Source organism: Thalia democratica, chromosome 7 (assembly GCF_965202585.1).
Source record: "Thalia democratica chromosome 7, ktThaDemo2.hap1.1, whole genome shotgun sequence".
Taxonomy (NCBI): Eukaryota; Metazoa; Chordata; class Thaliacea; order Salpida; family Salpidae; genus Thalia; species Thalia democratica.
In genome coordinates this window covers 7,692,590-7,764,678 of record NC_139171.1, presented here as the reverse complement: position 1 = coordinate 7,764,678, position 72,089 = coordinate 7,692,590, and the positions used below count along the sequence as shown (strand labels likewise).

Genomic DNA, 72,089 nt, shown 5'->3' with positions numbered 1-72,089 from the left:
AGTCACTCATTTAGACTTTTTTTTCTCACTAAGTAGCAGTTCCTTAATTTTGATAAAATTAGTTGTAAAAAAAAGATTCTTCAGTATACTTATGTGTATTGAACTGATTATATTTTTCCTTTGTTTGATTTTATCAATTTAATTTTAAGTCAGTTGTTATAGCACATGAAAAATAGTTTAAATAAAATCTTTTAGAAATGTAATAAGTTGAGGTGATTTTAAATAAAAAAAGCCTTATTTTTCCTGATTTATATATTTAAACAAACTAAGAAAGTAAACTCATTTATTAACTATTAAAGCATAATATTTTGTATTCATTTATTTGATTTATTTCACAAAAGTCAGATGGTTTTTGATTACACTAGAAAGACGTTTAAGTTTTAAAAATTAGATTTATAAAATATTTTATTCATAACTTTTTGTTACGCTTAAAACTAAAAATAATAATCAAATATTTTTTGAAATAGTATTTTTTTGAAATAAACTAAACAGATTTAAATTTTAAAGATGCAAAGAAATACTTTAATAAACAATAAAGATTCACATGAAAGTCAGCTTAGTAGCTGTGAAAAAGAGGAAAGAAAGCTTGATGTTGTAGAACAAAAACTACTTAATAGTAGTGGTTCTTCTTGTACAAGTAACTGTAGAATTAATTATGTCAGTTCGTGCATAGAAAATATCATGGCTCGCAGTTGTACTGTTAATACCGGTTAGGATTTTTTTGATTTGTGGTTGTAAGCTTGTTACGAATGAAAAGGTCTAATTTAAATGTACGTATAACGTTTGAATTTATATTCAAGTAAACTTGTTAATCTCATCAGGAATCTATGAAAATTGACTCTTATTGTTAATTTTTTTTTTATATGTTAAGATTAGAAATTAACGAAAACTTGAACTTACTCTGTATAAGTAAATTCTATTTTTACGTTTTAAGGAAAAAAAATATTTTTATAAGATAATGAATTTATCAAAAAACTGTTAAACTATTATTAAAAACAAAAAAAAAGATATAAAAGTGACAGCAAAAAAAGAATTTTAAAGTTTTCTTATTTCATTATAGGCATTCAAATCAATTTAGTTTGACTTTTAACAAATAATTAAAAATGTTGTTTACTACATAATATACGTCTCAAACAAAACTAACTGTTTGCTCTATAACTGATAGCAAATTTTTTAAGTGTTTAAATTAAATATTTTACAGAAAACTTAGTTGTGGACGAGGACAATATTGTATTATCAATAAAAACTAACAAGATAATATTAGATGAAGTTAAAGAAATCGAGACATGTAGAATTTTGGAAACCAAAAATGATACAGACAATGTAGTTTTCTACTATTTATCGAATATTTTCAAGCTCTCAAAATTATGTGAAGATTCGTTATCCACTATTGAGAGCTGTTTTCCAATGACTGTTGAATCTAACAACTTTTTAGAGCTAGAGTTTTTGTTTATTAAAAAAATACTTTCAAGTAGTCAATTAAATATTGACTCAGAACTGCAAGTATTTAACGCAGCAGTTAGCTGGTTGTGTCATGACATAACTGAACGTAGCAAGTATGCAAAAGATCTTTTGTCTAAAGTTCGACTTCCGCTTCTATCAGTTCCAGAATTAAAACAAGTTTTAGACAAAGTTTCAGCTTATAGTCTAAATGATGATTGTGTTTCTTACATTAGAGCGGTTTTATCAAAAAAAACAATTAAGAAGTCCATTAAAATACCATCAAACAAGCAGGTATTGCAAGAAAACTAATTTTGATATAATAGTTTGTGGAGAAACAATTATGAATCGCAGGCCTTCTAATAGTGTTAAACTTTTTAATGTAAATAATCTTTGTAAATTTAAAAATTTGCCACACATGAAAGATAGCCGAAAACATTTTGGATCATTTTTAATTAAAGGTGACGTTTATGTATTCGGTGGCGTCAACAATACGAAAGTTGTCAAGTCAGTTGAAAAATTTTCTCTTGCTTCTAACACTTGGAATCGTATAGCTAACATGTTCGATGATCGTAGGTCGTTTTATGGATACTCTTTTATGGATAGTGTTTATTTAATATCCGGTTGCTTCAATGTATCTTATACGGCTACTTGTGCTCGATTTTGCACAAAAACTCACGAATGGAAAGAAGTTTCAAGAATGAACGAAGAAAAATGTGACCCGGCTGCTACGGTGTTTGAAGGGAGAATTGTCGTATCTGGTGGATATAATAATAGACTTCTAAACACTGTTGAAGCATACGACCATGCATCGAATACGTGGAAAATAATGCCAAATTTGATTAAAAGAAGATGGAAGCACAAATCAGCTGCAGTAGAAAACAAACTATTTATCATCGGTAGCTATGATACAGAAAGTTGTGAAGTTTTTGATTCAACCACTAACAAGTTTACTCTGATAGTAGAACCTCAACAATTTTGGATAAGTAGTTTTTGCTTTCCTAACGAAGTGATCGCAATCGGTAGCAGGTTATTTGTTTTTTGCCAAAGAGGGGAAGTTATAGTTTACGACTTAAAAGTCGACAAATGGTCAGTAAAAACCTGTAAATCTACAGTAAACAGTATGTGGTCTTCCTACGTAAAATTACCCGTGTATTTATAAGTGATAGAAATCAATATAATACAAAAGAGACATGTCACTTTTTTGCTACCTTCTTGGATTTTTATCAGTCTTAACTTAATGCTAAAGTTATTCTATTTTGTTTTGTGTTTGTGTTACATTTAAATATATCTTATTCTAAACTAAATTGATCATACCAATTCGATCGTCAGACCACAAGTCTTTGGTAGACTGAGACCAGATCGTCCTGATTAGGACTCATCAGTCAGTCATAACCGAAAAACTTGTAGTCTTCAACCTACAAACGGTTTATTTATACATACAAGAATGAAGCAGCCGTTTGCTGGCATTGATCAGTGACGTCAGGATTTTCTATTGCTGTGCACTGAACTCGTCTCACGACATAAGAAAGTCCAGGCCAGACTTGTTAAAATGCTAACAATTACTATGGTAATTCAGCAATGAAGCGTATAAACTTTAGTTTGTTTTAAGTTAGTAATTTCACGCTCGAGTAAACAAAGCAGAGCTTTTTAACATGTCTGGTCCAGGCTTCTGCTCTGTTGACTTCTGCCGATGTTTTTGTTGATTATTCTAACTAATAATATAATAAAAATAATAATATGCCTTGGAAATATCAACAATACAGTTTTTAACAAACCTTTTTCCAATTTAATTTTAAAGTTAATTGTTGGTTTTGGTACATATTGTTTTGTTAAAACACAAGTGCTTGTTTATTCGGACGCTTATCTTTTAATTTCTAAAAGTTCAGTACTTCTATTTTCTATACTTTTATTGATTCTTTCATGTACTTATGTTTAATTGAACATTATTTTAACTAAGTATATTTGTTTCATGTTTCTTAATAAACTTTTTTTTACATAAGGCGATGGCTTAAAACTCTTATCTATATTATTTTTATATGTCTTTATATTAGTATAAGCTATATTTGTGTTTTAAAAAAAATTGTATCAAGTGTATCGTTATTTATATTAGGTCAAAAGCAATGTAAAAAGATAGTTTGTATATGGTATTAATAGAATGTAGATAAAGTCTATAGTAACACTTCGCTATAAATATTGAAATTTAGTAAAAATCAAAGTAGAAATACTTTTTTTACTTTATAAATCATACTTTAAGATATTCTTATTTCCGATTAAGAAGTAAAAAAAACAAAACTAAAGCGAATATTTTCAAGGTATACTTAAGACAAAAAAATTTACAGAACAAAGGATAATAGTTATTATAAGAATTGATTATATGCCAAAACGTACAAATCATTATTTTAGGAAAATTCAGTTGTTATATTTAATGTTGTTATTATATTTGTAAAAGAAAGAAAGGGAACTTGTTTAGTTGACAATCAGAATGTGTAGCCAAAAATAACAAAGATACTTCATTTTTAAAGGCTTAAACTAAACAATAAACCATTATTTTTAAGAAAAAATTAATACAATATTTATATACGATTAGTACGAACTAAATTTAGAATATAGTTTTCAGATTTAGGATTATAGATGTGAAATGTTAGTTGTAAGCTATCAAAATTTAAATTAGATAAATTATATATACATTATGTATATCAATATAAATCTATATATCAGTATTTAAATAATTAAATTCAATGAAACAATGTATTGTCAGCTTTTAAAACACATACTTTAGTTTTGTAAGTTTTGTGTTAAACAATATCAAAATAATACTAAAATAATGATTTAATTATTAGTTCATTTTTGTACAAAATATACTATTGCTACGCTTTTTTTTTTTGTAGCATAACAATTTTACGGTTATATGATATATACAAAATTACTTTAGTATCAACATTACTTCACACAAAATATCAAGATACACCAAATTTGAAATCAGGGTTTCTCTTTGTTGGTAATAACGCCTTTTACAGGGTTTTCACATGGTCAGGAAATCAGGAAAAGTCAGGAAAAACTGAAAAAAACAAAAGTCTGGAAAAAATGGGGGTTTTTGAAAAAAGGTCAGGAAAAGTCAGTTAATTTAACAAAATTTAAGAAAAAGTTAGATATTGGCAGTTCTAATTTTCAAAATTCCTTATTTTCCAAGGCCTTAAAATGGTGAAAATGAATTAAAATTCTTATGTCAGAATAAAATTATAAAACTTTCTAAAAGTTTACAAATTTACTTAATTTCCGATGCCTTCATATGGTATAAATTAATAAAATATCCTTTATGAAACTGCAAAACTTTTCTATAAACGTTTTTACAATTACCCTAGTTGAACAAGCATATTTTATATGCTGTTTTGTATTGATAATCTGTGAAGGGTTGCCAAAAAACTTTAAAGTCTGGAAAAACCTGGAATTTTTATCAATTCTAACGTGTATTAAGTAGTAAAATTTCGATTTGACTCAAACAATCTATCAAATTTATATTCTTTGTCTTTTTTTTTATAAAAAAAACACTTTTAAAGAGTCTTTAATCTATTAAACACAGTTTTAGACGTTAAACTTAATTTTTAGCTAAAAATAAACCCTAAAACCTTTAATTTTAAAAATCTGGAGGAAATTTTGAAAACCTGGAGAAAATTTTACAAAAACATTTGGCAACCCTGTCTGTAGTAAGGACACTTCCATAGTGAAGCTGTGATATATACAAAAAAAGTTTAGCAGCATTTAAGAACTGAAGTGGTTATTTTAAGTAAAAAATTAAGTTCTATATAATTAAGTACTAAGATTATAATTTTATGTAGCAAGTTTATGTGTATACTATGCCTCTTTATAATTTTTTAAAATTGTTTAAGCTTTAATAATAATTTATAAGAGAAGTATATTCCATTGTAATTAAATTTATTTGTAATTTTTGTAGAATAACTTAAGTTTTAAAAATAAATAAGGGTAGATTTATTTGTTTTAAATTTCTTAGTATATGATAATAGTAATTATTTTCTGTAAGATATATAGTTTACTTTTTTATGTATTTATTAAAGTTACTTAAGTATATTATTTAATTGATTTTTAAGTTAAGGATTTTACATTACTTGGTTTAGGTAGTATTTTATTAAATTAAGTTAACAATTTATATAATTATTAGATGTTTTATTTATATATTTCATGTTGTTAGATATTATTACCTTTAGGTTATTTTACAATTTTGTGCTAAGTCTGACTATATTTTGATGATAGTGCTGTTTATTGAAAATACATCAATCATACATAGATGGTTTAAGTCAGTGCTTCTGAACCGTTTTCTAGTGGCGGAATCCTTTTCCAAAGTTCAACTTTTCCGCGGAACCCCTGAATTAATTTTACATGAAATGTTTAATATAATATTTCCTGCAAATAACAAAAGAATTTCAGTGAAAAACGAATTTCTTAGCAAAACTATATCATTGTTATAAATCATACCAATTGTAATAGTATTAAGTCGAGTCAAACTTAAAGTGCGTCAGAGCCAAAAGGTATTTTATGTTTCTATAATAAATTAACGAAAACAAATATGATTAATCACAACGTCATAAAAATCTTTCCTTGCATAATAAAAACAAAATAAGAGCTACAAACAATAACGAAATAAATATGAACCTAATCGAATTCACAGATTACTGTAATAAATGGGTAAGATGCCTAACGAAAAATAAATAAAAAACATTTAGTGCGAAACTTGAACTTGTCTCTTAGCAACAAGCATGTCAATGCGAGGCTGAAATTTAGATAGACTGAAACGGAGACAGGCAGATAAGGTTGAAGTCAGCATACAGTTCCTTTGCTTCGTTTTAATGTTTGTTACATGCGAAAAGCCGGACTCGCAAAGATAAGAGGTGGTGAATGGTAAAATAAATTTTACTGCATGCTTTGCTAAGACGGGGTACTCTGAAATTGCACAAATCCAAAAATCTAAAAGCTCCTTCCCTTTGAAACTCAATTTAAAATTGCTATCTTCAGATAGTTGCAGCAATTCGTTTTCTGTATCTATAGGAAGATTCACTTCTTCTGAAGCAATATCAAACATAAAAGGATTCAAAATCCATAAATTTCCGATGCGAACATCTTCATGAAAATAATGTAAAAACTTTATAGACAAATGATCAAGGTATATATTTCGTCAGAGAAGTTGAATTTTCATGACTTCACTAAAAAAATAAATTCAAAAAATTTGCAAAAATTTGCGCAACCATGACACCATTAATAATGAATACCCATTAAAAGTCCTACCGCTAGATACACACTAAGCAGATCAATGAATGTTATAAATGTATAATTATTCCATTTTATATGCTCCATTTTTTTTGAAGTTTTATGATTTATGTTTTTTTTTTCTTTCAAATTTCCTTTTTTGATTTTGAAAGGCTTCGCGGAACCCCTCAGAGACGTCGCGGAACCTTATTTTAGAAGCACTGGTTTAAGTGATATAATGGGAGTTAAACGATTGAATTCACAAAAAAAAACTGTTCTTATAACCTGACAAAAAATAAATTCAATCTTCAGCAAAAACTGTTGGGTTAAGCTGTATTAAAGATTAAAAGCTTTAGAGAGTTTCAAGTGTTTGGTATGTATTTTAGAAAATGTTTAAACTAAAAGTTTTATTTAGAAAAGGCAAGAAAATTTAGGTAAAATATTAAGGTAAGTCAGGAAATTTTTCTCAGTTTGATCTGTGACAACCCTGCTTTTATATTAAGTCGGGATAATAACTGTTCAAAGGACAAACATAAAAGTTATAAGCAGTCGTAAAACTTTTTAAAAACTATTCAGATTTTAACCAAAGTTGGACGATGTCAGAAGACAATGAATAATAAAAAGACAAAAAGTAAATGTGTAATTAAATAGTAAAATGTTCAGTTTTAAACTACTGTCTAAATCTCATTTACAAAAGTTATTTTGAAAAGCTTGATTGAATTGTTAAAAGTCTAGTCATGTTCGTTAAATTAAAAGTATAATATTTGCGTAATGTTTTAAATCAAAATGGCAACTGTTGTGAAATTTTTGTCTAGTAGCCACATTTCTATGATAAAATCATAACTGCTCGTGTAGAGTATTTTGAGTTAAAACAAACAAAAACTTATTTATTTTTCCGAATTCTTTGTATTTTCATTCTGGAAACTTAGGTTCTTTATATTAATTCAATGTTTAAGTTGAGGTGGAAGACAAGCCCTATCAATTTGAAAATCAAAAAAAAATTATTAGTATTACAAATTTAAAGAATATCAAACTTACAGCTTTTTATTCACTTTTGTGTTTATTGATGCACATAAATTAAAATTAGAAACTATAAGATATTCAGTTTTTCTTAAACATTTGATACGATAGTATATACAGTAATCTCTCACTTATTTACGCACATTGTGTTCACAGAAAAGATGCGTAAATATATGAGAGGTACCAAATATACTTACTATAATGGCTGTTTTTTGATATTGCTTCTAGTTAAAAGCAGACTCGGGACTTTCCCACTTTTAACAATTCGTTTACTTTACTTAAAACGATGAAAACAAAAGATAAAACTATACATTCATTCATATAAAAAAAAAGATTTATATTTATATAAAATAATAATACTTGTAGAAATACTTAAATAATTTTAATAAAAAGTAGATTTTATTATTATCTTAATATATTTGTGACTTATTTAATACTTATCGTTTATACTCTATTCTAATTAGCAAACTTAATTTGTAATTAAATACTTTTTTACAATTTGAAATGGTGTGGTGTCTATATTAAAATTTGTTTCTATAGCTTTTTACAAAAATATGTATTTGGTGCTGTAATGAATTTATTTATTGGAACAAAATTATATAAAATATAAAAAAACTGTTTAATAAAAATTGTTTATGTTAGTACCACTTTTTTGTCTAGAGATATACATAGGTGAGTTAGAATTTAAAAACATATTTTAAGTTAAACATATACAATAAACCTAGTTTTTGCAATATTAGATTTTTTTTTTTTTTGAATTTTTAGAATTCTAAAATGCGTAACTACAAGAGTGCGTAAAGATGCGAGAGGTTACTGTACATTCTAATTCATTGAAAACTTCCGTGCTCTTAATGCATAGTTTCAATAAAATCAACAGCTGATTTTTAAAATATATAGATGATAAATACAGAAATTTTATACTAGATGATGAAATTGAGTATCAATATTTATAAAAAGTTTTTTTTTAGTTTTGTTTGTCTCTAACTAGATTAAAATACAGTAAGTATGTCAAATTTTAAAAAATAATAAAAAATAAAGTAAAAAATGTCAAAATCCTTATACATTTGTAAAACTTTATAAAATAAATTTAATGTTCAGTATATAAAGAACAGATAAAGAGAGTTGAAATAAATGAAAAACTATTTCATAATGTTTTTTTAATTAAATTGTAAAGAAAACATGTTTAATTTTTAAACAATATCACTGTTTTGTAACTTTCTAAAGCATTATTTTGTTAAAGCTTTAAAATACAAAAACAAGTAGGCGCTGGACAGCCAGCCGACTTAGTATCCTGTGTACCAAGCTATGTAACTAAGCGCATTAAATCACCATGTTATAGTGACTGGGGTTGTAACTTTGTTTGTATTAAATTTACAATTTTACAAAAGAACACTACCTATTAAGTTAAAATGGTTTTATCTAATTAAACTGAAACAAAAACAATGAAAATCATGAATGAGTAGTTTTGTATGAGGAGACTTATGGGATTCGCCTTTGAGTAATTTTCCTTTAAACCGTGATTCTATAAAAATTAAAAATTTTGATTAAAGGAAGCTTATGCTAAGCTAACAGCTATTGTGAAAGATATCTGATTTTAAGACAAATTTTCCGCGTTTAAGCTACATTTTGAATCAATGTTAGTAACTATGAAAACAGTTTTGCATCAATTATATTAGATTGTCAAACGGTACTTGAATTTTTTGTTGGTGAAATTTAAAAATGCGAAATCTAAGTTTCTGAACAGAAGTTATGGGAACTTTATATTGATACTTTTTTTTAATACTAAACTAACATGTGTATTAAGCTAAGTATTGATATTGACACAGAATAAAATGTAAAAAAGTTAGCTAGACTTTCAGATGGACAATTCGAGCAAGAGCAACTCAAGCAGGGGCAACTCGAGCAGGGACAACTCGAGCAAGAGCAAATCGAGCAGGGACAACTCGAGCAAGAGCAACTCAAGCAGGGACAACTCGGGCAAGAGCAACTCAAGCAGGGACAACTCGAGCAAGAGCAACTCGAGTAGAAGCAACTCGAGTAGGAGCAAATCGAGCAGGGACAACTCGAGCAAGAGCAACTCAAGCAGGGACAACTCGAGCAAGACCAACTCGAGTAGAAGCAACTCGAGTAAGAGCAACTCGAGCAGGGACAACTCGAGCAACAGCAACTCAAGCAGTGACAACTCAAGCAACAGCAACTCAAGCAGGAGCAACTCAAGCAGGGACAACTTAAGCAGGAAAGTCGTGTAGGGGTAACTCAAAATTGTATAATGATAATAGATTTTTTTAAAGTGTTTTTCACTTAATAATTTTTTTTTTGTTAATCTATTAAGCATTATCTAATTAAAAAAAACTCAATACCTCATCAAAAAAATGTTTACTATAATTAAATTACTTTGAAAGTTATAAGTTCAAAATATTTTGTCTACAAGTACCTGTTATTATTAAATTATTGTGTTTATTTTTGATCATTAGTTACCAAGGTAATAATAAAAGTCAAATATATTATTCTTGAATCCATCTTGAATCCATTCAAAGAAAATATACAAGAATAGTCTTCAACCGTTGTAACATCTCATACACATCTTATTTTGATAGACTCTCAAAACTTGGTATTAAGTCTTTAGAGTATAGAAGGATTGAGTTTGACTTAATTACTTTTTTCAAACTGATTAATAGTGAAACTACAATTAATTTACAGTCTATTTTTGAACCTCATAAATGTACTTATTTACTGAGAGGTAACAGCAGAAAATTTACATGCAGTCATAATTTCAATAATAATGTTTGGCATAATTCTTTTTATTATCGTTCAGTTGAATTATGGAACAAGCTTCCAAACGAATTAGTTTCTTGTAAAAAAGTTGAGCATTTTCGGTTAAGGTTAAAAAAGTTTGATTTAAATAAATATTTTGTTAGCAAAATTCATAAGTGATTTTTTTTTGTTGTTATTTCTTCATTAACCACTGGTTGTATTTGTCTAATTTGGTTTAACCTATAGCTTTATTTTATTAGCGGCGCCTTTCCTCTGTGTATAACAAAACCTGTTCCTTAATACATAGTTTATTGGGCTGTTAAAGTGCTAGAGGCCTTGGGTTCTTAAGTTTTGTTTATAGTCAGTGTTCTCAACATTTATCAGCTACTACGAAAGTTCAACAAACGCTGAGTTATCTGAGTATTAAAGATTTGAAAGTAAATATGAAGCAGGCTCTCCTAAAAAAAATGAAAAACGTTGTTCATATAAAAGCGGTTCTAGTTATACGAATAAAAGTGAAACAAGTTGTATGGATAAAAGTTAAGCCGGTTACTCAAATGAAAGCTAAACCAGTTGTTCAAATGCTGTGAAGCCAGTCGTTCGAATGAAAGTGAAACCAGTTTTGGAGTGAAACCATCTGTTCGGGTGAAGTTGAAGTAGGATATTGTTGTTCTCTTTTCGGAAGCACCGGAATTATAAATTTTGTGTTATAATTTTTGGTGTTTTTATGTTAATTTTTTAAACTTTAATTAGTTAAACTCAGTTTTTTTTTTCATTTTTAATGTACAATTTTGGTTTATTTTGTCTTTTTGTTGTATGTCTTTCTGTCTAAGTGGCCTAGGTTTTGATGCCTGGGTCCTTCGTATGACAATAAACTTACAATAATATTAATATTTCTTACAAATAAAAATCAATTTTTTATTTTCATATTTTTTCTTTTTACATTGTTTTACGATATCAAATCATTATGTGTCTTTAAAAATCAATTCGTACCAATAATTTCGATTTATGCAAATATTTTGCCTTGATGCGTCAGTTGACATATTATGAAAAGTTTTCTTAACAGTAGGCGTGATTTACACAAAAACTTTCATGATAATTTCTAACACATATTTGTTTAGCATTAAGCTCATTAAATTTAACTAGTCTTTAAAAAATAAACAGAATTAAGATACATTTTATAATCAAAAAGCTGTAATATTACGTTCAGCAAATTTAATTCTAAAAAATATAAATTAGTTTGAACTAGTGATGTACCGGACTCACTATCCGGGTCCGGGTCCGGCCGGATATTGCCATTTTTGTCTGATATCCGGATCCGGCCGGACTCTAATTTGAAAAAAAAGTCCGGATCCGGTTCCGGCCGAATTCTAATTTGAAAAAAAAGTCCGGGTCCGGTTCCGGCCGGATTCTAATTTGAAAAAAAAGTCCGGATCCGGGTCCGGCCGGATCCTAACAGAGATCCGGCCGGACCCGGATCTAGTTAGTAAAAAAGAGCATATTGAAAAATATTTTTTTAAAAACAAACCCTGTGTTAATTAATAAGAGTCATTTTCGTCACTTAAAATTAAACACCTACCCCGATTGGCTCATTTTGTACACGTGACTAATTTACACTTGTTTACATTTAAACTATGAAATAAACATTTTAGAAATGCAACTCTTTACATATGTTGTAAAATTGAAAACTTTGGAATGAATACATGCATTATTCGTTGTTTAAAGTTGAGCTCAGAGAATATTTAGAGTTAATACGGTTGAATGTACGAGCCAATGAGAATCATATGACGAAATGTTTCAAACTAAATACTGATGCAACAAAACATCAGAACATGACAGGCAGTTTATATGTAAGCAGTTAGTTAGTTTTGTGAGCAGCTTGAAGCAACAAAATATCTTGAACTTTTTGTGAATGCTTATTGTAAGTAGTGTTTTGTTTTAAAAGTGAATATTTCAACTGGTGTTTAATTGTTTAAATATTTAAGCCAGGTTTATAGTTTAACAGTTTATGAAAAATTTTACAGTTTCTTGTTTACTAAAAGTTTTATTTAATTTTTAGTATATTGTTTGAAGTCTTTTGAAATAGATTTAAATAGTTTCCAGTTTTTAAAGTGTTTTTAAAGTAATTAATAATTTTGTATATGCTAGTATTTCTTGTTGTGTTTTATATAAAAGATTCATCACTCAAAACTGTCGTGTCTGATTATAGAAAGTAGTCTCAGTTTGAATTTAGTATTTGTTAGATATTAATTATATAAGGTAGGATAAAATTATGATGGGTACTACTAAAAACTTAAGTGTACCACAATCAGTCCACAACTTTATTACCAAATTGTCAACCTTTGCTAGCTCTTATCTGATTATTAGATTAAAGTAATTTTAAAAACTTCATTCTGACTCAGGCTTGTTTATACTCAACCTAGCTAGTTTTATTAACTTTAACAGTGGCAACCCTGCTAGTTTGAAAATTTTTGGGAACTTTAGAAAATCTTGGACTGCCTCAAGCTAGTTTAGTTTTTTGTAAAAACTCAGGCTAGTTTTCTTTTAGATTTTGAATGAGTTTGAGCTGATCCAGTTTTCAATATTTTGTAATTTTCTAGTGTATTTTGTTCATGAACTTGATTTCAGATTTTTAATTGTAAATAACACCTAAATTTGTAAACCTTGTGGCTAGCTGTTCTACTTATTATTAGATTAAAATTATTTTTTTTAGTTTCAAAAAACCTCATTGTGACTTAGGCTAGTTTATACTAATGATGTACCGTACTCACTATCCGGGTCCGGGTCCGGCCGGATATTGCCATTTTTGTCTGATATCCGGATCCGGCCGGACTCTAATTTGAAAAAAAAAGTCCGGATCCGGTTCCGGCCGGATTCTAATTTGAAAAAAAAGTCCGGGTCCGGTTCCGGCCGGATTCTAATTTGAAAAAAAAGTCCGGGTCCGGTTCCGGCCGGATTCTGATTTGAAAAAAAAGTCCGGATCCGGGTCCGGCCGGACCCGAAATTGTGGGTCCGGTACATCACTAGTTTGAACAAATAAGCATAGTTCCTACAATTTTTAAAACACTAATGTAGTAATTGCTAAGAAAATACGTATATCTTGTTATTTATGCAAAAACTTAGAAAATTCTTTTATTAACAATTTAAATATTAGCTATGGTTTGAATTAAAGCAAAAAATTATAAATTTAAGCTTGAATGGTTAAGGTAATTAGTTAGGTATTTATTTTAAACTTTTAGTTTTATTATTCATCAAATTTACTACAATACTGCGGTGACCAGCCAATCAATAATTACTTATAAAAATAGATAAATATGTTATTAAGTATTTATCTTAACTATAGATATTGCTCAACTCACTGTTAAGTGCTAAACTAAATGTGCAATTTAAATTTTCAATTTATTACCCGGTTTCAATGGGAAAAATTTACGACATTGCTAAATTTAATAAAGTAAGGAGGTAGATAGAGTAACAATGTGCTACTAAGTTATAATGAAAATGTAAACATGTTTGGACAATAGACTACTATTAACCAGGGGCGTGTCTAGACTTTTTTCAAAGAGGGTTCACAATATTTGTTGTTCTTAATTTCCCGCTTAAGTACGCATTTCTTAGGTATGCACTGCCAGTTAAGTACGCAGTAATTAGCCGAAAAACTCTGTATTTAAAATGCTTTTATCTGCTTAGAAATAAAAAAAACATATAAGTAGTTATGGAAAAATATTATATTTTTAATTTATTAAACTGTATTAAGTTTAGATAAATTAAAACTAAAAGAACCGGAAAAAAATATATTTAGAATAAAATCACTTTTTCAAGTAATTTATTCTATAAAAATTTGAATTTAACTAAAAAAATGAGTAATTACCTAGGATGATGTCGCACCAATATCAAGCTGAAACTATATTTAATTTAATGTTGTTTTTTACCATAATTATAGGATTAGAAATACATAAAAAAAAATATTTATCATAAACCAATAAAATTTAAATATTTAAGTGCTTTTACTTTTAATAAAAAGTAAATGATACATTAACTTATATACATTACTATACTGTAAAATAAAATCAATTAAGTATTTTAGTTTATAACAAATGATTTTAATTATAAATAGTATTTATATAGCTTGTTTAAAACGAAGTTTAATTTTAGATCAATCATACAAGGTTTAAAATAATGATTTTAAGCCTATAATTATGGTTCAAAAAGTTATTAAACATAACAAAATTTCAGCTTGATATTAGTGCGACATCATCCTAGGTAATTATCAAAAAATGTTTAGACTTTTACAACTAAATTGAAATATATTTAAATTATAAATAAATGTTTGCCTGATGGTTCAGGAATTTTTATAATGATTTTGAAATCTTTCTGAGTTAAAAATTTCAAAAAATCAAGAACTGACTTTGTAGCCAACAGATATACAAAAATAAAACAACTCAAATAAAAAATATTGAAATACTATTAATTGATAAAAGAGTAAATTGCCTTGTGGTGTAGTTGTCTAAAGATGATTTTGAAAACTCTCTGAATTGAATTTTTAAAAGTTTAAACCCAGTTGGTTGACAAATAAACAAATAATATAAATGCTTAAGTATAAACACAACATTATCATATAACAGCATAACACAAAAGCTTCACACAACATTATTATATACAATAAACTAACCAAAATAAAACTTTAGTGATTATATTGGACATTTTTTAAGTAAAATTGTACTTACTAGTTCAAAAACAATACTGTATGAAAAGTTATTTACACTAAGTTACATTTTATAGTTGGAACTAAAGCATCTTATAAAAAGTTTCATAGAAAGAAAATGCTACTTTAAAACTTTTTACCTATTATGACGTTACAATTGAAATTTTATTTATAATCTAATTCAGCTGGGCGAAATAGAGCATCTTTTGTTAAGGAAACTTTTTAATCTTTCAGTGTTATAAATTCAACATTCATTATTCAAAGTTTATCAAATAACCAAAACATAGTCAATAAACAACGTTTTTAGTGTTATTCTAAGATTTTTTTTTTCTTTTTTCTTTTCTTTTTTTTTAGGGGGGTTCACAGGAAACCAGTCATAACACGCCCCTGCTATTAACACTAAAATAATTGCAGTTCGTGCTTTATTTTAACTTTATATACAGTATTAGCTATAATTTGCATAAGAGCTACACCCTTAAGGTTAAAAACATTGAATTAACTCATTATATAGCCGTTACTTTATTTATTTTTATTTATGTTATTTTGAATCAACATGTTCTAATTAAAAGAAGTTTTTCAAATGTGTAAGCTGTTTGAATTTGAAAATAATATTAGAACATAAATAATTAAACGAATAAGTGTAATATTGTACCCTGCTAATATAAAGCACATTACTGACAACTTATGAGCTTTGAAACAATTTCTAAAGTCACAGCCAGATGCTGTCACATTTGAAATACATTAAAGTTGACAGCATTTCCTGGCCATAACATATAAAGTTGATGAAAGACTGATGATTTACACAAAAGCCGATAAGCTTATGCCCATATTTAGTAAGTACGTGTGTAATGTATTTTCAAATGCGAAATCTAAACTTGTGAGGATAAGTCATGAGAACTTTATATTGGTACTTATTTTTCTCCGAAAACAGGTGGAGCCGTTCAGAAACTATTTTTGAATAACTTGTCAAATCTAAATTGAATTTCTAGAAAATAGGTTAATACAATAACAAACCTAAAAAGGTTGAGATACTATTTATTTGGGTGCACGACAATTTAAAATTTGATAGTTCAATTTCTTGGAAAAAATTCAAAAGACCACAACTCAAAAAATAATGTATATTTAAATTAAATAAAAACTTGTATATAGGTCTTAATAGTACCTACAAGCCTTTTTTTCTTTTTGAAATATTTTGAAAATATTTATGGATATGGCTAAAATCTGTTTTAAAACACAATTACTTATATAATTTTATATATCATTAAAAATATTAAAAAGCTGTCAAAAAATAATAAATGGCTATTAGTTAATAATAAGACTTAAATACGTTTTGTTTATTATTTTATTTCTGAAGTACTACTTTTTCAAATATGGTCTCTTTTATATTTTATTAAGAATTTGAATCGTCGGAATTTGAATTATCCGAATTTGAATTGTCACGTAACCTTTTTATCTACTTTGATTATTTAAGATGGGGGTTAGGTTTAGGAAACAGCGTTCAAAAGTAACTTGTAAGGTACAAAATTAAACACTATAATTTGTAATGTATTTATAATGAGCTTGTGATTCTAACTATAAAGATTTTATATTAATCTTATTAATATTTCTTTAATTCAGTATCAAAGTAAGGTAGGTTTTTTGTTACTATTCAGGTTAAATTTTTACAGATGTAAGTTTGACACAATATCCGGTATCTTAAAATACTTGAACAAATATGTCTTGTAATATAGCTTGTTACTAAACAGTTGCATAAAACTATTTAAATTAATGTTTTATACTGTAAACTAATTCATTTTTTAATTACCATTGATACGCATGTTGAAAGTGATTTTTTCTTGTTGGTCTTTAAAGTACACAATACACTGATAATGCTTGTATAGCAACAAGTTTTAGAAATAATAATTTACATAAGTTGAAAATTTACTTCAAAACAGTTATTTTATACAAATCGTTGTTAGATAATCTTTATTATTCTTTAAGATAAAATAAAAAGTTTTTAGGTAATTATATGGTAAATTCTCGTGGTCTTACGAAGCAGCGACCATCTGAATAATTTTTCCCTTCTGGCTTTTGATTAAAAAACCAATAAGTAACAATTAAAACTCAGAAATAAACAAAACAAGTCAGTGATAAATTATTCAGTTTCAGTCAAATATCAAGCCACCGACAAACTTTAAATAGTAAAATTTAATTTAACAACGCTAAAAATTTTTTCTATAATTTCATTTATGTTTTTAATTAAACTAATTTTTATCAGAGTGTTTATTTAAAGCATATGCAGAAGATAAAGCTAGAGCTGAAGTCAATAAAAGCTCCTAATATTTTTGTTGTAACGATACTTTACTTAAGGTACTTATAGAAACAACCAAATGTGTATCAAACAAGAAACACATCAAAACTGTGAAATACTGCAATACTGTAAATTGGTTTAAGATACTTATTCAAATAATTCAGTGTTTGTTTTTTGGCAAAAAAACTTGTAGAAATAAATATCATTACTTTCTTAACCAGTTATAAAACAAAGAAAACATTTAAGCAAATATATTTTACACAAACGGTATAGTTTATTAAAAGTAGTTATTTTTTAATTTGAACAACGAGAAAAAGTAAGCCGATGCTATTTTATATTGAACTTCTTTATCTTTATATTCAAAATCTTTTCACGGGTAACATAGCACAAGAAAACCATGACACATTTTTTATTGCTTCACATGATTTTTCTGACCACTCATCACTATCAAAGTCGTAAATTGAGACATTACTTTTGTTGAGAAAAACTAAAAGCTGGTTTCCCTTTGTAATCACTTCGTTAGGACTGTAAAAACTGTTTACTTGATCTGGTAGAGGCTTTAACATAATAAATTTATTAGTTGTTGAATCAAAAACTTCACATTTGTTATTAAGTATTCCACCAATTACAAACAACTTATTTTTTACTGCAACTGATTTGTGATAATATCTTCTTATGTTCATACTAGGCATTTTTGTCCATGAATCAGTTACATGGTCATATGCTCCAACAGTGTTTAAAATCCCATTACTATTAAATCCACCAGATACGACAATTCTGCCTTCAAATACCGAGCAAGCTGTACTTCTTTTTTCTTCGTCGATTTTTGATAGTTATTTCCATTTAAGACTTGTTGTATCAAATTCAAAGCAAGTATTAGCATAAGATGATCCTAAACTACCTCCTATGATATAAACATTATCCATAAAAGAACAAGCAGAAAAGAATGCACGATCATCCATCATGTCTGTTACGTATTCCCAAATGTTGGTAACAGGTGAATACTTTTCAACTGACAGAATTTCTTTTCCATTTTCATCTAGACCACCGAACACAAACTTTTCCTTTAATACAAACTGCTCCAAAGACTTTTCGCGGTATTTTCATTTGTGGCAAGTATTTTTCTTCACAAAAATTGTTTGTATTAAAAGATTTAACAATTTTTAAAACCTTGTTTTTCGTAACATTTATACCCCCACAAACTAAAATTTCAAAATTAGTTTGGTAGCAATGCCTGCTTTTTTGAACGGAATAATTTAACTTTAAATGACGTTTTTTTGATATAACTAATTCAATAATGCTAACATATTCACTACCATAGCTAAAAGATAAAACTTTGTCTAAAATTTTATTTAATGCTGGAATCGATAGAAGCGAAAGTCGAACTTTAGACAAAATATCAGTTGCATACTTGCTACGTTCAGTTATGTCATGACACAACCAGCTAACTGCTGCATTAAATACTTGCAGTTCTGAGTCAATATTTAAACCATTGCTTGAAAGAATCTTTCTAATAGATAAAAAGTCTAGCTCTAAATAATAAAAATTTTTAGACTCAACAACCATCGGAAAACAGCTCTTAATAGTGAATAACGAATCTTCACACATTTTCAAAAGCTTGAAAATATTCGATAAGTAGTACAAAACTACATTGTCTGTATCATTTTCGGTTTTTATAAAACTACATATCTCGATTTCTTTAACTTCATCTAACAAAATTTTGCTAGTTTTCATTGAAAATACAATATTGTCCTCATCCACAGGGAAGTTATCTGTAAAATACTTAATTTAAACACTTTAAAATTTTGCCCCCAGTTAAAAGTTAAACAGTTAGGTTTTGATTAAAATGAAATGTAGTAAACAAATTTCTAATTATTTGTTATTAATCAAATTAAATTGATTTATATGCCTATAATGAAATGAAAAAAAATTTAAACATATTCTTTTCGTTGCCACTTTTATATCATATTTTTTATGTTTTAAATAAAAGTTTAACTGTTTTGAAACAACTTTTTGTTAAATTTATTCTTTTATAAAAACATTTTTTTTCCTAAAACTGATGTCTTAAACGTAAAATCAGACTTTACTTACACAGAGCAGTTTTAAGATTTCGTTTAATTTATGTACTTAATATATATTCAATAAAAGTTAAAAGTCTATCTGTTTAGATTTCTTATTAGAACATGTTAAACAGAATTTTTCGTTGATGTAAATTTACAACTACAAATAAAACAATCTTAACCGGTATTGACAATTCAACTGCGAGCCATTAAAATTATGTCTTAATAGTAAAATCAGACTCTACTTATACAGATCAATTCCAAGTTTTAGCCTGATTTGTATTCTCAAATGATAACATAACAATAAAAGTTGATTTTTATATATTCCTGATTAGGTTAACAACTTTAATTGAAAAAAAAATTATATTCTTATGTAAAAAGTAAACAACTAGAAATAAAAAAAATTCTAACCTGTATTAAGAGTACAGCTGCGAGCCATGAAATTTTCTTTGCATGAACTGACATAACTAATTCTACAATTTCTTGTAAGAGAACAACCATTATTATTAAGTAGATTTTGTTCTACAATATCAAGCTTTATTTCCTCTTTATCACAGCTACTAAGCTGTCTTTCATGTGAATCTTTATTGTTTATTAAAGTATTTCTTTCCATTTTTAAACTTTATATCTGTTTTTAATAATAGTTGTTCAGAAAATACTTAAATGAGGTGTTTTTTTTTTGTTTTTAGCTTAACAAAAAATTTGATAATTTATTTAATTCATACGTGTTTCTAGGTTTCTCGAAAACTATTAGACTTGTGTAAAAAAAATAAAACAAGTAAAGAAAAAATACATATCGTAATGTTTTTTTTAATTGTTTACTTGTGTTATATAGCTTGAATTTTGAACTTAAGACAAAGTAGAGCTTAATTAATATAAAATCACCTAAACTTACAGTTTTATTTATTTTTAACTAACATATACAACTTTTCTTCAAATATTTGAATAAATATTTTATTTTAACACTACAAATAAAAAGTTGTAAAAATTTAATACGCATTAGTATGATGTGAAAACTTATTGTTTTATAAGTAGCAAGAAACTATAAATTTAATCAGATTAAAGAACAGCTACTTTGTTAGTGAAAAGAATCTTGTCTTAGTGAACAAACAATAGACTGAGTTGTATCAAGCTAGCCTGGGTTTGCCTGACTTAATTTAAATTAATTACAAGTTTGATTCATGGTATAAATGAAAATACTTTTAATTAAACTCTGACACTTAAAAATACAAAATAATAACAAAATCAACATGCTTAAAAATGTATATATAGCCTAAAAAAACCTTAACTAACCCGATGAAAAAAAAGGTACTATTAAAACAAAATAGTTAAGAGGCAAAAGAAAAGAAAATTATTTAAAGATCATACATACACTAAGTAGAAAAAGAGTTTTCAGTTATAAAACTAGACTGAGTTTTAATAAAAAAATTTAACTAGCCTGAACTGAACTATATATTAATAATTAAATAGTCTGAACTCTGATAAAATATTTGAACTAGTAAAGTGTTAACGAACCAAAAAATAACTTTTCTTAATTTTTTTTAACTTGAAAATTAACTAGGACTAATACAACTCAAAATTTCTATAATTTACTGCAGTTTAAAGCTTAATGTGTATAATATAAATCACTTTGATTAGAAATAACTTTAGAACTAAATTGAAAATATAAGTAAAAAAAAGTTGTAACCATACAAAGCACATAAGAATACTGTGAAAACTTTTTGGTCTTAAGAGTACTTACAGAGTTGGACCTCTGTGAAAGAAAAAGCCTGCCATAACTGTTAAAGTTATATTAGAATAGTCTGAGAAAATAAAGGGATCTAAAAAAAATTGTGGGTAAAAACCTTAAAAGTGCTATTAATCAATACTAAATAGCCCAAAAATTTTCAAAAAAAATAATACCATAAAAAATTAAATAAATAATATTGAGACCAATCTGAGTGAGTTAGAGTTAAAAAATTATTAAAAATATTCAAAACTAAGATATTTAATAACAAAACTAAACTAAAATTATTATTAGCCAATCATAAGCATATTAAAAACTTAAGTAAGAAAATACACATTTTAAGAACCAAAAAATAGGGTTAATAATGAAAGTGAAGTTACAAAATTAATTCCAAACTAGCCTGAGTTTTGATAAACTATCTTAAAAGGTCTGAGTGTGTTTAAATCCTCGGCTTTATTAATTAAAATTAATTTAGAAAATAAACTAAAATTATTATAACATTTATTTATACTTATATATATAATATATTTGTATTAAGTTATAATTTAACTCTAATTTTTCTGATATTTTTATTATGTTAATTTTGAAACTAAAATATTATAAAAAGGTGTTTTGTGGTCCTTAATATAAACACTCTAATAAAGAAAAATATTTTTTATACTTTTTCAAGCAATAAATTCTTGATAAAATGGAATATGTTAAATTATTTATATGAGTTATGTCTTTAAGTAGATAATTAAAAAAAAAAAAAAAATTTTAAGTTAAAAAAATAAATGTAAATAGATTAGATAAGGTAATTCCTTTTTTTCTAACTCTTTAATAAAAAAACTTACAGGTTTTCAAATTTGTTTGCTATAACTAAATTTTAAAATTTGGACTAAAATAATTCCTGTTTGTTTCAAAGTTGTGTTTAGTTTTTGTACAAAGTAATTTTACATTTTATAAAGGTTAAATTGACAAAATACCTAACTAGTTACACTTGAGTTTTGACAATAAAGACCAGAAAATAAGTACAAACTTTTGCATTACATACAAAGACAAAAAAAATACAATTTACAACAACAACATTTTTATTTAGAAAATATAGATTATTTAAGATACAACAGTACAACTCCATTTACATTCTCAAAGTTAAATTTAGTATGGTTAAAAATATTATTGTCAAATAAAATTGTTAAATCAATAAAACTTTGAAAAAATTATCCAGATGAAAAACTTTATGGATTATAAACATAGAAACAAAACTTAAACTTAAAAAAACAAATTAGTTACAAAAAATTATTGAAGTAAAAGTATATTTAGATTATTAATTTTAAAATGACTATATCTGGAACTTTATAAACATTAAAATACAATTAAATCTAAAAAAAATAGCCATACGTTTTTAATTAATTACTATGTTTTAGTGATTTTAAGTTTTAAGAATAAATTATTCACATTTACTTGAGGCATTTCTAATTGCTTTTAGGATTTTTTTTTATTCACAAGCAAAAGTGGCTTTTCGAACTGTTTTTAAATAGATAAGTTTATGGTATTGAGATATTAAGTTTTTTTTTTGTTTAAGCTGTCTTTTAAGTATTATGATTTTTTTCTATTCCAATCGTATTGCACGAATTTTTTTTATTAAAAAAAAGTTTAAATGTTCAAAATGTTTTGTTTAAGTTAGATAATCAATTAAAATATACATATATATATACTTTTTAATAAGTATTTTGTTTCGACTTTTTTAAATTCGATTTTCGATGTAATTATTAGAAGCTAATACAAATTCTTACAAAAAAGTAGGATCTAACAAAATAGATTATAAAATAGTCAAAAGTCAAAAAATATAAAAGTTTATACTAAAATGAATGTTACCCAGAATTCCAGAAACAAATACTTCTGAATACTGAATGAATTTTGTTTTTCTTTAGTTTGTAATGCTTGAATAATTAGATTGCAAGTTTAAACTAAGATCTTTCTATTTCGATTACATTAAACGAACCTATTTCATTTGTAATAGATAACTATAACATTAACATTTATTTTTTAAGTGATATAACTATTTAACTTATATTTTTTTAAATAAAGTTTTTATTAACCGGAAAAAGATTTTCAATACTCATTAAGTGGTCTGTCTCCAAACAACTTTATCAGTGGTTTGTGATCAGTCAGAACTAACAAATTATCACATTTTTGTGTAAAATACTGTGATTGCTCAAGTGCCCTAGCAGTTGCAAGGCTAACTCCCTCTACTAAATAATAACGTTATTCTGAAGGCCTAGCAAAACAAGTGCTCACTAAAACAATACGCCTCCCAGATTGAAAACATCCTGGCACAGCAGAATTACAGGAGTAATGTTTTTACAATAAAAATAACCAATACCAGTTGTGGACCCGTCTGGCTGCATACAAGCGGGATTTCCGAAATTGAAAAATTATAACTACTTTGTCATGGCTGCAGCTATAGCTTTTATGGTTTGTAGAACATATCATCAAGCTCATCATTTAAGTAGAACTTTCTATTGGGGTTTAGTAGCGATTTAAAGATCGTAATTCAATATATCAACTGGTTAGAATGTGATACTTGAAAACTTAATCTTACTTATTTTAAGCATATCATAGTATATGCATTTCCATTTGCCAATTAACCTTGTGGTTCCACTTTGTAGTAGAACCTGCCCCAAGGAATAACGAATGTTGTGAGATGATGATCTTCGGGTCGAATTGGTACTGTACTCAAAAACCTATTTCATATATCAGTCACATTTTTGCAAGTGTTTGCAGGAGTTTCAACAAACAATTAGAAAATTTATAATTATAAATTCCATCTTCGCACAATAAACTCCAATAATAATAAAGGTAATTAAATTTTATAAAAGTATTCCTTTGTGTAATTTTATTTTCTAAAGTAATAATATTTTACTTTATGATTACATAAAAACATTCTCTAAAGTCGTGTAATTTATTTCTATCAAATGTGCAAAAGAAATGTAAAAGTTATATGTTGTAAAGTTTAAGGTACTTGTGTCATTTTTATTAAACATCTTTTTATTTAAAATAGGTCTATAATTTTATGTAATTTTTATATAAATTAATTTATTAAGATACCAATTATCTTTACATCTAATTTTTATTTAAAATAACAATTGTTTAGATATTTTGACCTAAAAAAGAATTTAACAAATTTATATAAATAGTAAAAATTAGATAAAATGTAGTGAAAAAAGAAAGTAAAAAAAGTATGCCCATTCATAACGGATAATTATATTTAACTTTATTTACCCAACTTTTATTGTTTATCATCTCTACTTAATTATTTGAGATAAAAAAAAACTTATTTATTAGATAACAGTCAGCTTATTTTAAATATTGAATGCTCTCTTACAAAAAACTATCTTTTGTGCTCAGTAGAGCGAAAGATCTGTTTATCAATTCTATTCAAATAAAAAGAAAATGTGAACCTCACAACTATGGTCAATAAATTGATGTGGAGAAAGACCTTTCAGTCATCAAGCCTCCACCATATAAGTAAATAACTTTGATATGTTTTACTTAAAACTTTAAGATCAATAAAAATGATTTTTTTTTACTCAAACTAAACAATGAAATTAATTATTAAAGAAGAAAAATGGTATGCACTCTTTTTAAAAACCATTACTGCCAACATTAACTATGAAAACTATAGTCTACCACAGGCTCCACACCGTCTCCTCCCAAAGGTTTTGATCATGTAGTTGAAATTTTAGGATTATGTTGCACCAATATCAAGCTGAAAAATTATTATTTTCAGGGTTGCCACTTGGTCAGGAAAAGTCAGGAAAAATTTAAAAAATAGACAAAAGTTAGGAAAAGTCAGGAAAAAATGGGGGGTTTTGAAAAAAAGTCAGGAAAAGTCAAGAAATTTGATAAAATTTAAAAAAAAGTCGGATTTGTCAGTTTAAATTTACAAAATTCCTTGTTTTCTAAAGCCTTCATATGGTAAAAATTAATAAAAAGTCCTCTAAAGTCCGAAAAAAATTCCAAAATTTTCCAATAAATTTACAAAAATATTTAATTTTATTTCCAATGCCTTCACCTGGTCTGGTGATTCAGTATTTTCTTATACTTTTTAATATGTAAACTACTCAGTTACAATAACTATTCTTCTCGCTAATAAATACTAGATACATGTAAGAAAATAAAAACAAATAAATTACACCTATAAAAGTACAACTAAATTTTTCAAAAAACTAAAATAAAAATTAAGAGAAAAACTAAACAACTACTTAAGTAAATAAAAAAATAGTTTATAAACCTCACTTAAAAATAAAGATAAACAAAATTAGTTTCAACTATACATGTTCAAAAACTTTGTTGCTTTAAAATAAAGTAAAAGATTAATTAAAAAAAAACACATTTAATTACAAAACTCACATGAAAAAAAATAGTTTTGTTAATAAATGAAAACTGCATGTTCAAAAACTATGATCAAGACCAAATAAACTCCGCTAACACCCAGCCAACACAACTGCCATTGATTAGTCTTATCAAGAAAAAAATAAAGAGTATAACCCAATGACCAAGAAATCATTTTATGTGATACTATGTAAAACAGAAAATTAAGATTGACTTTTGTCAGATTGATTTTTGAGCAATACATTTTTAGTGCAGATTGAAATGCTGTAAGAAAGTTTTGTTTTTTTAAGCTTTTTGGAATTTCATCCCATACCTAACATCCAAGATAAGATAAGGATTTAGAACCGTAAAGACTATCTACTCTTAGACAGGGTTTCCCAAACTTTTTTGCAAATGGCCCCCTTAAAGGAATTAAAAAAGCCTTGGCCCCCATCAACAAGATTACTCATAAACTACGATAAAAAACAACAAAGACCTTTTTTTTGCTGTTCGTCTGCAACTCAAGAATATCTAGTGTAAGTTTCTAAACTACCATAAAATACACATAAGGCCTTTTTTTGCTCTTCATCTGCAACTCAAGAATATCTGGTGTTAGTTTCAAATTATAGCCTCATGGCCCCCCTGTGGCTCCTTTACTGCTCATGGCTTTAAATTATAGCCACTTGGCCCTTTTTGGGAAACCCTGCTCTAGGAAAGAAGTAATTTGTTTCTGAATAATCTTGTTGAATGATTATACATTTTGTTTATACTTGTAAAGTAAAGCTTGATATTAACTGGTAAGACACCTTTTAACAATTTGTACATAAACTCATACTGAAACATGTTTTCAACATCTAAAATCTTTTTTGATATTTTTATACTGCTTACATTTTCATTCCAACCTTTAAAATAGATGCACCTTACAGCTTTATTTACAAGTTTATTGATCTCAGTAACTTTAGCTCTACTTGCTCTACACCAATAAAGTGGTCCATATATAACATGACTCATCAGAAGTGAATTTTTTATTTCATAGAATCTAGTTGAAAAAGAATTGATGACGTTTATTCAATATACAAAAGATCTTCTCAAAGTGTTATGTAAAAGGCTGATACAGTGGTTTTTTTGATGGTTCCTAACCATTTTTTATTTTTATTTAAATTTTCTATGGTACAGATAATTTTTTTTTGCCATCATCTAAAGTTTTTTATTGAAAAACACATTTGAAGTAGCTTTACATTGTCTTTTCAATATTTTATACTATTTAACACAGTTTTTTACCTTTAAAATTAAGTTTATACTAAAAATAGGCCCAAAAACAAGTACTTATAAAAACCTGAAAGAAATTTTGAAAACCTGGAGAAAACATGCCAAAAATCAGTGGCAACCCTGATTAAATCTAAAAAGTTCTTTTTTAGTTTTTGCAAAAAAAAAGAACTGCTATATAAAAAATGGTTAAACCTCCAAAAATCACATGTTTTTTGAATTGAATAGTAATAAAGTAACTTATGCATGTTGTAGACTTTTTATTTTATCTTAAATTAAAGCTTGTACTAATATGCATACATTAAAGACATTTATTGCTCTCTTTGTATTTTGACGTCATAATCATAAAAAATATATACTTATTTCTATAAAATGTTTTTTGAGTATATAAAAGTTTCAAGAAAAATGAACTTAAAAACAACAATTCTATTCAAACTAAAATAGGATTGTAACACAATAAGGATAACTCTGGATATTTTGAAAATCTCAGAATGACTCAGTATAACTAAGTGTATTTTGAATTTCTTTTTAAACTCCAGATAGTTTTTTTTTTAAACTAAGGATAGTTTTAAGATTTCTGAAAATCTTAAGCCAGAATTTTTGCTAGATTTTCACTGAGATTAAGTTTTAATATTTTATTATTTTATTACCTGTTTTATTGAAGAACTTAACTTATAATGATTTTAATTTTTTAAACTTTTTTTTAGATTTAAAAAAACTTAAGATAATTAATTCGGAAACAATAAAGAATCACTTATGACAGTTTTTTGACTCAAAGAGTGGCAACCCTGTTATTTATAAGCTACTTTTTATAAAACTAAATTAATATCTTTTGAGTATAGTCAATTTAGTAAAAAGTTTATGATGCATATGTGTTGGCTGCAATTTTTAACTGTCAAGTTTTTTAGTATTTTGAAAACTTACTGCAAGTCTATCTACTTATATTAATTTTAACCTAAAGACTTAAAACTTAAAAAACAGTACATAAAAGAAATTAAAAGTTTGAATTATGAAAAATATGGAAATTATAAGTTTTAGGTAAAAATACAAAAGTAGTCTAATTAAGGTAAAACTTTTTCTTTTATTGAATCTATTTAACTTTACTAGTTGAATAACTGTAAAGTCATAGAAAAGATTGTTTAAAAAATTAAGGATAAATATACGGTTAAGGATTTTTTAATTTAAATACTTTTTGATGTGCATATTCCATAAAGAATTCACTAATTTTGTTGCTCAGTTCCAATTCCCCAAAATTTACACTCAATCAAATCAGAGAACCGCTAACCAACCAAGAGTAAGGTATAGGGGTAACAGTGATAGTAATAAAATTAATAAGTAAAGCAGAAATTGGTTGGAATTGTGAGTGTACCAATCTAATTCTCTTATATGTAAAAAAAGTTACTTTGAATTTTTTCTAACTTTTAAAAGTGTCTGACAACTAAAATAAAACTCAAAAAATAACATCAACAAAAAGCAAGGTTGACCACCTATAGCCTTCAGTGTTAACTTACAATTTTGCAATGTATTTTGAATAATATTAAACTTATACTTTAAATTTAACATTTTCTAGTTTTACTACATCTTTAAATGCTTCTATCTAGATATAAATGGAAATAATGTTTTTCAACATAAAACAATGGTTTTAAAGATAGTTTTTTAAGATTTAAATAAGTTTATTTTAAACATTTGAAGCTTGCTTAAACTTAAATGTAGTTTCTTTTTCTATTGTTACAATTTTACACAGTTAAATATTTAATAAAAAAAATGAAGCGCCGCAAAGAAAGAGAGTATTTCGAAGTTGAAGCAATTTGCAACTGTAGAACTTGCCCTGACACTAAAAGAAAAGAGTTCCTTGTCAAGTGGAAAGGTTTTTTTTCTTTTTTTGTTATTGTTGAAAGTATTATTAACTTTCCCAATGGTTTTGTAACTCAAATAGCTGTCATATATAAGTCTTTACATTTACATTTACTGAAGTTTGTTTAACTTTGAAGCAATTTGAAAAACAGTTTTCTAACATTTTTATTAGGGTAAATTGTGTGAATTGTATTTGATAAATATCTTATCACAAGATTGCTTAAATTTATTTGTATACATTTGATAACATTAAATTATGATTTAACTATTTTCAAAAACCTAAATTTTAGTACTTTGTCACTGAAAATAATATATTATAAGTGTTTAAATTTAAAAAGTTTTTTTTTTGTTTTTGAAATATAAACCTGAAGTTTTTAAAAACTACAAAGTATTAAGTATAAGACAATTGTATCACACTTTTAAAAAAACTTAAAGATAGCTTTTTTATTGTTGTTTTTTAATCAGGTTACCCAAAAAGTGAGTCAACTTGGGAGCCCACTGCCCACATACCCAAAAAAATGATAAAAGATTTTGAGAAAAAAGCACTGATGAATGAAAAATTCCCAAAAGTAAAAAAGAGAAATGTTAAGACAGCAAAAACAAGAGGTAAAAAGTTGCTGAGAAACAAAAAATCATCAAAAGGAGATGATAAAATACATGCAGGTTCAAAAGCTACTAGTAATACATGTGAACAAGAAGCAACTAATGACATTGCAAAATTATCCCCCAAAGTTCCTTTTAAATCAAAACCTTGCCAAAAAGCACCTAAAATATCCCTAGAAAATGATGTTAAAGTGCCCAAAAAACCAAGAAAAAGTTTGAAAATTTCAGATAATACTCATAATAAAAAAAGTAAATCTGAAAATAAAAATTCTAACACACCTCAAGTTAAAGTTGAAAATCAAGATGAACAATCTAAGCTTAAAAAGAAAGATTTAGAAAGTCATAACTGGCCCATTAAATTTGATGAAAAAGTAGTGAAAAACATTAAAAAAACTACAAGTTTTCTAGATAAGGCAAACAGTAAAGCCCTTCAAAAGAATTTTGATAAAAACTTTGCTGAAAAGTTTGACAATAAAATCCTTCAAAAACCCTCAAATTGTAATGGAAAAATTGCTGAAAAGTTTGACAGTGAAGCCTTTCAAAGTTCATCAAATTTTAATGGCAAAACTTCAGAAAAGTTAAACAGTGAAACTCTCCAAAGTTCATCAAGTTTTAATGACAAATTTGCTAAAAAATTAAACAGTGAAGCCCTTCAAAAACCCTTAAATTTTGATGGCATAGCAGAAAAGCTACCTGAGAAATTTAACAACAAACCCTCAAGTTTGAATGGCAAGATTGCTGAAAAGATACTGGAAATGAAGGTGATGTACCGGGTGAAGTGGCAGAGCCTGGATGAGAGCGAGAGCTCTTGGGAGCTGGAGGAGAACGTCCCGGTGTCGCTGGTGAGAAGCTTCAAAAACAAGAGGATGCAATTGCAGCAGTTTGAAAAAGTTAAGGTCCCCGTCAAGCGCAAGTGTGATTCTTTTACGACAACGCCTGCTAAGATGGAGAAAATTTTGAGCAGGCAAGAAGACTTGTGTAAAAAAATACAAAATTCACCACTTCCCAAAAGCTTGCATGATCCAGTGTCTGTTGCAGGCCACAACAGCAAAAGTTTAAGTAAAGATTTGGCAGCCCTACCAAACAAATTTAATTTCAAAATTGGTGAAGTTTGTTTCTCTGACGTTTATAAACTGCAGGCTGCAAAACAAACAACCAGCAAGGAAAAAGCTGAAAGCTCAAAAAACAAAGTTACAACTGTCAACACCAAGATTGGAATAATCAGGTTTTCTTACAATCCACACTCTCAAGTAAAATCTATTATACCTAAAAAAGAGTTACTTCCAAGCAAGGGTGTAAAAGGCAATCTTGTGATAAACGGCAGTAGACCAATGGGCAAGACATTTGAACAAACTTCTGTTTGTAGCAAAGAAGAAACTTCCCTCAAAAATGAATTGACTGCCATAAAAAACAAGCCTCATGAAACATCTAATCCTGAAATATTAAACAGCTTACCAAGACCTGCTCCTACAAAAAGCAATGAGCAGGCTGAAACAGAAGTTAAAGCCAAGAGAAAATGCAAAAAAGACATAATAGCCTACAACCTAGCACATGAAATCCCTTTGCCAAACAGCAACACGAAAAACAAAAGAAGCCAGTTCAACATCACCAAGATTGGCTCATCTACCTTTGGTGGGGTTTTCCCCAAAGAGAAAGAAGATAATACAAGCATATCCGTAAACAAAATCAACCACTCCTTCAAGTACGCTTACCAGACTCCTCTGCCACAATTTGCTTACCGGACACTGAGTTCCCGCAAAGCACCAGAGCCGGCTCCTCAGCCAATCAAAAGGCTGAGGAGTTTGAAGGACTTCAGGGATATTAACTGCCAGGCAACGTACAGCAGTTTCAAGAAGAAAAAAGAGCTTGCGACTGTGAAATCAAACATAAAGTCTGCAAACAGCGCAGATGTGCTGACTGGTGGTAACTACAAACTGGGTATAGTCACTGCAAATAAAAGTTCTGTTAGTGCAAGCAACGCAAATGTTCATGGTAAGGTCAGTTCTAACAGACTGGGTATAGTCACTGCAAATAAGAGTAGCAACCTTGACCTGAACAATGTTGACTCAATTCTGAGCAGCGTCAAAAGCATTTTTGCCATTGACAAAATAGAGTAAAGACTTTAAACGTGTTTTGATAAGATTTCAATAACTTTGCACATATAAAACAATTGCTGAGTAGTGTATGTTTCTTTGCAGACTGATAAATTAGAATATATATGTTCAACAAACTTTGATGAAATTACTTTGCACTTGTAAATAATTGCTGAGTTTTGAGTGTTTTTTTGCAGACTGAGATTGCTAAAAATTTGTCTTCAAGTTTTATAATAATAAAAACCTGCTTAGAGATGTTATACCAGTTTTAGAACTACATGCCTCAAATGAAACTTTATTTTATAAATATATATGCGTTTGTAGATACTTACTTATGTGGTACAGATTCATAGTGATAAATTTATGCTAAAACTATTAACTTCATAAAGTTTTAAAGTTTCTCAATTTTTAATTTTTTTTATAAAAATTATTTTTCAATCCATTAGAGCTTGCATTGAAGTTTTAAAACAAAAGTTTTTTTTTTAATTTTCGTTTGTTTTGAAATGTTTCTTTTTTATATTAAATTATTTAGTTTTGTATTTTTAATATGTGTCAAATGCTAAATATTTGAGTCAATCATTATATATTTGTGCTATTTTGACTAAATTCAGGTTTGCCACTCTTTTAAGTCTAATATAAAGCTTTTTATACACAACCTAGCTAATCGTTACCAGAAAATTTCACCTACTTAATTAATCATTTTTAAAAATGTAAACAGTTAGTATATTAAAAATATTTAACCCTGTTTTTATCACTATAAGTGCATTGAATTTTAATACAAGCTACAATATATTTAAATTTGCTTTCAGTATTTTAAATTTTACTTTTACACTTAAGTTTGGCACCTTTATTTGTTAAAATAGTATTTTTTGTACATGTAGTCAAAACCTTCAGACATGTTAATACAATCATTACAATGCAGTGTACATTTTCTACTTATAGTTTTTGTGATGTGCAGCTTTAAATGAATAGTTAAATTCAATGTCCTTTTAACAAGTTAAAAGGAATGTTATGTGCAAGCCATCCAATGTTGGGAGACCCCGAAGTCTTGAAGAAAGAATAGTTCGTGAAATGAATGAAGAGGTAAATTTACATTTAGTTTGTGCATGTAAAATAGCTATATATAATAACAAATTATACAATACCCTTCTTTAATTTCACTGACATATGTTTCTGTGTAATAACCGGTTAACACACTTCAACTGAGCTCTGTAAAAAATAAATACTGTAAGGAAAGAATAGAAGCTAATGTAGGTATATACATCTGTCCATTGTAATAAAATTAATTGCTATAGATTTTTATAGCTTAATGGTTAATAATAGATAATGGACACATGTATATACCTACTTTAGCTTCTATTCTTTCCTTACTGTTTTTATTTATTTCATGAGCGCAGTTGTAATCCGTTTTCACACAGAAACATATGTCACTGAAATAAAAGAAGGATACTGTATAGTTTGTTATTATTATATATTCCAGTATCTTGTTTCACTAGGATCTATTGTTAACAAAAACTTAAATTTATATTTTAAATAGTTATATTTAAATATGCCTATTTATTTAATAAAGTTAAGTTAGTTTTTAGTTAAGTAAAATGTATTTTCACATTTTTTTTTAAATATACATATTTTTTGTCGAACATCTTCTTTAACTGTAATGCCAGTCTATTTTTGTTAGACTGTTAAGCTATACCAAATATATGGAAAACTTTGCTAGAGGTAAGTTTCAATTTTGATTTCTAGTGACTTCAAACTACACTACCCATAGTAAACTTTATCGTTGTTTTTTTATATCAAAACAATTTTACTGCTTCCTAGAATTGCTTATGTTTTTGTTTAATTTACTGAGCAAAGTTTTAAAATCAGGGTTATATTGTCCCATATAGGATGAATTTAGTAGGGAAGTTTGAAAAAATTCTGTAGATATAGATTTTTTACTACTCTTTTAACTATTTAATAACCCTGATGTAGGATTTAAACAAACATTTTTTTTGGTCAAGTAAAACTGAAAAAAAAGTTAAGTGCAGGGTTTTCCAAAGTGGGCAACACTGCCCCTCAAGGTCAATTGTGGCTTTAAGGGGTTGTAAAAAAGTAAACATTTATGATAAGGTAGTTAATTAGTGATTGGGGCAAACTGTTTTATAAACTTTTGCCAAGGAAACGGGATTGCTGAAATGAGTTTGGGAAATACCTGGTTTAAAGTATGTATCTTTGATGATCAATTTTTTAAATGTTTGTTATTTTTATATATTTTATTAATTGTTCAGATTTTTATATATATTAAAAAACGTTAGATACACTAATAGGTTTAAAGATTTAAAAATTGTATTTAGGGCAAAGAGGGGCCCAACATTTTTTAAAATTTTCATTGGCTCTTATGTGAAAGCTTACAGCAGTGCTTCTGAACCTTTTTCTAGTGGCTTTTTTCTGAACCCTTTTCCAAAGTTCAACTTTTCCGCTGCACCCCTAATTTTAATTTTACATAAAATTTAATTTTATTCTACATAAAACTTTAAATTTCAAAAGGCTTTGCGGAACCCCTGAGAGGCGTCGCGGAACCCTAGCCATTTCAGAAGCACTGGCTTACAGTATATACTATAAAATACTTTTGATAGAATAAAAAAAATAAATAACTGTTGAGATATAGGCAGTTTTGTAAAAAATCTAATACACTGGTTCAAAATCAACAATTTTCATGTTTAACAGAAGTTTTGAAAAATTCACTAATTTTTTTAAAACTTAGTTTTTTTGCTTTCTTTTCACACTTTTAGGAAATGCTCCTTGCGCTATAAGAAAAATCCTTTTGTTACAATTAGAAAAATACTTAATTACCAAAGATGAAAATTATCTGTTTCCTTAAAATTTTAAAAATTTTACCATAGGATTGTTAATAACTAAGTTAAAACTAAACTGAAACAGTTTGAAAAAGCTTGATTATAAATTGTAGGATTCAATAGACTTTTAATGACATGGTCTTTTTTGTCCTGCCGTAAGGAACCTATTGAGCTTTCTGCTTTTGTCCCCTCAAATCTCACAACTACATTGAATTTTACAAAATGGTAAAAAGAAACTGTTAGCTAAGTATGAAAATGAAAAAAATAAGATCAACACGTAAAAAAATGCCCATGCCCTTAACCATGTCAAATTTTAAAATAAATATTTTGTATAAAAAATAATAAAAGCTATGTCTATTTTTTTATTATCCTGTTTTTTTATGATTATAAAGATGCTTAAAAGTGAGTACTTTGAAAACATTTAATGTGTTTAAAATTTTAGAGTAGTTTTTGTTGGTCAAACATTTTGTTGTTTATTATAACATTTTTAAAAAGCTTGCTATGCTTTTCTTTGAAAAAATTCTTAATTTTTTACTTTTGTTACTGATGTAGTTTTTACTTTTATAGGTTGTGCTAACTATCTTTTATTAAGATTTCACATAAAGTAAATAATCCATTTCAAAAAGTGCTTAAATTTGTATTCTTACTTACACATGAAATTGTAAACAATGAGTTTTTTTTAAACAGGAAATTATAACTGCTCATTTACTATTTATTAGCTAACAAGTTTTACTTAGCTAATCTAGTTTTATTAAAGCATTTTTCAACGTTTTGAAATGTTAGCAAAATAAAAAAACTTTTTGGTAAAATTTTAGTCTGAGTAATTTTTAACTAATAAAATGTTCTCTTTTTTAAATTAATTATTTTAGCTTTATTTTTCATTAGTGTTTATTCTAAATAATCAAAGGTTATGTATTTACTGTTAGTGGTTATACCTTAACTTATATCTTATATAACTATGTTTTAGCAACAAAAGTATAATTTGATTTTAACTGTTTGCAAAAAATTTAGAATTACACTTTATTTGTCTTTTTAGCTTTTTATTTTACATTAGTATTTCATATTTCATTACTTTTTGCACAAGTTAAGATTTTTTATTAAGGCAGCAGAGGCTATACATGAGTCAAGACTTTATTGTATATTAAGGTCTTATAGAAAAACTGTACACTACTCTTAACAAAGTATAAAAATTTTTAGTCACAATGTTTCGATCATTAATTTTCCTTCAAGTTTTTATAAGTTGGCAAAGTTATTACTTGTCCTAGACTTTTCGAGTTGCAATCTATATATTTTCAGGAAATTTGCATTACATTATAAGGAAAAATTTATTTATTTTTATAAACACTCAGAAGGTGAAGGCCATTTGAGTCCAACATTTTCCTTTTACAAAAATTGATATTGGCTTTTATTTAAAAGTTTTTAAGTATTTATTTTAAATTACTCTAATAAATAACAAAAACATTCAATTTTGTAAAAAGTTTCTGATGCAAATATAATCATATATTTTTTATGACCAATTTACTTCAAGATCAAAGTTTTACTAAAAGTTTATCTTCTTATCATTTTAAAACTAATTTACTTCAAAAAATAAGAAAACATTCTTAAAGCATTATAAACAACTTGTAGGAAGCTTATTTTTGAAACATAATCTACCTATTGTCTTTATAGTTAGTGTGTACTAAAACAGAAAATAAAGTTTAAGTTTTTATTATAAAATTTATAAAGAATAAAATTTTATAAACAATAATTTCAACTGAGAATAAATTTACTTACAGGCATTGATGAACAGCGGTTCAAGGATACCTTCAAAGTTTACCTTGAAAAAACAGAAGTGCAATTTAAAAAAATGATAAACAGAAGAAAACAACAAGAACCAAACTTAAAACAGGTAAAGACGTGTTTTTATTTTTTACTGTAGTTAAAATGAAGCTTAATTACATCAATTAGTTCACTTTTTTATCCATTTTTAAACATTAGACTGAAATAATCTGTTGGTATAGCGCTAGATTTGTTTTGAAATTTATCTGAATAGTAGTGTCAAGGTTTTTTATATTGTTAATATTGTGTTTATATAAAAGTTCTTCTAATGCGTACAATACTTTTATAGAGTTTAAAACTCTGGATAGAAATCATATACCGTTGAAGGGCTGAATTTAATTGAAACTTATCTAAAACAAGTGAAGATTTTGTGTATCATGATCTTTTTAGTATATTAGCACCATGCATAATTTATTGTTTAGTTTTTATTTAGCCAACTATAAAGCTCATCTAATTTCAAATTCAGCTTTTGTATTTTCTTAATTAGTATTATAAGAACTATATGTTTATTGTTTTTATCACTGATTCTTGTACATTATTATCTCACTACAATTTTTTAACATTTTTGGTGCTAAAACTGATATTAAACTTTTTCAAAAACTTACTTTCGTGAAAAAGAAGTGTTCCCGTAGGTTTAAAGTGAATAGTTTATTTATTTTATTATAAATTTATCAACGTTTTAAGCGTTACCAAAAGTATTTTGTTTTTTTTTATCATCTAAAAATAAACTTCACTGGAATTTTTAAGTATTTGCAAAAAGAACGCATCAGCTCATTCAGCATTGTGAATAAAACACTTTTCAAAAAAAAAATTGCACTAACTATTTTTTATTTTCAGTACAACGTAATTTTCAATAATGTGCATTAATAAAAGTACTGCAAATGAAGTTGTTTGTTAATTTAAAACTAAATGTTTAATTTCTAATTGTTTTTATGGCATCATTGTATACTTTAATTTCTAATAAAATGTGTAAAAGTTTAACTATAATCAGTAAGATATTTTCAAGGTGTTTTTTAATATTTGAACTTTTTTATTTGGTTATTTGATTCAAAGAATTACTAGCCATTGTTTTGTGTCATCAAAATATTTTTTGTAATTTAAATATTTTATTTTATCTTTTATAAGGAAATTGCACAAGATACTGTAAATAAGATTCGCGCAATCTTTATTTTTTTATAATCGTAATATTTCTAAGCCAAATATTACAAACTTTTTATACACAGCATTTATTTTTACTAACATGATGTTTATAGTTTTTTAATTAAAATAAATAATTTTAGTTAAATTTATATTGTTTTCTAAAAAATCTGCACACGTGACTTTATCTGCAATTACTTTTAAAACTATAAAAATTACATCAGAACTATTTATATTTTAGCTTTTAATTCTTGCTTAAGATGTTAGGTTGTGAATATTTATAGGTTGTACTCAATAAAATCTAAGAAGGACTTTGTTATTTTCTCCGTTTCACTTATGTTTGGGTAAAGTTTTGTAAGTTATTTAGAAAAATACTACGACCAATTGATTTAATTTTTTATGATAAAAACTTGTTAATTTTAAATAACAAATTTTTTTCAACCTTGATATATTTCTACAAACTGACTAGCGTTTATCTCTCTTGCTATGTAACAATAGCTTTCATACACAAAAAGTAAAAACTTTAGTATAAAATCACAAAAGTATACATTTAAGTGACTCAAACCTAACAAGTGTTAAGATTGTAAAATAAATACTCAACTAAAGTTTTACAATTTACAGGTGTCTAAAGCAGCGCGTTGATTGAATAGCAGAACTTGTCGAAAGGTTGAATTCAAATTTGAATCATACCACAATTATGTTGTTATGAAAAAAATAGTAGTTGTATCATATGGTATATCAAAGCTGCCTGTTATTAGATCATTCTTACCTGCTATTTGTTCTGTTTAACTTTTTATTCAGCTTCTTGAGTTGTTTAAAAGTTGGAAGATTTTTCGCGGTGATTTTTTTTTTTAATTCCTTGTTAAACGTAAAAAACCTTTTATTGTTTGAATTTACTACAAAAAATAAAATCTCAAAAAAGGTATGATGCAAAGTGTTTTTTTTTTTATTAATAAGAACAACAAAATTTTTGATTGCTAAGTTGAAATTTAAGACTTGTACTGTTCTGTGAAACAAAATTAGAGTTAGTTGTAATAAATATTTTTATTTTATGTGCATAAATTTTGAGTTTAAAATTTGCTTGAATTGGTATTAAAGAGTTTAAAAGAAAGTTTTCAAATTTAAAAATAAATCTTGTATTTATATTACGAAATGTGTATACGTATTTCAGAATAAATTTAAAGTTATTTTTCTTTAAACTCAAGTTGACAGTATTTCAAATTGAAATTAAGCTGGTTTACTTTCTTGATATTATTGATCTATTTTTCTTTCGCTCTTCTTTGTATTTTGTTATTCATGTAAATTTTTGTTAGCTTATAAATGTTTTCTACTAGTATTGCTTAAGTTTTTAACAAGTAAAACAAGTTTCAGTAAATTATAACAATTTGTTAAGTAATTATTTTTTTGGTGTTTAATGTAACTAAATCAAACTATTTTAGTATTTAGAAAATTTAAACTAAACTATTTTTCTAATTTAAAGTTACTTCAAAGCAAAAATTTGTGTTCTAACCATTACAAATATTTATTGATTAAGTACGTGTTGAAAATAAACAAAAACTTAAATCAATAATTAGATTGAGTTTTTAATATTTTTTACTCATATTTTAGTGTTTTAACAAATTCATATACATTATCTTAAACTATTTGACAGCGTGTCTATATATATTTAAGCTTGTATGCCAAGGTTTATTTAACAATTTTTTTTTTACACATTTTAAATAACAGTCTTTTTTTTTAATTATGCAGTATTTTTAGAACTGAATATTTTGTTATTGAGTTCCTTGTAATAATTTTTATTTAATGTTTTAAGACCAGACGCAATTATTTAGTAAAGTCGAATACATTGATATATATAACAACATATTTAGTCAAACTGATTTTTTTTACTCCTTGACTTTAAAATAAACCAAAACTAAATGTTTTGTATTGTTTAAAGTTCGTGTTAGTTTTTATGCTTCCCTATTTTGATTTTGAAAGGTTTTTAGCTTGTAGGCCAAGGTTTATTTAACAAAATGTTAGTTTTTTTTATATTTGAAATCTAAACTAACGAGAACTTTAAAAATTTAGAACAAAACATTTATTCATATAAAATTGTAATAAACTTTTAACTATAAACAACGCTTTTAATAATGTGCTACACATTGAACTAAAATATTAAAAGTTTTAAATACGATACATGAAACTTCACACAAATTTTAATATATAGACAGTATGAATATATGATATTGATCATCAAGTTTTTTTTTATATAAGTAATTACTTGAAACAATGGCTGCAGACTTGAAAATTTTAAATGAAATAAGGTTTTTAATAGAAACGTATCAACTTAACGAACTACTTAATTCAAATAACAGTTTTTTTAGTTATACAGCTTGTTGTAAAAAATAATTAGTTATCTGTTGAATTCCCTATAAAAAATTATAATTTTTCTAAATTGCCTAAAACGTATTAGCAATAATTAAATAAAGTTGAACACATTGATATATACATGATAAACTATTTTGTCAAACCTAAATAAACTGAATATTTTTTACTCCCGAGCTTTAACACCAAAACTAATTTTATTGTTATATTTAAAGTTCCAACTGATAGCTGTTTCCTTATTTTAATAGTGAGTTATACATTGGACATGTACATGATGAAATATGTCTAATGAGACTTTTGTAATCTTTTCAGTGACTCCTTTGTAGACCTAACATTTTATGTTTACTATCTAACATTCTCGGTAAAACATTAAACTCTGCTTATGATAAAAGACAATGGTGTATTTATTGACTTCGTAATATATTGCTTTGATTATCTTGGTAATGAGTTAATGTTAGAATTTTAGAGAAAAATTTTATTTTTTTTAGAACACCACCTTAGGTAAATTGAACTAGCTTGCAAAATTGTTTGTTAACTTAACTTCAAAATTTTTGAACTAAATACGCTAGAAACACTTTTTTATTATTAAGTGATTTTTCTAACATAAGCTGTATTGTATAACTTTTTCGAATAAAGTAGTATACAACAACTAATCTAAAAAGTAAGTATATCTTATAAACCTTAGTTCAGTGTTGCTTAACTAGAACAAAATTAAAATACTTTAATTTAAAAGTTGCTTATAAACACCTTGGTTGTTAACCTACAGTTTTAATATGTTAATCTGATTTCTTCTGGTTTTTAATCTAAACATTTGCTTTTAAAATATTTAAGAACAAAGTGAAAACAGAGCGGACTATTTACTAATGTCAAAATGTTGTTTACCTCAAAACTTCAATAATAAATTTGTTCTGCTTTTAACGAAGGCAGTTATAAATTTGATATGTTTTATATTTTAATTTCCGTTAAGTCCGTTAAATACTGAAATAAAACAAACATTGTAATTATGTAGACAAAGAAATTTGTTAAAAGTAGATATAAATATTATTGCTACTTCAAATATAACTAAGCTTTTAGATAACTTATATTGTATCAGTACTAGAACTTTGAAAAATCTTATTGGTGGAGACTTGAAATAACGTGTTTAAGAAAATGGTACTCATTCAAATTAATAACAGTGCAGTATCTTTTAAGTAATTTCAAACTATTGAAAAGCAAATTTTTTAAAAAAAGCTTATATTTTACTGAAAATGAACAGGAAAAATTGTGCTTTAAAAATTTTGGAGAAAGTCAAATTATTTGCAATGAAAAAATGGTAACCCTAAATTTTTTTTTATTCGAATACAAAAAATAAAAGTTATGTTTGTTATTTTCTTTTTTTATTCAATCATTTAGTTTTGATTTATTTGGACTAAACCTGAGAAATGTAAAAAAGTATTTTTCTATATTATTCTTATATAAGTAAATTTAAGTAACAGCTAAAGTATATTGATAATAACAATATGTTTAGATTATGTTAAGTTTTTAAGAAATAAGTAGCTATAACAAATATAAGATTTTAATAATTAAGTTTAGTTTAAATTAAGTAGAAGACTGTTTTTGTAGTAGAAAACTTACTTTGTGCTTCTTTTAAAACGTTTATTGTAAAAATGTTTATTTAACAGAGTTTAGTATTTAACAAAAAAAGTTATAAATTTAAACATTTTTTGACAAAGTTGTTCTAATTTTGTTTTAAAGTTTTGTTTCTACTGTAAATTCAACTTTTGACCAAAATAGTTTTCATTGCATCTATTTTTGTAAAAACCAACAAGTTTTTTTTTTACATTACAGTATTTAAACTTAACAATAATTTAAGCAATTAGTTGTTTTACTGTTCATTCAAGACAAGCTAGTCTAAAGATTTTATTTTGTGCTCAGAATTTTACTCATAACCTTCTTGTAAGATGCTTTCTTCACAATACGAAAATAACTTTACTTATAGCTACAAAACAGCTGGGTTGCTAGAATTCTTATGTTATTATGATAAACGTTTGTTTGTTTAAGTAGGTGCATATCTCAGCTAGATCAAATGTTGTAACTACACAGAATTAATTTTAAACTTTATCTAAGCAAACCACTATTAAATAACAAAACTGTTGGTACTATTTCCTTTTAGTCTGAAATTGTTTTCTTACTGGTAATGTTAAAAGGTTTGCTGTGTTTTATGTGCGCTGACATCACTGTTCATAAAACCTTGTAAATTAAAAACTTATAATTGTAACTTCAGTAAAGTTTTATATCAATAATATTTTTACGTAAGCCTATTTATCATAGTTTAATTAGAAAATTTTGATTAAATTAACTAAGAAAAAAACTTTAAGCATAGCCAAAATCATTTAGACTTTAAATATTATAAGATACACTATCATTTTCAAGTTTGATAATACAAACAAAACTCTATAAAAGTCTTTATTGTGTTATGTATTTGAGTTTTATTTTTATAGTTTCTAATACATATATTTCGTTTTAGTTCAATAATTTGATTTATCTAAATCTTTGTTCATATAAAGTTCCCAACTTATCTCGAGTATTTCATACTTTAAATTCACAATTTTATTAATTTTGTTTCTAATAAAATTTAAATTACAATTAGTGTAAAAGGGTAGTTTAGTAAAAATAATAATATAATGTCTTTTTGTTTAAAACTTATAATTACCATGATGACTAGAAGAACTAGATCGCAAAACTAAAAACTTAAACTTTCTTCAAAACTTTAACAATAGACACACGACACAATAATACAATTTTTTCTACCAAAAATTTCGCTAATTTAAAATTAAAATAAAATATTTGCTTGACTATCCCTTATTAAATTACATGTTTTAACTGTATACAGTTTGTTTCTGTTACTGTTGAGATTTAAAAGAAGTTAATATTAAAATTTGCTGAAAATATTTTTATAGTAGTAAAGTATCATGTGACAACTTATTTAAACATTATTAGGTTTAAGTTTTCTCTTTTGACTAGAGTGAAATTAAAGAAAATATAGTCAGTTTTAGCAAATTTAATAGAATAAATTGTGACACAAATAATTGTAAATGTATATTTTATTTTAGACATATTAAATTAGTTGTATCTTTAAAACTTCAAATATTATTTGTCCTAAATACCTATACATAGGACTCCTAAGTATAATGAACGAAAGTTAAGTAAAAATAGTTTGAAAATGAGGATTGTGTTTAAAACTACTTGTTTATTCTAGAAAACCAAAATAATTATTTTTTTTTATGTTTAAAATAATTACTTTCTTACTTTAAGGATTCGTTAAAGCTTCTTTTTAAAAACTAGGCAACCTAGATATTAATAATTTAAAGTTTTAACAACGAAAAGTTTTTGAATTTTAAAATGTTTAATTTAGATTGATAAGCTTATTTTTAAAAAATAATTGTATATTGTCTTATTTCGTGTACAACATTTTAGTTTAATAAAATAAACAAATGAAGGAATGAAGTTCTTTTTTTCTTCAGCATACGAAAAATTTGAAATACAAACGAAAATTACATAAAGCAGTTAAGTTTCAAAATAGCTACTAATATCTTTTGTATTTTGATATAAAGTTTCAGATAAAAACCCACTTTTTTAATTACATTAGCAAACACACAGCTTAAAAAAAACATCGGCAAAAGTTTAACAGAGCCTAAGCTTGAACTTCGTTTGCATACTCAAGTGAATACAACGGTTTAATTTCTTCACATCATTTTGTTAATTAAACCACAAGCTTCTAGTATATTGAGATTCGGGTTTCGTTCTTATTGAAACCTTGGTCCCAATCTACTGAAAACTTTTGGTCTAATTATAGCAAAAGTGTAGTTAAGCCTTAAGCCTTTATGTTATCTTGAAACAAAGTTTTTAAATCAAAATTAGATAAAAGAAACACGTTTTTTAACTTACATGTATTTTAACGAAAAATATTAAAATATTTAAAATTATTTCTTTTAAACGTCAGTATGTAAACTAAGTACTATAAAGTTTTACCAATAAATAAGTCTATTTGTAGAGGAGGTATTTGAAAAGTAGTAAGTTGAAAAAATAATTATTAGTGAAATACATTTGCTCCCTAAGCAATGTTGCTTAATTTTTCTATACTTTCGTAATTTTTATAAGCGAGTTTTAACTTTAAATACTAAATAACTGATACTTACTAACAAAATACATACAATGTTCTTTATTTGTTAAATTTTTGTATCTTGTTCAAATTAGTGGTTTGATAAAATTTAAAGTTCAAAAGAACATAAATAAACTTTTCAATTAAAATTAAAACTTAGTTGTGAATTAAACTTTTGTAACTAAACAGTAAAACGTTTTCTTTTTTTGTATATCAAATCTAAACAAGTAATAAAATTTATAAATGACTGTACCATACCAATCTTAGTAGTTTTATTGAGTGTTGAATGCCGAATACAAGTAGAAATAGCTTGGTTTGTAGTAAATCACAAGTATTTACAGCTGTTAATGATGCTAAAGTAAATATGAAAAAGCAAACACAACTTTTTCAACAAAGTTTTAAATATAATTTTTCAATTAAGAAAACCTTAAAAATTGGTTGAAAGAATCTTTTCTACTTAATTTTTAAATGTTTTTAACACTATCATTTCAGTAATGTATAAAAAGAAATGATTAAGCTTCAGTACTTTTAATTTGAATGTTTATTGTACTACAATAAATCTCAATACATTTTGTCCAAGGACTTGGTTTACAAAAAACTTTTCAATTATCAGGTCATACAACATAGATACAGTTTAATATGTTGTCCAAACAAGAGTGCTTCTCAAAAATTTTCTAAAAAGTTGTGACATTAAAACCAAGCACAAATACAACAAAAAACATTAGAATCTACTTTATGATATAAAAGTAACTATGAAATATCACATATTTAATAATATAACAAGTGTGTTTATCAAGTGTTGACATTTAAAAACTTGATTTTTTATTATTATGTAACCTGTTAACACCATAGAGACTGTACTACATTTTTTGATGTCCTGGTGAAGACATTAAACTGTACCCAAGTGGTGTACCAAAGTATAATCTAAATATTTTTTGTGCCCCAGGTCCTAAGATCAATAATTATAAGGGATTTTTGTTGTTTGATAAACTTCTAAATCATACTTTACCAAAAGTGAAGTATTCTTTAAAATTAAAACCTATGATCTTTGAGTTAGTTTTTGTAGGTTATAAAATTTCTGATTTATAAAAACTTAGGTTAATATTTTCTAATATAAGAACTACAATTTACTCAGAAATTTGTAATTTTGCTAAAAATGTATCTCTTTTTTTTAGCAAGAGAGCTCAAACTTTCAGAAAATGTTCATCAAAATTTTTATAAAAACCTGTCTATAAGATTTTTTCTAATTGAAAGATTAAACCATTATGAGTTTAAAACACTAAGCTGATTAAAAATATTTCTTTTGATAGATTTTTATAAATTTTATAAAGATGACACTGTAAAACTTTCAAACTAGTTGCTCAAAAATTGTAGGAGAAAATAGATCTTTAGTAAAGAGTTTTTTTAGTTTGCACCTTCCATAAAGAAACTTTTAAAATTATAAACTTTAATTGCTTATACTTCAAAACCTACTTTAAATTTGAAAAAATGTAAAACAACATTAGGTAGCTTAATAATAAATCAAAAAAAACTTGATCAAAAATGGCAACTGTCCTTTGTTATTGTAAACAGAAATACTTGAAGTTTTATTTACTTATTAAAATCATTGTACAGTACTAATTGTAAATTTTTAAATTACAAAACAAAAACTTTACTAAAAAAAATCTGAGACTCTTATTTCACATCAAGGTAAATCATACTGTTTTTATTTAAACAAAACCAATTGTTTAATGTGAAACACCTATAAGTGTTAACTGATTATTTTATATACTGCATAGTATACTATATGAAGTATAAATTTACAAATATTATATAAACCTAATCAATTATAACAGTTTTTGTTTTTACTCAACATATTCATTAATGTTTTTTAATATAAGATACATGTATCAACTTTTTGTGAAATTTACTTGGATATAAGCAATGGTATTTTTATACAGATCAGACTTTAAACTAAAAACATAGTAAATTTTTCAAACTAAGAAGCATCAAGAATTTTTAATTTTATTTAAATATACACAATGGTATGGGGAAACACTAGGAATAAAGTGAAGCCTGCCCACTTTGTAAGAAACAATGGCTTTACAAGACCATTGAACAAAAATCAAGTGAGATACTTTTTTTTGTTATATATATAAACTTTCTAAATTAAGTTAATTTATTTTTTTTATCACTGTATTAGCTCAAATGTTAACAAACTATAATAATCTTAGTCATAAAGTGTAAACATATATAAAAAATATTTCTTACATTTGAATGCATTATATTAGCGTGAGCTAAAAAAAACTAGTCTAAAATTTTTAATTTTAGATATATTAAAGTAATCAACCTTCTTCTAAAACCACAATTCTAAAACCAGTTTTTTATTAACAAGATGAAGCAAACCAAAACCTGTTAAAAATTAAAAAACTTTAAAAGTGGTTGTAGATTATTTAGAACAACAATTATATAACAATAAAGTAGTTTATGATTAAAGTTGAAATATTATAAGTTTCTAATCATAGAAAATTCATTAACATACATGTTTTTAATTAAGTTACTTCTTGTTTTACTCAGTCATTTGTTTATACCACCAAATGTTTATTGGTATTTTGATTAAAAATTTACCACTGAACAAAATCCTTTTTATTAGTTAAACTTTGTAAACTCTACATGTTTACCTTAAAATATTATATTTTAGGTATTTGTATAGGTCTTTGTGACATACTAATTAAAAATCCCCTTAAACAACTGAAAAGTCTTAGAAAACTAAATTGATGAACTATTAAACTTTTATTAAAGTCTAAACTAATTAAATGAGTGTATTCATAACAACTTTTATCTTATACAAAATAAATCTCTTTAGGTACTAGTTTGGGTATTTGTGGTGTTTTTTGGCCTGATCAGTTTTGGTGTTGAAATAATTTCACTGGATCCATCTGGATTGATACCTTGCTATGTGGTAAGTTTTGTGTATATTAATTTAATACACTTTTCAAAGAAATATTGATTTTTGTTTTTTCCTTATGTTTATAGGATGATTTTTTTTTCTCATGACTATATTGTGGGAGATATGCTCTTTCTATTAGTGGACCACCTACTCTTAATAGTATAAATTTTATAATTTTATTTTAAGCATCAATTTAGGTAAGGTTTTTGTACACAATAAGGTAATAAGAACAATGTATTTTTTACTGATTTCATATACTCTGGTGATAACAGCAATTTAAAAATTATTAAACTATAACACCAATTTAAAAATTAATAATTATTACAATTAGGAAGTTAAGAATTATGCACTTTTTTTATTGATTTTGAATATTCTAGTCATAAAACCAATTTAATTATGTTTATTGTTCAATCATGTAGTGGGAATTATTCACTTTTTTCAGATTTGAAATATACTTTTAAATGATATTTTATGCAACACTAACACAAATAATTAAACGTTTAACCAGGTAATAGGAACAGTGCACTTTCTACTCATTTCCAACATATTAGTCCTGACAGCCATAGACCCATCAGACGAATTTTCACTGCAAGCCAGGAAGGAGAAACGCAAATACATGGAGTTTGACAGAGAGAAGCACAAGCATGTCATTGAGAGCGGTTACTGTCACATTTGTGAGACCAAAGTGTTAGTTTGTATAAAAATATTTTTTTTGAAAAATCAATTAATTATTAAAATAATGAAATATTAATAAGTACACATTTGAGAGTGGTTACTGTCATATTTGTGAAACTAAAGTGTTAGTTTATATTGTAGTTTTATTGTAGAAATTAGTGTTTTTGAAATGTGAGACTTAACTTAATTTTTTTCATAATTGAATAATTTGGACGTTGTTAGACTAAAGACTTTTAGTTATGACAAAGATAATTTTTAATGATTTTAATATACCTCTTTTTTCAGACTAATGTGTTAGTGGTTTAAATTTTTTTGGTGAATTTTTTAATGCTTAAAGATAATATAAACATAATTATGCTGTACCCTCTATTTGTGAGACCAATGCAAGCTTTTACTAAATGGGATATTAGACCCTTATGAGCGTGGTTTTTGCTATCTGGGTACAATAATTAGTGAGCAGCACAAAATTAAAAGTGTAACTTGTTAAGAAAGGGGCGATAATATTGGGGACTGGATTAGTTTTTATACTTCTGATAAATTAGCCATTGTAAAAATGAGTTTTGAAACCTTGAAGTAGGGTACAAGTTATAATTTGTGGTTTTTAGAATTTGCTTCAAAATAGTTTTGTTATTTTTACTGATAAAAGTTTATCAAATTTTTTAGTTAGAAGGGTCACATTTTTTATTAAAGTTTTTACAACTGTAATTATTATAAAAAAAATTAAGTTTAAATTTTTAGTTGATTAATTCTGATTAAAATGTGTAATTAAATTATAATTAATAATTTATTTACATTAAAAACATAAGTCTACTATACTATTTTACCTATATAAAATTACAATCAATATTTTACCACAAAAGTTTTAATATATTTTCACTGCAACTCTTCAGAAACTTACTGCAGAAATTCGAAATAGAACAGCTATTTAAGTAAAAACCATAAACTTATAAAACTACTTAAGTAATTAGATTGCTGTAAAAGTCCAAATAACAAAATCTATTAATGTAAAATAGTAATTAACGCAAAAAGCAAACATTTTAAATTACAAAACGAAACAAAATGTTTAATACAAACAAAGACACTTTTAAGTAAATAAAATAACGAAAAAAACTTTCAAACAAATTAACCAAAGACACATTTAAACCAATACGGAAACCTTATAGTCAAACTCTTTCTGCTTACACAGTTCTGGTTTATTTAAAAATATTGAGATTGCTTCTAGCCTGACCAAATCAATGAAATGATTGGTTGTTTTATTTACTTAAAAGTGTCTTTGTTTGTATTAAATATTTAGTTTCGCTTTGTAATTTAAAATATTTGTTTTTTGCGTTAATTACTATTTTACATTAAATGATTTTGTTGATTGGACTTTTACAGCAATCTAATTACTTAAGTAGTTTTATAAGTTTATGGTTTTTACTTAAAAAGCTACTGTTCTATTTCGAATTTCTGCAGTAAGTTTCTGAAGAATTGCAGTGAAAATATATTAAAACTTTTGTGGTAAAACATTGATTGTTATTTTATATAGGTAAGAAAAATTAATAATTTATCACTTTTAAGAAAAACAATTACTAAGTTTCACCACAGAGCAGATTTTCAAATTGTAGATCTGTAGTAACATAATAATGGTAAAAATGACAAATAATTAAAAATTGGTTTGAAATAAGATTTTTTCCAAAATTAAATGTACACACACATATATATATATATATATAAAATTAGAATATTTAACTTGATAAATCAAGTCTTTCACACTGAGCCCACCTTAAGGGCTTTATTGATAAAAAGGTTTATTTCAAGATGTAAAACTCAAAGGACTCAAGTTTCGTGCTTATGCACTCATCAGCCTCAAAATTGCTGCAGATTTGAAGCTGATGAGTGCATAAGCACGAAACTTGAGTCCTTTGAGTTTTACATCTTGAAATAAACCTTTATATTTATATATATATTAATTAAGAATCGTATTGATGCTAAGCAACCTTTAATTTAAAAACTATTAAATTATAGTCGATAAACAAATACAATTGAACCATGGTATACAGTGGGGTATTGATATCTAATGGATTTAAAAGTTAAATGCAAAAATCTCCCTTGTGGATAGATTACTGTGTCATATTGATTTGTTTTGAACTCAATAGTTAAATTAGATTATAATGTCATGAATACAACATTTTATTATAATAATATTGCTATGAATTAGTATTTTGCTTAAGCAAGTGTGGAAATATTTATTTTTAAGAATTTACTCATTAAAATTACCACATAACATCTCTGAACAAAGTAAATATTAGTAACGTCTTAAAAATTAAATAAATGTTTCCAGTCGTGAACACAGTAAGCACTGTAGACCTTGTAATAAATGTGTGAGCAATTTCGATCATCATTGTATTTGGCTCAACAACTGCATTGGAAAGAAAAATTACAGGTTTGAATTTATAACACATACATTGTTACGTTTTTGAGTAGATTATAATATTAAAAATAAAATGTTTTTATAGTTTTTTATTATTATTTAATATTATTATATATAATATTGTTACGAAATTGTTATAATAAATTGAAATAATTTTGATTAATATGTACATGGTTACGTTTTCCTGTTTTAAATGTGGGTTTACAGAACTGTGCTATTTTTTAGAATATTCGAAAATTAGTTATATACAACAAACATATACTAAACAACATTTTTTTTTAATTTGCTACTTGTAAATTTTAATTCTACAGTCTTTATAATAGAAAATTTAAACTTAAATATTTAAAATCTAAGTTAAGTAATATTGAAATACATTCTTTTATTTTCTGTACTAGCATTTATTTTGATATTTTTGCGTTTAGGTTTTCTAAGTAAATATAGCAGCTTGTTAATTACTGTTTTCAAACGCTTAACATGCTACTAATAATAAGTGATATTGTTGTTGTATAAATTGTTTGTTGAGCAGTCATTTACTTTAAACAAAGTTGAAATGAGTTTATGACTAATATTTTATCATTGAAACTTTTATTTGATAAAAAATGGTTAAGTAAGTTCTTCCTAAATATGTTATAACTAATTTTTAAAGCAGTCATTTATTTTAAACAGAGTTTAAGTAAAATAATGAGTATTTTTTTGTAAAAATATAACTTTTATGTATTAAAAATAAGGCTAAAAACATAACGAACATTGAAACTAGTTTTATAAATTAATTAAAAAAAAATTGTTAGAATATTCATTAAAAACTATTTATATCTTACAAAAAAGATCAATTTTTTTTTAAACTAAATATATCGAAAAATTAGTTTACAAATTTTAAAGAAGTTTCAAGATATTTAGCTGTTTACCAAAAAGCGTAAAAGTTTTTTATTTAAATTTACCTAGAAGATAATTTACTTCATTACTAGATCGATTTTTTGTCGCTGTGAATTTAAAATTTGTCATAATGTATTCATAGAAATATATCGATTTAAAATATTGATCTGGCTTTTTGACAAAATTTTTTATAATTATTCCTTGATTTTTGCATTACAGTTTTCGATAATTCATTATACGCTTAGTAATGAATGTGACCTTTTCTTACGAATTTTTTGATTAAATTCTGATGGATGTATTTATGGTAAGTTTAAAGGTTTTTGAAAAGTTTTAGTTTTTTTTATATGGTTGAACTACTAATCAAATACCAATGTTGTTTTTTACGTGTGACATTTAAAAATCAGATTAAATATAATAAAAAAAAAAGTTATCTTACTTCATTTCAATTCATTCAGAAAAATTGAAAACTTTTATTCAATTCCGTATAAGTATTTTATTCACTTTGAAATGTTTTTTGTCCCTGTGAATTTAAATTTAGTCATAATGTATTCATAAAAATATATTGATCTAAAATATTGATCTGGATTTCGACGAAAAACTTTCATAACTATTTTTCTTTTTTGCATTACAGTTTTCGATAGTTCATTTTTATGGTTAACAATGAATGTAATTTTTAATGCAAAAATATTGATTAAAATTCTGATAAATCTATTTATTGTGAATTTAGATGTGTTTTGGTAAGTTTTATACTTTTATTTTTTTATAAGGTTGAACTATTAATTACAGTAGACTACCGCTTAAGTACACAAATTGAACCCGACCAAAAAGTGCGTACTTAGCACGGGTAGTGCGTACTTTTTGACGACATAGTATAATATGAAATTTAGAAGTTTGTTTTCTTTCTTACAACTAGCCACTAAATAATTAAGCCAAATAAACAAATATTTTTATTTTAAATAACATTTCATACATAATTCTAATCTGCAAAATTTTTTAATAGATTTTAAAATGATTTATTTTTTCTATAAAACGTTTCTACATAATGCTAGTCAAGCTAAGTTTAGTTTAGTTATTACATTTATTATAATTTTCCATTAGCTAAAAAGTGTTTTTTTTTTATTGAAATGAAAACGTTTCAGGACTGTTTTTGTAAGAAAAATTATATCAGTAGAAACATTTATAGTACAAGTGCACGATGATAAGATACTCATTATTTTTTTTAACTTTGTTTTTTTGATGTTTTTGCTTCTTTTTATATGTTTATTTTGACTTTATAAAAATTGTAACTAGTTTTTGTGGTTAACTAGTTTTGTAATATGTCACATTAAAATTAGCCTTTCTTTAGCAGATATTCAGAAAGTTTTTGAAAAAAAAATTAGAAATTTTAGAATAATTTAGAGAAATTTAGAAAAATGGATGGAAAGCGTCAGAAAATGACTTTATGAAACAATTGTATAGAAAAAAACTAAGTCAAAGAAAACTTAGAATTTTTTGTCTTTCTAGGTAAGTGCGTACTTAAGGCGAGATGCGTACCAAAAAAAGTGCGTACTTAAGCGGTAGTCTACTGTATATACCAATGTGGTTTTTTACATGTGACATTTAAAAGTCAGATTCTAAAAAGTTTAGTTAAAAATAACGTTATCTTACTTTATTTAAATTCATATTAAAAAAGTTGTTTTATTCAAATGCGTACTAGGTATCTTATTAACTTTAAAAACATAGAACATATTATTAGTTCTGTGGTTTTCAAACAAAGCAATGTTTTCAAAACAAAGCCTTTTCATTTAATTTTCAAGTACACAAATATTTTTCATACTAACTCACGCATAGTTTGTTCATTACTTTGTCAAACAATAAAAACAACATTTTTGCATTTCAATAAAAACCTTAAAAACAAGAAGTTTTTTGATTAATATTTTTTTGATTAGGAAAAAGCAATTTGCTGTTAAAATACGTTTTATAACAAGTAAAAATGCCAGTAAACAAACTTTTTCATTTATTTTGATTTTTTGTTGCCATTTACAAGTATTTTATATCTCACCTTATTTTAATCCTAACTAATATTACATAAATTTTTTCAATTTGTTTATATCTTTATTAACAACTATAGTACATTATTTTTAGACTACTTCTAATAACATTGGTAATTATTCTATTATTTCAGATTATTTTTATACTCTAGGAATATAACATTTTTAAGTATTTTTATCTTTATTGTTATTTTTTAATCAGTGAAAATTATTATTTTTACTTATTACTAATTGCTTCTGGTTAATTATTAGGATACTTATTCATAGTATTGTAATATTTATTTTCAGGTTTTTTTATCTCTATTGGTAACTTTAATATTGTTTTCAGAAAATTTTAATCAATTTTAGTATGCTAAAATATCTTGATACTTATTTATACACTTTTTCGGATTGTTTTTGTCCCTATTATTTTGAAAATGTTTTTTTCATGTTATTTTTATCCTTATTTGTTATATTTAATATTGTTTCCAGGTTATTTTTAACCTTATTAGTAATATTTTAAATCATTTCCAGGTTATTTTTATCCATAGTGATAGTAATATAATTTCAAAAGTTTTTTTTTTTGTTCTAAGAAAATTTAAACCAGTTTTTTACAAAAGTTATCTCTATCCTTATATATTTTAATATACTTCCAGGTTATTTTTATCCTTATTGGTAATGTTATAAGTTTTAAAAAATATTTATTTACTCCTTACAAAGTTTGAACAACTTTTTACAAAAGTTATCTTTATCCTTCAACATTTTGATATACTTCTAGGTTGTTTTTATCTTTATTGGTAATTTTATTCGACTTGTTTCTCGTATTATTTTTTCTTAAATGTTTTTAAGTATTTTTATCTTCGTATTATTATTATTTTAATATATTTCCAGGTTATTTTTATCTTTATTGGTAATTGTTTTTATTGGAGGCCTGATGCAACTCACTGTTGGCTCATTTGTTTTCATAAGCGGCTTTCTTGAAAATAACTTCCTAAACAAAGGTTTGTTTCTCAATTATTTTTAATTAGTATTTGTTCTAATTTAGATATATTTAATATTTTTCTTGAAAATAACTAGTTAAACAATGGTTTGTTTTTTATTATTATTTAATTTTATTGAATATTGTTGTAATTAAAATACTTTTAATATTTATCTCGAAGATATTTAATTAAACATAGGTTTGTATTTAGATAATTGAATATTGATGTTGTTAAAGTGTTTTTTACTATTGAGAATCTACTTAAAAAAGGTTTTTTTCTTAACTGTTACGTTTTATTTAAAACTAAAATAAAATTCCTTGAGACTCACTTCCTAAACAAAGGTTTGTTTCTCATTTATATTTAATTTTAATTAACATTTGTTTTAGTTTGAATATTTGTATATTATTTTGAGAATAACTTCTTAAACAAAGTTTTGTTTCTCATTTATAAAAGTTCATTTAAAATTTGTTGTATTTTAAATATTTAAAATATTTTTCTTGAAAATAATTAGTTGTTTGATTAATCAAAATTGTTTACATATTTTAAGTTTTTGTAAAATTTAAATAAATGTTATGAATAGAATTATTTGTCGTTTAAACACTAGAATAACTTATGTTATCAAAATTTAAAATTACAAGTTCCAAACACAAGTTAGTTTCTCGTAACTTTTTAAAGTATTTTACACATATTTGGTTACTTTGAAGAATATTTTATAATGACACTTTAATGATTATAAAATGAGATATTATAGTAAATTTTTCCGTTTCTCATAGAAAATTCTTTACTCATTGTTCAATTTCCATTCATCACAGATGTAGCATGGTAAACCAAAAACCAATAATTACTGTAAATTTATATTTTAAAGTGTTGAAAAGCTGTTCTTTATTATTATCTCTACTCCATATAACTTTACTTTTTAAATTAAATTGTAGTTTACAATAAGTTTTTTATAATCAATTTTTCAAAATTTAGTTTTTACGTAACTAGAAACTACCATAAACAAGCATATAATTTACTTACAACTTTTTTGTTTTATTTTACAAGATTACATAAAACTACAAATTTTAGTTTTTATAATTTAAATGTTGTTGTTTTAAGAAACCATAAAATTGCTGAAACTACACAATTTCAGAGGGTTGTATAACAATTAAAATTTGTATGTAAAAGTTTCAAAAAGTATTGTCTTGTACTTTTTGTACTAAACCAAAACATAACGGATCACAACTTAACTTTTAAGAAGATACTTTTTATTTATTACATTTGTTCAAATAAAAATTGATTTCTAACATTCCTTTACGTTAAATCTGATATTATTAAAAACTTTCAAAACAATAATTCTGGTATATAGAGGATTTGTTTAAAACTATTCATTTTATTTTAACTTGGATGAACAAACTATAAATGTTGAAAGTATACATAACACATGTACGTTTTAAAGGTTTTTATTTTATTTTCATGTTGCTATGCTTGAGTACAGGTTATTTTAAATAAAAACTCTTTTCTGGTTATTCACAGTTATTTATCAAAAATAACTGTGAATTAATTTAAGAAAAATCAAAAATTAATGTTTTTTAGCTTATAAGTGTTTATGCAATATATATTAACATGTATTTAACTTTTACTTTCATGATGTTTTTCAATGTTATTTAAAACGATTTAAAATTAAGAGAGATAACTTTAAAGAGTTTAACTTTTGAAAATAATGCACGTGAATAGATAAATGATAAAAAATTGTATTTTTGTTTACTTAATAAAAGGACTGTGTAAATTCTTTGAAAGTTATACTTGTAGTTTTAAACGAAATAGATTTGATAATAATTCATATTTATTTATTCACAGCTTTTAATGCATGGTAATCTATTTGGTTTACCGAACTACAGTTTTGATAAGTTGAAGTTTAACAATGCGGAAGGAATTCATAATGAGAAAATATTTACTACATCATCTCATTATAAAATACCTTTATAACCGCTAATTATTTATTGAAAGCTAAAACATTGTTTTGAGAAACCAACATTTGTCCTGGTTAGATTTCTTTTTGAAAAACTCGTGCTTTTTTGAATGTTTTGGAAAAACTCAGGCCAGTATGTATTTTTACTTAATCCCAAGCTAAGTTTGTTAATTTTTAATACTTTTTTATTCTCGTTGTTATTGTTTTGATTTTGTTTAGATTTTAAAGTTTAGTTAACCATAAATTTTTAATTATCAGCTCACTAATTTAAAATTTTTTCTTGTAGTATCAGACCGCCTCAGTTTTTATTTTAAAGAGTGGCAACCCTATTAGTTGTAATATCAACTATTATATTAAAATAACACAACAACCAATAATTATCACCATGACAACAGATGTGTGGTGGCGACAAACAACTGGGGGCTTTATTGTGGTCCAGACCATCATTGCGTTCAAAAACATGGCACTTTTGGTCGTACTTGGACTGGTGGCCCAGCTTGGGGGCTTTCACATGTACCTAAGTTAGTTTGTTAATAAAAATATTAAATAATTACCTGAGTTTGTAACCTTATGAATAATAAATATTATACCTAAATTATTTAGAAAACGTTTTTATTGTGTTTTTGTACCTCAGTTAATTTATTGTTTTAAAAATACTACGTTAGTTAGTTTATTATATTTAAATAATAATTGAATATTTCTTCAGTTGATTGGCTTAATTTATTTTATAATCAAAAAAAAACGAAATTTTTCAACAAATATGTTTTTCATTAACAATATATTTTAATCAAATACACAGTTTAAATTCTAAGCTAATTAAGAGTCTAGTTTGTTTACGCTATTGCAAACTAGATATCGAAACTTGCAAAAATTAAATAATAATTTTCTAAGAAATCTATTATATACATTTCTAAAACCAGTTCTGAAGTAGTTCGGAAAAAATAATTTTTATAGTTTTTGAAATTTTTGAAATTTAGAATAAAAATTTAACTAAGTTTGCTTTTGAACATCATTATAAGTAACTAAAAATATATATAATACCTATAAATAAAATTAATAGCTGAAGTTAACTAGAAATTTAAGTTAATTAGAAAAGTTTCAATAGTGTTTAAATAAATATTATAGCAGTTATGGACTCCCAATGTTTCTTAAGATCTATTTTCTTTATTAAATTGTAACCTTAAAAACTTTTCTTAAAAAATGTCTTTAGTACTCTTGGTATTATATATACTAACTTTTTCCAATACTTATAGATAAGAAAAATATAAAATTTGTTACGTGTTTCATAATGGCTAGAATATTGTAACATTTTGTTCCTTTACAGTATTTTTAGATTTTACTTTTATATTTAAAAAGAATAGACAGTTTTCTTGTATTTTTTCACTTATAGGGCAAAGTTTAGCTAATGTTACATAAACTTGAACAATTTGTTTTCGGTATAAGCAAAAGTGATTTATTTTGCTTTTTATCTTGTATTCAAATTTGTTCTGTTACAAAACTAAGAACAGATTTATTTAGTAAAATAAGAAGTTGACCTATTATACTTTTCCTCTATCTAATTTTAAAAAATTGAATTTAAATTATTTTAAAACTCGTTTTGTTACAAAACTCAAAAAGTCTTTAGTAAGTTCAAAACTAATTTATGATACCTTATCTAGTTTTAAGTAAACGCGTTTTATTACATAAGCTGAAAAAGTGTTTACTGCAAATGCTATCGGACAAATATTTATTAAAAACTCTACTGTTAAGTAACTCTATTGTGTAATTTGACAAATTCTAAAATATTTTTATTCTGTGTCAAAAAATTACTTTCATGAAAATAAAGTTAAAAACGTTTCCTTTCCAAGTTTACTTTAAATTATAAAAGCTTCTTTGATAAGTAGATACTTTGTTATTGATATATATTTCTTTTGCAACTCTGATCAATATATATAATATATAATCACAAATAAAAAGTCTGATAAGTTTATTTTTTTTAGTTCGGTTACAATATAGAACTTTTTTGTTTATTGAGTTTGGATAACTTTCCGTCAAGAACTTAAAATTTAAGTTTAAAAAACTTAATTTTGTTTGGCTTAAATTTTTGTAAGGTTAAAAAGTTTTTATCAAGTTTAAGTAAACTTTTTTTTTTAATCAAACTGTATTTTAGTTATCAGGTGCGCACAATATTTATCAAGTGTGCACAATTTTCGAAAACTTTTAGGGCCACTGATCTATACCGCACAAAAATAATTAGTTATTAAACGTATGTTGGTAACTATATTGACTATCAACTTTATACTATTCTTAAGACTAAGCTTTTAATGTAACTTGCTGCAGAAATTTAAAGTAAAACAATTGCTTTTGAAGTAAAAGCAATAAACTGTAGAAAACGACTTTCAGTATTATATTGATGTAAAATCCAATCAACAAAAATCAATTAATTTAAAATAGTAATTAACGCAAAAAAAAAAACATTTTAAATTACGAAACGGTACATGATGTTTAACTCAAACAAACAAATAAATTTTAATCACAATCTTTTTGTGCAAGTTTTTATTATCAATTAAATGTAAACATAATTTTTCTAAATGTTTTTTATCAAGATCATATCCACTACTAATCAAAATGGTTCCTAGAAATGTATGTTTTTAGTTTTAGAGCTAGATAATTTTTCTAAGCTTCAATTAATCATACTTATCAATAAACTTAAATATTTCAGCAAAAGATTTTTTAATAACAATTTTCAACTACTAATATCAATTTTTATAAAGTTTTAATCAAGTTATATAAAGAAGTATATCATGGTTACTTAATCAAAATCATGTCTAGAAATATATGTGTTTGGTTTTAGAGCTAAATAATTTATCTTAGCTTCAATTAGTCATACTTATCAATAAATAAAATATTTCGGTAATGTTTTTTTCAATAATAATTTTCAACTACTAATAACTAATTTTCATAACATTTTTAAAATATATAGAAGAAGTATATCATGGTATCAAGTTAATCATAAAAGTATATCATGGTATCAAGTTAATCATAAAAGTATATCGTGGTATAGGTTCAGCTAAAAATCTGACAATATTTTAATACAATTTTAATTTTTAGATTATAATTTATTAAGATATTTATTTTTTCACAGTCCGCACGGGTCGAACCACCTACTCTCACTTCAAGCTGCAGGAAGAGAAGAGAAGCGAGAGAAGCAAAACGAGAGAGCAGGAAAACGAGACAAATGCGGAAGTCACTCAGGTGGAACAGTACTTCCATGACAACCCGTGCCCCATGGAGCTCGTGCGTGACGAGGTCGAGCTAGACCCCGGGAAAGGGGAAGCACCCGAAGTGAGAGTTGAGAACACGAACTTTTCCAACATCAACATGTCCTTCACCACGGACGCGTGAAATTTTCGGATTAGGGGATTTTTATTTGAGAATGTTGAAATTTTTGGATTAGGGGATTTTTGTGAGAACAATGAGATGGATTTTTTTTTTTGATTTGAGAGTTTTGAACTTTACTAAGAGTTGGCTAGAGTCCAACTTTATTATCTACTCGTTTGTTTTGACTGGTACAGTTTCAAAGTACAGGGCCTTTTTTTGTGCTTGAAAGACTTTTTAAAAGGCTTTTTAACACTTTTTCTAAGTGGTGGTTTATTCAGAATTTAGCTAAAAATTGGCCACCGGTACCAATAGATTAAAAAAGTTTGTTATAAACCATAAATGCAATAGTTTAATGGCGAACACTTTTTTAAGAAAGTATTGTTTAGTTTAAGCATAGACTTTTAAAAATTAAAATCTTGACTTGTTTATGGGGGTTTTCAAAAATATTTTAATAGTAATAGTTTTTAGACATTTTTCAGTTTATAAAGCCTTTATGGTGCTGTCATTCAGTATGTGTGATTAAAAACTCTATTTCACAACATAGAACTGTGCTAAAGTTTTACTTGAAGATAGCATTATGGTTTTGGATCAATTTTAAGAATTTTAAAAAGTAAATTGCGTCCAGATATTTTGTACAAATTAACAAAAGTTTCATATACTATAAAAACTGCCAAATAATAATACAATTTGATCCAAAAAAGTTAATAACAAAAAAGCGTTCATGTGTTACAAAAACATGTGTTTTAAAGACATATAAGTTTTTATTTGAGCTGTTCTAAATATTAGTTTAAAATTTTATTTTGAAACAATTTTCACAACAAATCAGATATCACTGCAGTATTTTTTCTTGTTCACATTCATATACAAACGTACTCTGTTTTATTTTAACAAATGTTTTATTTTATTGTGTTTTTTTGCACCATTCTAATAATTTTATTAATGTAAATTTTTTTTTTGCCCTGGTTTAATCGATACAACTTGTGACATTTAAATTATTTCATACATAACTTTCTAGAAGATTTTAAATATTTTAGAAAATATTTATTATTTGTTTTCAAATAAGGCTGCCACTAGTTTTAGTATATTCAAAAATAAAACACTATTTTTCTTCATTTTATTCGATAAACACTCAAGTTCGATATTTTTAACTTTTTGTTTAATCTTATTTTTGTTTTTCAAGCCACTATATTACTTTTGTATTTTATTACTGTATTCCAATTCTTCAATGATTTTAGTCAAACATAGAAATTCCATATTATACAAATAAACACTACAGTTCGATATTTCAAACTTCTGTTATGAGTAGTTATGAATATTTGATGAATTTTTAAAGGCTTATTGTTGTACTAGGCAAGATTTACAACTTATCTCTTACTTAGTGTACTTTTTATCGGATTAATATAAGGTTTTGATTTATTTTTAAAGTAGTTTTAATTTTATACAGCTACCATTAGTTGGAAGGTAAAAGCTGTTAAATATAGATATTTTTACTGTCTATTCTTTTATTAGCTAATATTTTAATAACGTTTATGAAGACAATACTTCATTTAAATTAAAATTTTAAGTTACCTTTATTTTTTTTTAGTTTTAATTTTAAAATTTATGTCTAAAAGTTTATTCATTTTATAATTTATTTTTCCATAATATAATTGTAAAGCTTTCGTAAAATTTAAATTTGATACACTTTATTTACATTTAAACACACGTAAAAGGGTTGTAATGTTTATGTACTTAAGCAACCATAATGTTTTTATTTTTAGTCTAAAAGTATAAGACTTTTAACTGGTATTTGTGATTGTTTGATTCAGAATTGAGCTAAAAACTGGTCACCGGTACCAATAGATTTTAAAAACTTTTTTTAAACATTCATACAATAGTTTTTATAGTCAGTAAAAAGTCAGTTTTTAATTAAAATATTTTGCATATGAATGAATTTTTAAAACAAGAATGATTATTTTTTTCAGGATTTTTAAACAGTTTCTTATGAAACTTTAGACTTTTTTTACAACTTGAACAACCTTTTTAGTTATATTGATAAATATATGTATCTAAAAACTGTATGTCACAACATAAAGTTGTGCTAAAACATATCTTAAAGGTAGAATTATGTTGTGGTTTGGTTTACAATTAATTTGGACCAATTTCAAAAATTAAATTGCGTCCAAACTTATATATAAACTTACAAAAGTTTCATGTACAATAAAACTGTCAATTAGTGATACAATTTGATTAATATAAGTTGAAATAAACAAACGTATAACGTTTTTCATTTGAGCTGTTATAAATATTAATTTAAGATTTATTTTTAAACAATTTTCACAACAAATCAAATATCACTGCAGTATTTTTTCTTATTCACATTCATATAAGTACGTACTCTCTTTTATTTTAACGCATATTTTTGTGTGTTTTTGCACCATTTAAATAAGTTTATTAATGTAGAACATAATTTTTTGCACTGATTTAATTGGTACAGTTTTTTGTCGCTTAAATTATCTCTATTTTCTAGAAAATTTTAAAATAATTCAGAAAATATTCATTATTTATTTTCAAATAAGGCTGCCACTAGTTATATATTTCCGGTATATTGAAAAATAAAACATTATTTTCATCATATTTTTAAATAAACACTTAAGTTCGATATTTTCCATTATTTTTTTAATTTTTCTTTTTCAAGCAAGTGTATTATTTTAACATTTTCTCCCTGTATTCTGAACGATATTTTTCTACAATGTTTTTTGTCAAACATAGAGATTCAATATTTTCAAATAAACAGCACAGTTCGATAATTCAAACTTCTGTTCTGAATAGTTATGAATATTTGATGATTTTTTAAAGCTTATTGTTGTACTAGGAAAGATTTACAACTTATCTCTTACTTAGTGTACTTTATCGGTTTACGAGTATTGTAAGGTTTTAATTTAATTTTAGAGTAATTTAAAATTTTATAGGTGCCATTAATTTGTAAGTAAAATTAAAAAAATATATCTTTACTGCCTGTTACATTCTTCCTTTTTTAATTAATAGATTAATAACGATAAGTTCATTTAAAAAGAAAACTTGTTATATATTTCAGCTTTTACTTTTAAAATTGATTTCTAAAAGCTTATTCATTTTATAAAGTGTATATTTTTATTTTATAGTACTAAAGCTTTTATAGAATTTAAAAACGTCATAGAGTTTTACATAAACTAGTTGGGTACTTCAGAACAAATATATTTTGTATACATCTGAACAGACCTAAAATATTAAAAAAAATAAATTATTAAGTAAATACAATGTTAGTTTTATTGTTTAGTCTTAAAGTATAATTTTTTTAATACGAAACCTGTATTATGACCATCAATTTTTGTCCTTTGCTAAAAATTTGACGAAAAACACTTATTTTAAGGTATTATTAATTTAATGTTACTTTTTTTTTACGTAACTTTGTAATGACAATAACACAATTTATTGCTGAGAGGCTAAAATTAAGAGTTCATTACAAGTTTAAATTTAAAAAAGTTTGAAACAAATCATACTAAAAATTGTTTATTAGGTCATAGATATTTGTTAACTAAATCAAACCTGTATTATAAAACTTTTTTTTAGATAACAATTAAAGATTTCAAGTTAATGCTAAGGAGAGTAATTATAATTTCAAATGTTTTAACATTTTATTTTCAAAAATCTTTGTAACTTGTTAAAATATTTGAACAAAATAAAAATATTTCCTTTGGAAGTTGAAAATATTATAGCTTAAAAAATTTTCAAAAAAAAAAATTACGAGTAAAAAACAAATTTTAAGTCTAAATTTAAGTGTTTTACCAGCTTATAAAGTATGTATAACAGATTATTTTATTCAAAAACAACCTACTCAATTTTTTTTCTTATAACCTTAAAATAAATATTTTTGTAAAGTATTTTTCTTGCCTACATGATATTAATTTTGTTGTTTTTTTATACTTCAAACTTTATGAAATTGCTTAGAAAGTTTGAAATTAGTGCTAAAGTTTAAAAAAGTATTAAGCTAATTTTTTAGATAATTTTTTCTAGTTGTTAAGTAAACTTTAAGTATTTAAAACTTTCATACTAAACCAATGATGTTAAAACAATATTATTTCGTCATAAACGATAAAAGGTTGAAGTTGTTTATTAGCACCATAAATACAATATGTTTGCAAAAGGTCATAAATAAATTTAAAAAAAAAAGTTTTCATTAAATTAAACAGTTTTTGAACTTGTATTACTTTTAAACTGAAATAAACGCCATTAAAGTGGAAGTTTTATCAAAAATATTACCAAACATTAAAAATCAAGACTAACAAAAAATTTAACATTATTCAAAGGAAAACAAAGCTAACAAAAATAGTTAACAGTTTGTTAGAGTTAGAACTATTATTACAAATATAACAAAATATTTATTTTCTTCATCCGATGTATCCCTGCAACTTTGGAGGCTTCTTAACTTCGGGGATTCCCGGCTTCGAGTCCTCCATGAAGGTCTTGTACATTTCAATATACTCAGAAGGGGAAGGGGCGTCGTATCTAGTTTTTAATGTACATAAAACCATAAGCTTCTTCATTGGTAAACATTGTTTTTTTTACATGTAGACAAAGTTAACCATAATGTATGTTAGAAGGTTGTTAAATAAAATGTGTTTTAGTTAACAATAATATGTTGTGCTTCGCTTTAAGTCGTAATGTCTTAATATGGAGTTGTTGATTAGTATAAAGGTGTTTAACTGAAGTTTTATTAAAAAATTATATGCGGCTATTAAGCACCTTATCACTCATTTAAACAGAATAAATTTAAAATAACGTATAAAATAATTTTTGTAATAGTTTAACAAACTATAAACTTCCTGTAGTTTACTAAAAGATATAAAAGTATAAGTTATAGATTCTTACTAAGATGTAATAACCAAAATGAAATAATTTAATTAGTTGTTGACAACTAGAAGTTTTACATCAAGTTTAAGCTAATATCAAAAATGATCTTATACCTTATCATAGTAGAGTAAACGTTGGGATTTGTCGGAGACATTACAGTTGAGTAGACTGTTTCGTCATTCAGTACTGGAAATTTTGACAAAACCTTGAAAACAAAAAATATGTTTATATATATCATAAATAATAGTTATTCACTATTGTTAGTGCTTTAATCGCCTAGTAAAAAGTACTTTAACAATATTATAAAAACTATTTGTAAAAAATATTAGAAAATTTCTATTCATAATCTTACTATTAATACGTATTAAACATGTTTTATACTAACTAAATACAATACGGTAGGTTCTTGTTCTTCTTACAAATTCCGATCATATATTGTTTATACAAAACATGTATATATATATCAAAAAGATTAACATACAAAGATAATTAATAATAAAATACAATCACACTAACCGAATACATATGTGGAAGATTCATATTCATCTTACCAACTCTCATCATATAATCGATACCAGGACCTCTTCTGTTGTCGTATAATGGAGGTTCTTCCCACGGCTCATAATTTGTTTGCAGTAAGAACCAGCTGTTTGTTAATTTACAGTATTTTTTTTTTAAATATGTAATTATTAGCACAAAACTTCGGTTTAAAGAGGTACAATATAATATCAAAAAATATAAAGAAAAAGACTGTTTTAGTTTGTTTTATTAACATTTTGAATAGATTCTTTGATAAGTTTTTATTATTGATTAGTTATAATTTTTTCGTAGTTTATTAACGTAATGTTAAAACTATTTTATTAAATAGCGATTTGTTTTTGGTAACTTGTGATAATAGCAATTGAATTAAAAACAAATTTGACAGTGTAATCTATCCGAAAAGGAGATTGAATTTTTTTTAAGAAGCACAATTACACTGTTTCATCGTAACGCAGATTTTATATGCTATAACATAAAATAAAATGTTTAAAACTCTTTCAAAATTTAGAATATCATTATCGAATGTAATAGTAGAAAAGAAAATCTTTAAAAAACTGTTCAAAACAAACGGGTGTCTCCGGATGCTTCCCAGCCTGATGATGTCGAGAGTCTCCTCGGGATCCCTGACAATTATGGCTCCCTGACCAGTCTGGTTCCCGCCAATAATGAAATAGGCGGGAGACACCAAATTGGTCGTATTCAAGTTTGCCACCGCCTCATCGTAACTTTCCACCGTTTCCATTATCTGATTTAAGTTAGTTGTTTACAAAAAAATGCAGAAAGTTGATTCTATTGTTCTACAGTTATGAGAACTTTATTTATTTTTATATCTGCTTTTATAACTAAAAAAATATTTATTTTTGTTAACGTTAAAAATTTCTTTAATATAAAACATATTTAATCACAAAAGATCTGCATAAACTGACTAAGCCTAAACAAGAAAAACTCATTCTGAAAACAATCGTTTTGTTTGTTTTGGCTTTTTTAACAACTCAGACAATTTCTAGTTTACTTATATATGTTTTTGTTTAAGTTTATACATGACAGTTATTCGTACTCACAGTTCTCATGTGTAGGAAGTCGAGTCTTCCTGTCAGCAACGCGTCAAAAACCCCCCTTCTCACGAAATTCGAGTCCCTCTGGTTGCCTGACAACGAGTAAGCGTTGGGTCGCACCCCGGTTACTATGCCGATGTAACCCACGAACGTTGTTGCTTTGTACAGGGTCTTGAAAAATTATAAAAAGTTTAAAAATAAAATAAATACTTATTGCTAGTAACAAATTTATGAGCTAGTTGAACTTATACTTCACTTTGTGATAGAAAAAAGTATTCTTTTTTTTTTCTTATAATAAAACTATCGTAGTAATTGTTTAATATAGACTTTTTTCAGTAAAATCATGAAAGTTGTATGCTTTAAACTTACATTGAATCTCAAGTAGTGTCAGTACACAAGTAAGTGGTTTTTGTTTATCAAAATTTAATTTTTGCTTTAAAGTAGTACATCACTTACTTTCCCATCTCTCTGAAAGTCAACATTGACGGTCAACTTCCTCAACATGCTCGGTCCGTAATAGTCCAAGTTGCGTCCATGGTAAATGTGACCGTCCGCACCCTGGGCTATAATACTCGTGCAAAATCTGAAAAAAAATAAAAAACATTAAGTTACGTATCTTAAAACCATTTAAGTATAGAAATTAAATTATACTCGTGTAAAATCTGAAAAAAAAAATTATACTCGTGCAAAATCTGATAAAACGTTAATTGGTGCACGTAAGAATTTATTTTAATACTCTTGCTGAATCAGAGATTATGAAAAGTGTTAAAGTATTAAATTTTGTAATTATACACGTGCAAAATCTGAAATTTGTTTTGTTCTGTTTTAAAACTTTAAGAGCTTAATAAGTATACGCAGATAATAAAATTTGTTTGTTAGAAGAAATGAGAAGGACTTTTAAAAAGCTGCACACGAAGCTTTGATAACAGATTAAGGAAGTACTTGATATTTTTGATTGTTTAAAGTTTAAACAACAAAACGCACTTAAACACCATTTCTGTATTGATAAGTATTGAGTTTAAACAACATGTCTCAAGTCAGCATGTAAAGCTTCAATCAATAAATAATAAGAAATATATAAAAAACAAATACTCACTCAAATACCGATGTATTGAATGCGGCAAAGTCGTATATAATATTGATGAGCACGACATCACTCAAATCAGCTTTCAAAGCATCACTCAATCCCCTCATCTCTTCTGCTTGCTCATGCGTGAAGTAGTACTCCAAATCGGACACCAGGTAGTCGAGTAGTGGTTCGATCGCTTCCGGTTGCGGCAGTAGCAAGCTGTAAATTTAATTAATTAAGTTATAAGTAAATAATAAAAGATTCGATTGCTCTAGGTTGCGGCAGTAGCAAGCTGTTAAGTAAATGATTTGTAGGTACTAAAACGTGATTTTAAACCGTTTGCGGGAGTAGTGAGCTGTAATGTTATTTTAGTTGCTCGTGTTTACAATTTTCTTAGGAACAAATATTTGATTGATTACATTGAAGTACTAAACTAAATATTAGTAAGCAATAAAAATATCGAATCTTGATAAACTTTTAGAAGTTGAAACTCTGTTTGGTGTAGCAGCGGTAGTAAAGTAGTTTTAGTTTTTGTTTTCACAATTTTTTTAAGAATAAATACATAATAAGTACGCTATCTTCTAGTAAAGAACTTTAGTTTCAACAATGGTTTAAATTAGGTTGTAAAACAAAACGAGTCAAACTTTTAGTTTAACTCAAAATACGTTATTTTCAGCAAGTGTACTACAGATAATTTATAAAATAACTTTCTAGTAAAACAACCTTATTGATTCTTTTAACCAAGCACTTATTTCGGACCCATCGTAGTTTTTGGCGATGTGCTTCCATCTATAAAATAAGTACTGATTAAAAACTCATAGCATTTTTCAAAATGTTAGAAACCAATAAAGAAATTTGTTTTTACATTTGAACGTTTGTCGTTTATTGCATTGTAAGCAATAAAACATTTTTTGTCCTACAAAGACATATTAGAAAAAAAACTATGATAATTGTATAATATTAATTCAACTATATTTATACGTGGAATAACTTATCTTGTTAAGTTGTTAATTATCAATTTTTATACTAAAAGACTGGTGGATACTAAACAGTTGTACACTAAGTATAATGTTATAAAAACCTTTTACGAGCTCATCATCTAAATTAACAGTGTACAGTGTACACATACCTAATATGTTTAAGTATTGTAACAAGTTAAAAACCTAATCCTAGGTTTATCATCCAAATCAACAGTATACCAATGTATATATAAACATATACCTAATGTAAACTTAATATATTATTACATTTATCTTGTATATAAGTCTTACTTCATTGTCCAAAATAACGGTGTGCTAATGTACATATAATCATACCTTGTATATAAATCAATTATAAATATTTAGTCCTAGTTTCATGATCAAGGTTAACAGTGTACCGATGTATCGGCATTAAATTACCATTATAAATAAGTAGTAATAAAAACAAATAAACAACTCATCGTTTTTGGTGCATTGTTCAATTCAACGGTGTGCATAAATTAGGAATCGTACTTAACACTTATCTTATATATATTATAATAAACAATTACCTCATTCTCGGTTCATCGTCCAGGTTTACTGTGTACCAGTGTACGGGCATCGGATTCCCATTGTGTTCAACTTCGTCCACAATACATGCGGCCCACTTGGCCAGGAGTAATAATACGAATAACTTGTACATTTTAATTTTTCTGTCAGATATTTCAGTAATAGCTAGCTTACGTAACTGTTGTGCTAATGATTTATATGTACTACAACCGAAAATTTTGGATTTTTTAGTTCTAATACACTTCACTAGTATAAACTAAAACGGATACAAAATCAGTTTTAACATTAAAAAGATTTTAAACAATTTTCTAACTACTTGAAATTAGCAATAAGAACAAGTAGCAACTGTCTTTTTGTAAATAGTACAAATAAGTATTTACAGAATTTCATATTTAAATAAATTTCAACTGACCTACTTAATAACATTTTAAGTTAAATAAGTCTTACACAAACAATCGTATTTTACTTTGTTGAAGTATTTAACAAGTTTAGGTTTAACATAAAGCTAACACAAGTTTGAAATAAATTGTGAACTGAAAAGTTCAAATTTTAACAAGTACTATTTAGTAAGTAATACTTGGTTTAATAGGGCAATAAACAACGCTCATACTTTTTACAATACAAAGCTTATACTTCATATGAATTTCTTATATGTATTTTAAATACCAAATTACTTGCAACATTGATAGAATGCTATCTCAGTTTCTTTCACGAATAGTTTAGTTATAATTTTTTTTATTATAAGTTATCACAAACCTTTGAGCTTAAACGTTTCAACAATTGTCATAAAGTTGAAGAGTTTTTAATGGAAATAAAACAATATTTAAACTGCTTGACGTAAACACGAAATTAATGATAAAACTTTTACGCTTAAAATGTGAAACATTAGAAAAAATTATTTAATTTTTGGCAATCAAAATGAACGCTTTATAATATTTTGTAAAGTTAGAGAAAGAAAAGTTCAAAACTTATAGCTTGTAAATTTTACCTGCAACTATTACAAGTGTTATACTTTTTTTTTTGTTTTAAGTATAAACAAAATCTAGTTTAACGTACTCTCAAGATAAAAATTAAAACATCAAAGCTGGTTTTTGAACAGAATTTTTAAACTTACAGTAACCTCTCGCTTATTTACGCACATTGTGTCCACAGAAAAAATGTGTAAAGGTACGAGAGGTAGCAAATATACTTACTATAATGCCTGTTTTTTGATATTACATTTAGTTAAAAGCAGACTAAGGACTTTACCACTTTTGATAGTTTGTTTACTTTATTTATGAATATAAAAACAAGTATAAGTCTATACATAAATTTAAAAAAAAAAGATTTAAACTTATATAAAATAATAATACTTATAGAAAATTTTTACTAATTTCAATAATAAGTAGATTTTATCTTTATTTATGTGTGACTTATTTGATACTTAACATTTATATTCTATTCTCTTTTAGCAAATTCAATTTATAATTAAGCATTTGTTAACAATTTAGAAAATTAAAATAGTTCCTTTTCAGTTAAATTTTTGTAAGTTTATAATACAAATTCTTATTTGAATCTTTAAATTCATTTTACAAAATCATTTCTATTAATTACGTGCACAAATTCTAACTAACATATTGATAAGATTGTTTTATATAAATGTGCAAACAGTGAATATAGATTATTAAAATGAATTTATTAACAATGAATGTTCAGTTTTCACGTAACTTACCATCAATTTAACTAAAGACTTTTAACTAATTTACAAACAGTGAATTTATGGTCATGGAATTCATAATACCTATTTTGTTTCAGATTATATATAGTTAGTTGTTCGTATAAGTTTATACAGTAAGTAAAAAAGTGAAAACAGTAAACCAAGCTCTAATAACTTCAACTAATCCAATCTGAAAAACGAATATTATAAAACCTCGTATACATATTATTACAGTGTATGCTTCGGTTATTGTACAACTTCAGTTATTATGATATTAATCTTAAAATAACAAAATACAAAAATACAGAAGTAAATACAGTGAACCAAGCTATAATTACTTTAACTAGTCTAATCTGAACAACTAGTTGAAAAATGATATACATATTATTACAAGGTATGCTTCGATTATTTAATAATATTAAATGCTATTATATTAATCTTATAATAATAAAATAAAAAAACTACAAAAAATAAACACTGTATACCACCCACATAACTTTAATAAAATTTGACTTTTGAACAAACGTAAGCATCTTCAAACACTAAAAACATTATGACTTTTAACTAGTATTTAGAAGTACTTCTTTTAAAAATGCATAGTATTAAAAAAAACTTTAAGTGCTAGATACTTTTTTAATTCTAATAAAATTTAAAGTGCTAACAAAGTTTCTTAATATTTTTTCAGTACAAAAAAATCACAGAAACTTCTTTTTTTTAATACTTATATATATATTCTTTTTACTACGTGCAAATGTTTTTATTTAAAAAAACTACGTAATAATGACAACATAATTGCACGATAAAATTCCGTAGTAAAATAATTTCGCTTTGAAGTGTATGCAAAGTTTAAAAATGTTTGAAATTTAAAACATGGGTTTTAAATCACGATTACACGTTTTATATAGCAAAATTATGAATAAGATTAAAAACCACACATATGAATTTTAATTTTAGATTGAAGTCAACACATTTTTTTATTAGTTTTATATAAGTTTATTAAACAAAAAACAAATCTTCAAAAGCATTTGATCTATTGATATAGTGTACCAAAAGTCTCAGTCATCGATAGTTCTAATATTGTATTATCAGTTTGGGTAAAATTTTTATGCTGCTGTTTTTAGTAGCACAAAACAAATTCAGATTTTAATTTTTTTGTTATAAATAATTGTTACTTTACTTAATAGTTGCTAGAATATCTTTACTTTCCAATATTAAAGAATTTTACTTAAACACGTACAAACATTTATTTGTGTTAACTAATTTTTGTGACAAGACTTGTTATTTTTAAAAATTAGTACCTTAAAGTATATTTGTTTTTTATTAGTTAGCTAAATATGAAACCTTTCAAAATTTAAGGAATGCATTTTTAGTAGATATTTTGATAAAAAAACATTAAATTTAAGTTTTTTTTCATTATATAAAACTGTTTAGTGTTTTATGAAAAAGTTTACTTATAAGCATCTTTTTGATATATTACTACTAGAAAAACTAAGAATTCTTTCTACTACACATAAAGATGTAAAATTAACTTTTACTGTTTTTTTTTTTAACGAAACTTGTAAAGCACAAAAAGTATGTGTGCCTTTTCGATTTACTTTAGTTTTTTAAAAAGCAGTGAAACGTTTTTCTGATTTTTTTTTCATAATAAAACTAATCCTTAGTTTATGTGATACGCTATAGAATTACTATTAAACTTAGCTTTAGTTCTAACTAAGTTTACGACTCATTAATTTACAACTTATTTCTATACTTTCTACCCGTAAAATATTTTCGCATATTACACTAAAAAGCAGTACATGTCTAAGAAGTTTTACTTAAAAGCTGTAGTTTTTTTTTCAGCAAAGTCTAAACTTTTTTTTTAAATTTTGTTTGGATTTTATTTCAATAATCATTATCGTCTTTTTTCAGATATACTTTTTAGATTTTTTTTTATTTTTAAAGAAGAAATAAGTATGTTTACTTTTATAATAGAGTACATTGAAGACAATGAAAATATACTCATTATTACAGATGTTATGCTTTTTTAGTAAAAATTCATGACTTGTTAAAAATTCATCTAGATTTCTGGTATATAGCAGTATGAGTAAAAATGCTCAAGGTATTTTAAAGAACAATTTTTTTACGTCTTTTTTGCTGTTTTGTTTTTAATCGGTCATGTTACTAAGTTATGCCAGTTGCTATTTATTTTATGAAGCTTAGTGCTTAGATTTGTTTTCAAACAATAAGATTAATAAACTAAAAATTAAGTTATTTCGTACAGCAACTTTCTAGATGCTGTAAGAAACTTTACATAATATTCCTAAAAAATAAATATTAAAACATTAAAAGTTAGATTTTTCTCTGATACTTTTTGTTTTGTATATATTTAAAAAAAATTTATATCTTTTAAAACATCAACAACTGAAGTTCAATTTTTAA

General features: G+C 25.4%; 2 protein-coding genes and 1 long non-coding RNA gene across 3 annotated transcripts; 2 read left to right on the top strand and 1 right to left on the bottom strand.

Moving 5' to 3' along the window:
• Positions 1 to 32,382: 32,382 nt before the first annotated feature.
• On the top strand, positions 32,383 to 38,445 carry LOC145840974 (uncharacterized). The gene is made up of 3 exons (XR_014370129.1): positions 32,383 to 32,509; positions 36,036 to 36,148; positions 37,837 to 38,445. It is a non-coding gene; the product is annotated as an uncharacterized LOC145840974 (long non-coding RNA).
• A 7,264-nt stretch (positions 38,446 to 45,709) lies between these two features.
• LOC145840858 (palmitoyltransferase ZDHHC1-like) lies at positions 45,710 to 59,596 on the top strand. Its single transcript, XM_082948198.1, has 7 exons — positions 45,710 to 45,828; positions 46,566 to 46,661; positions 47,158 to 47,336; positions 49,648 to 49,749; positions 53,511 to 53,620; positions 55,946 to 56,071; positions 58,675 to 59,596. Exons 1-7 carry the CDS (start codon positions 45,742 to 45,744, stop codon positions 58,932 to 58,934), a joined length of 960 nt encoding a protein of 319 aa, XP_082804324.1. The 5' UTR covers positions 45,710 to 45,741; the 3' UTR covers positions 58,935 to 59,596.
• A 3,723-nt stretch (positions 59,597 to 63,319) lies between these two features.
• Positions 63,320 to 68,108, bottom strand: LOC145841095 (N-acylethanolamine-hydrolyzing acid amidase-like). Its single transcript, XM_082948468.1, has 9 exons — positions 67,978 to 68,108; positions 67,170 to 67,235; positions 66,474 to 66,665; positions 65,834 to 65,960; positions 65,384 to 65,548; positions 64,892 to 65,067; positions 64,299 to 64,428; positions 63,896 to 63,987; positions 63,320 to 63,437 (listed from the first exon to the last, which is right to left on the bottom strand). The coding sequence occupies exons 1-9, from the start codon at positions 68,106 to 68,108 to the stop codon at positions 63,320 to 63,322; spliced, it is 1,197 nt and encodes a 398-aa protein (XP_082804594.1).
• Between the last annotated feature and the right edge of the window lie 3,981 nt (positions 68,109 to 72,089).

Excerpts from the sequence above, each read along its gene's own strand:
- LOC145840858 (XM_082948198.1), top strand. The coding sequence starts at position 45,742 with ATGGTATGGGGAAACACTAGGAATAAAGTGAAGCCTGCCCACTTTGTA. Across the intron at positions 46,662-47,157 it reads GATTGATACCTTGCTATGTG|GTAATAGGAACAGTGCACTT; the intron begins GTAAGTTTTGTG and ends ACGTTTAACCAG. Across the intron at positions 56,072-58,674 it reads GGGCTTTCACATGTACCTAA|TCCGCACGGGTCGAACCACC; the intron begins GTTAGTTTGTTA and ends ATTTTTTCACAG.
- LOC145841095 (XM_082948468.1), bottom strand. The coding sequence starts at position 68,108 with ATGTACAAGTTATTCGTATTATTACTCCTGGCCAAGTGGGCCGCATGT. Across the intron at positions 67,236-67,977 it reads GACGATGAACCGAGAATGAG|ATGGAAGCACATCGCCAAAA; the intron begins GTAATTGTTTAT and ends CTTATTTTATAG. Across the intron at positions 63,988-64,298 it reads ATCTTCCACATATGTATTCG|GTTTTGTCAAAATTTCCAGT; the intron begins GTTAGTGTGATT and ends TTTGTTTTCAAG.